Source organism: Mya arenaria, chromosome 7 (assembly GCF_026914265.1).
Source record: "Mya arenaria isolate MELC-2E11 chromosome 7, ASM2691426v1".
Classification (NCBI taxonomy): Eukaryota; Metazoa; Mollusca; class Bivalvia; order Myida; family Myidae; genus Mya; species Mya arenaria.
The window spans coordinates 42,275,194-42,326,052 of NC_069128.1; the positions used below are offsets into that span (position 1 = coordinate 42,275,194).

Sequence of the window (50,859 nt, forward strand, 5' to 3'; positions counted from 1 at the left end):
ACGTACAGTTAAACATGTGAAATTAGCTACACGTACAGTTTAACATGTAAGATCAGCTAAACGTACAGTTTCGCATGGACGACAAGCTACAATGACCGTTCGCTTGTGAGATTAGCTACACGTACAGTTTCACATATAGTTTAAGACACAAATACAGTTTCACATGTGAGATTAGCTACACGTACAGTTTAACAAGTGAGATTAGTTGCAAGTACAGTTTCATTATTATTTGCAAAACCTACGGATTAACATTTGGAATCAGATTCACGTGAAGTTTCACAAGTGAGATTAGCTACACGTACAGTTTAACATGTGAGATTAGTTGGAAGTACAGTTTCTAACGTATTATTTGCTACAGGTATATATTTCAAATATGAGACTATCTACACGTAAAGTTTCACATGTGAGATCATCTACACGTACAGTTTCATAAGTGTGATAAGCGAAACGTACAGTTTCACATGGGAGATCAGCTACACTTACCGTTTCGCTTGTGAAATTAGCTACACTTACCGGTTCACATGTGAGATAAGCTACATGTATATTTTTAGATGTGATATTAGTACAGATTCACATTTGAGATCAGCTTCACGTACAGTTTCTCATGTGAGACCAGCTTTACGTACAGTTTCATATGTGAGATAGGCTGCACCAACAGTTTCAAATGTTAGGTTGTATACACCTACAGATTAACTTATGAGATTAGCTAAACGTACAGATACATGTGTCACAGTATATACACATACAGATCCACATTTGATTTCAGCTAAACGCATTATTTCACACGTGAGAGTAGCTACATATTTTTTTTACCAAAACAATCGTAAACTTGCCCTTTATTAAATCAGTATTGGGTGCCCCAATGTTCACAGTGTTTACTTTGTTTAGCCTTTAACGAGTAGGCAAACTTTACCTTTTGAAAACTGAATAAGACGTTTATCCTATTACGATTTCACAATCTTACCCTCTTAAATCAAGATGAGTACACGGGCAAAATTGTCCTAGAATATCCAGTTTATGAGTTCGATAAGTTTGAAACAGTACATTTCTACACACAACATAAAATTGTTCTATGTTCAGCTCTTAACTATGGCGCCGAGATTTACAATGTTTCATGGTAATACAAAAATGAGGTTAAGGCAGTAAAATGAATGTCATTTTTTCATATGACCCTCTAAAACATTGAGGCAAAAGTATCCTTCAAAAACATAACAATAAGCAAGGTCTCATTAGTATGCCCTCTTAAATCAAAATGACAGCACGTGTGTATTACGATACTTGCTTTTGCTAGTAACGAGTAACATAAGTTTCAAAATGTTAACCCCTGATAATAACATGAAAGCAAACAGTGTCCAATGATTTTTCAAGTAGCGATAATGCTACCTATTACAATGTCACGCTTTTCAACAAAATTGGACAAACTCAAACTAATTAATATTTTAGCTTGATTTTAAGGTTTACGACTATTATGAAGAAGATAACTTAAACTAGGTCACTCTCGTTAACAGTTTGATGTTGGTGTTGTGCAAGAAACCCTAGATAACAGAGAAACCCACTTGTCCGCCTTGGTGTCCACTAACCAAACCAAACATGCACACAGTGATGTTGGTGTTGTGCAGGAAACCCTAAAATACAGAGAAACCCACTTGTCCGGCTTGGTGTCCACTAACCAAACCCACATGCACACAGTGATGTTGGTGTTGTGCAGGAGACCCTAGAATACAAAGAAACCCACTTGTCCGCCTTGGTGTCCACTAACCAGACCCACATGCACACAGTAAGCCGAGAAGCGAAAAAGGGTCGCCTCGGTGAGAAGCGAGTGCTGGTTCGATTCCAGGCAAACTAGGTATGGCTCATAATGAGTAAAACAAGACTCGCAATGTTAACCCCCTAAATCAAATTGAGTGCACAACACTTGTTGACAATGCAAGGACCGATGTTCTTTCACTGTCATTTCCTAAAACAAATACATCAGCAAATTTGTCCTGGTTTATCCAGAAATTATAACGACGTGCCTCACAATGTTAACCTCTAAAGCAAGGGCAAACTTGACCTAGGTCTAGCCAGTGGCGAGTATGCAAATTGTAATAACAGGAACCTTTCAAAAAAAAGTAAGGAAACGTTGTCCTTGGTTTAGCAACTTACGAATACGCCAAGATTCGAAAACGATTCCTAAACGAAACATAGGGGCAAACTTGGCAAACATAATTCTGGCTGGACGTACAATAACGAGCACGCAATGTTTCACAAAGTTATATCCTTATACACCAAATAAAGGGCAAGTTTTTCCTGGGATTTTCAATTAAACGATATGCCACGTTTTACAAAGTTACCAGGCAATAATATGAAACCGTTAAGCCAAAACAATGAAAACTTGAAAATAAATATATTTATATTTTTTTAAAGGAAATGCAAAGTCAGGTTTGAATGTTAACAAAATATGCATATTCGTCTTTATTTTCCGATTAAAAGGAAAATAACAGTACAAAATCAATACAAATCTTTGTTAATAATTCACATAGTGACACATTTATAGTACATTGATTACTACAGTACGATACTATATGATGTTAGGTCAGAACGGACCATCACTTCGCAGCGCTACCTAAACCAGAGTTTACAATACAAGAAAGGATACAAGGTAAAGACTATGATAAAGTGCATGCTAATTAATGTTGTTGTTTTTGTTTTGATATTTGTTGTTGTTGTTGTTTTCTATCTTGTTTTATAGCCATTTGACCGCTTTTATTTAAATCTACATCATAGTAAGTTATTTATTAATTGAAATTGTTAACGCTACCTCTAAATTGACTTGCAATCGTTTAAAAGATAAAGTGGTGACATCAAGACCGGCCAAGTAGCTTTACATGTTACCAATACCGTTTTTAAAGTCATACAGATCAACGAAAAAACAAATATCAAGCAAAGTATGTATAACGAGCTATCACAATACAGTCATTTGTAAACATTGTAACCGACTTGGCACTGTCGGTGAAGTATGAGTAATCGTCCATACACTAGGTCTTAGTATGCATATATTTTAACAAAATCTTATTCTGCAGTACTTTGATAAATTAACTAAAATTATTATGATATTTAAGAACTACATATACGTAATATTAGTGACCACGAAGTCAAAACAAAATGCTAATTTGGAAATTGAAACAATATATATTAGTATTTTTGCGTAAAGCTGATACACATTGGACAAATACATTTTAAAACGATTATATCCGAGACTTATATATAGCTCGACAGCAAAGCAGTGCATATGTATACGTCTGCATGGAAGTTAGTTTTTCTACCGGTTGCACTTAAAATGAAATACATATTTACAAACGTGTGAGACTTATGTTACAAAAGCACACTCTTTGCTTACTTTCGAAAGAAGTTTTACAAAATAGACATAAGCAACTTGTGATTATTATTGTTATCATGTTTACAATAATTTTTCACCGAGATAAACCACAGTTAGCCTTATATGATATTAGTATAAGTAAACAACGCTCTATAATACGTTAAACAACACGTGTGATTTGTTCCAACATAAGGCCATTGAAAGAGAGAAAATCAACAATAGTTACAAAAGGAAAATCATGGACAATCAACAATAAACGTCTGTTTTAAGAACCGTTTTGAACGTAAGAGTCCTTTAGAACGTAAACACATCTCTGTTATACCACTGTCAACTCCACTGTCCGCACCTTTAAGAACTCCGTGCAGCTTCCAGCAAAGATAAACCTGAAATAACAAACCATATTGAACTCCACCCACTTACTAAAAATTGCACTGTATTGGCTTTAGCGATATAAACGATATAAAAATGCTTATATATCAATGATACATTATTGCGACATGATATTGAATATTTTACTGACGACAAAATATAATGAAACAAAAAAGAAAGGACAACAAAATTGCAACCAGGTATTATTAGTCATGTCGAACATATTGAACATTTCAATAACGTGTTTTGTATTGTATATTCTGATTGGGTTACATTAAACTTGGAATAAAAATTGTTTACATACTCATTGCATATTTCAACGAACAGTGAACTATTATGATATGGAAAGTGATTTTTGTTGTCATGTAATATGTAAGAGATTATAACAAATACTGAGTGTAATCATTGTTTAAAAGGGAATCACAATTAGTAATGAGTTCAAGACATTAATAAAGCACAACGTTAACTGGATAATTTAAAAAGTATCCATAATATGAAACAGTTAAATGTCGTTATGAATAGTTTAATTAAACATGTTCTTTTCCCAAGTAATCATGCAGTTCAAATCCAAACTGCATATAAGCAAAAAAAAACCGAATGAAATGGTCGTAAGAAACCGATGGATTGTGATAAACAACACCAGAATGTATATATTTTAATATTAAACATTCTCATGAAGAGACGAATATCGAACAGAAAATACAAATAAATGTCAATACCATCGACAGCGAAAGTCCCTTCCAACTTCTCTGTCTGATCTGTGATCGCCTCTGTGATACCTTTGGCAGCCAGTTCCGCTTTTAAGGTACGTATGTATTTAATGTAATCCCAACCACTAAAAATGGAGTTTAACTGCATATATAAATCTATTCAACGTAATGCGAAGTTGTTCCGCAGCTTTGTAAGATTCACGGTAAACTATAACTATACAGACACTGTTTATTTTATAGGTAACATCTGAGGTCACATTCATGTACGAAGATGGACTCGCGATTCACATTATTTGGATAGTAACGTTAATCATATACAAACCCATGTTACTTATACTAACAACGTATTATATGATAATTTGAACTTTGTTTCAAATGCAACGTATACATAAAAGAAGCAAACTGGTTCTTCTGTACACATATTCCTGACATCTTTAAATCTGTCTTCATTCTACATTATATATAAATAAACAATTCAATTATAGTGTGTAATTAAAAAGTTTAATTAAACAGTATTAATCAGTAACTTGTTTAGCTTGAGTACTGGGGAAATGTTTTGAGGCATTTAAACAAAAGAGCTGTATTGCAGTTTATTTATTTTTTGAAAATTATTGAATGAATTCAGTGCTGCAGTGTTCAACAATGTTAAATTTCACGGCAACTGTGACAGTGAAATACAGGATATTTATTCAATTCAGTATAAGATCGTAATTGATTTCATGAGCTTCATGGAAAAACATATCTTTACGAGTGGCGAATCCACGAGTAAAACTATAGTATTTCTTTGATCAAGGGTGAAATTAAATAACATGTTACAATAAATTAAAATAAACAGTTTCTTTTCAGAGTTTAATTAGTTATTTTTTTCTACATATTCATTTAAAAAACGATTTTTCCCCGCCGCTTCCCAAATGACGGGGTGAACGCACTTAACGCACTTTTTTATAGTTTATAATTCAGTCTTTTTTGTTTGTGCAAACTTTTTATGAAAACTAATTATTGAACGTTTATTAATGCATCAAATAATAACAAAAGCAGTTTTAAATTAGACAGGACATTAGTACATAACCAAATTACTACGCGGCCATTTATTGAGCTAACATTTAAATGGTCGTTTTTAACATTTTTGAAAATTGGTAACATTGATACAACATCCTATTTATGTTCGAGCTGTTGTTTTTGTCGGTTTTAATGCAAGCAAATGTTCGCACATTCAGCTTGATAGTTTATGAAAAAGTTTGAAAAACATAGTTACCATTTTTCTAATAAACGGTAAGTTGTTTATTTCCAAATATATCTTTATTTAAACTTATGCAACCTCTTCCAAATCTTAAATTGTTTTGGCAATATTTTGTTGTTTGAAGCTGACGTAATTAGTTTTGTTAAAGAGCAAGTACCTAAAATGTAATTTTATAGAAGTTTTAAAAGTTGATATTTTGAATTCTAATTTTGCAAAAAAAAATCAATGATAAAACTCCGTATTTCATCGAGAGGCATAACATTACGTATGTTAATCCGCATATTCTTCAGACTTAATGTATGTTAAATATGAAATTATTCGCCTCCGTTTTAATTAATAGAGCTTTCTTAATGATTTGGTGACTTGACCGTATTGTATTTGCATTATAATATTTCACTCTTTGAATATCTTGCGTGAAGACAGCCCATAATTCAAATGTTATATTTTAAAAAGATGCAATACCACAATTTCTGCTATTTTAAAAACATATCCAGCTGATCATTAAACACACATGATATAAGTCGTAGACGTACGGACGGTATACAAGCAATATAAACATTTAACAAGAGTACCATGATGGGATGCTCAACGCTCGCCCGTTTGTGTTCACTATATCAGAGGGCATAACTTAAATGCTATGTGATGAATGGACTTCTAACCCAAGTTAAGAATCTGTATGTGAGTAAGTGTACAGATTTTTGTGCTCATAATATCTACGGTTTTGATATTAAGACTTACGATAAAATATGCATTTAACTCAATCTTAATATTTCGCATGAAACAAAACACATCTTTAAAGTTTCATTTAATGAGTATAGAATTGAAAGTGATATTTTTTATCAACAGGTCTTCTTTCTTTAACAATTTTTTAAATGTTTGCAAATATGTAATAATATCAGATTCTGCACTTGATTGTAGAAAGTAACCCTGTGAGTTTGTTTTTAAATTTTAAATAATTAAATTAATTCTGACAGGGTTAATTGGAATCAGAGTTATAAAATTTGACCAACGGTTTTTGCAATTAAACTGGGATTTAAGATCCCACGGCGCATGCAAAAATTCGTCATTTACGCAATATTCTATTATAACGCATTGTATATTACCATCTGCTACTAAAAAAATATGTTTGTATGATTATATAAGAATTTCAAATTTCATTTAAAGCTCATGTCTTTATATTTAGAACTTGACAAACACACTTAAGAATCTATGGCGTCAGTTGTATGACGTCATCACTTCGGAGCTTTCCGTGCGCCTTTTATTTATAGGAGTTCACTGACTAAAACAATAAATTAATTACAAGAAAAAATAATTTGATGAAATGGGTTTGCTTCTCTCACTGATTCGTTTCGCGTAATCACTATGAAATGGGTGGAAAACACGTCCAGATTGTTAATGCAGGAAAATCAGGATATGATTCTTTAACTGACGTTACACACTGAATGTTACGTTACGAATATGGTCTTCATTTTAAACGAAGTCTACATTCTTTTTAAACCTCATGGACGGTGAAGTCGTGCTCATTGAGCCTCGTACATTGATTTTGTATACTATAGATTCCATTATAAACAAAACATGTTGAAAAAAACATTGCATTCAATTACAAGATCATTTGCGATATGTTTTTCGATAAAAATAATTATATTGTATGAATATTGTATTCATAATTATATAACAGGTCTATTTATTACGTTAGTTTGTCATTATACGCATAATTATCGACATTATATATCTATGCCTAATACTGAATATTACATAAGAAATTATTCAGTCCGTCATTTGTATAAGAGCCGTAGGTAATATTTTTTTTGGTATGAACCAAATCGTATTAATTTTATTCCCGTAATGAGCAATATGTTATCAAGAATTCTAAACGCTGTATTCTACCAAAGAACTATATTGCATGTTTCGGATTCCTTATTTTACATTCTGCACCATTGAAAATATATTGAATGTATACATACTATACCATTGAAGTAATGTTCGAACACTTGTTTTCGTCTTATGTTGTGTACGGAAGGAAATGTTTTGAAACAAATACGTTCGAAAATTGAGAATTGACACTTCCCTAATGAGCGATCAGTTGTGTTTATTTCTAAAAACATCTTCAGTGAAACGTATGCAATCTGTCTTTACGATCAATTATTATTTGTCATCATTTACAGATTCTAAAGTGCCGTATTTATTCTGGAAAAAGGGAAGTGCATGCAATTGCTTTAAAAAAAAGTTCTGAAGTTGATAATTTCACCCCTTAGTTTGAAGTTCAATATCAAATTTATATTTTAACTGCGGTTATTGCACTAATAAAACTCCTTAGTTTACCGAAAAACATGAAAATAGCATTCATACGCTGCTTTAGTAATACGTCATGTAAACCTAACTAACTTTACCCATTTTGAACTCCACCACTGACCTATTAAAACGTTATATGCTATTAAAAATTGCTTAACCTAACTACCACTTACAGCATGCTTTATACATGTGATGCACATAATTACTGTACATTTTAAAAACAGTAATACTAGCCCAAAACGTTCATACATGGACCCCTTTAACGAGACGGCACTCAGAACATAGTTTTCCTACTTTACAACAGTTAACACATATGCCTTCCTGAACGCCTTTAACTGACTCTTATTTTACATATTATAAAATTTACCGGTAAATATACACTGACCCTGTAAGCAATGAAATGCCATCCAGGACAACTTTTCCGTCCTTTCCCAAGTTGAACATCACCCCTGTCCTGAACGCCGCCTTTAACATCCTACATAGCAGCTCGCCCTCAGTGTTGCGTCTCAAGTGTCCTGTGAACGTATCGCCTTTATACGAGCTTCCCGGGGACGGATGGTGCGCCTGTGAGAAGGGAAGACAAACGTTGTGTTAGACGTGATGGAATGGATTTAACTTCTAAGAACACATTTACCATAGAATGCATTGAACTTGAACAGTAATTTGACAGGAAAATATATTGCCAGAAACAACGGAACAATTCTGATTTTAATATAAGCATCCATGATATTTCTGTTCTAAAAGTATGCTCTTCGGCATATAATAATCCCTAAAGTGTACAAATAAGACGGGAGGATAAAAGGAAAAATATAAATGATGACATTAAAAGCAAAAGTACGGGCATTGTTAGATACATTAAAATATAGTTTGCGTATGTGGAATAAATTACGATATCTACAGGTTAAAGAGTTTTAAGAAAAGTAAACGCAAAACAATCATATAACGTTACTGCATATAGGTTACACTAATTTATTTCAATTACCGAAAACAAAGAAAATTGCCATTATGAATTACAAAGCTAATTTGTGTATATGATAGATGCGTAGAGTGAAATACCCATTCTGTGATCGTAGCTTATTATTTGGTTTTACGGAGAAATGAAATGATTTATTCCCGACTTAATAATATATCCTTACTAAAGTTAGAAAATACAATTTCGGTGATGTAATAAGTATGCTGGTGTTTAGTTTATTTTTAAGTAAAATAGAACATATATCGAGTAACATCTATACAACAATAGATTGGACTGTAATACATGATCATGTGTATTTAAAAAATAAACTCGATTGCGCATTATCACGCTTGGAACAAAGATTCCTTTTTTCTACAATATATCCAAATGTTCTACTAGAAAAGAACAATTTGATTCAGTCAGTTTGTGCATCGTTATTTTCCCGAGGCAAAACAGGTGTATTGCAGGTCGATTTTATCAATGTATATTTCCCCTAAAAGCTTTAAATGCATAGCAATAAAATACTGGCATTCCTGATGACATCAACAAATATGACGTACGAGGCAAAATCGTATACTTGTGACATAGATAATGCTTAGTATGTTGTGACTTCTACTGTCTTTTTAGTGTAATCTTCCACACTTTCCTAAATATCTTGATTGATGATTATTCAATAAAATTAGTTAATTGTACCACATCTTTTCCCTTTTTCCTTTAAATATAAACATATAATACATTTAGTTTTATGCTAATGTAATTTTCTGTATACCACAACAATACACTTACATAGATAGAAATTCGTTTGAGGATCATAATGATTGTTTTAATTTATAATTCCCCATTTCTTATCATCAAATATTTTCTCCATACTCGACATAAAGCGCTTTAACATGAGCCATTTAAAAAAATACGATGTATGATGTTTGCGTGTCATCACATTAAGATAAAGACTATACCTATCTTAGCTTATGATTTAAAACACTTTTTCTGTATGCTTAGCCATTGAAATACGTACTTTTGCGTTAAGTGTATTGTATGATGTATATATTCCTGTTTGAATGCACATAATGTTTTAAATGGAAACGAACAAACATTTATTAAAGATATTGCAAACACGTTATATAATTGTCTACGTTTGAGTTAAATGAATTAGAAGAAAATTAGTTTATCATGTTTATAAAGGAATAACCTCCAGGTGGCGCTTCATAAGCACGAGTGATTCATACACACGAGTATTTCGTGCGCATATAAATGTAAAGGCAATCAGCAGTGAGGAACCGATTCGTTCAAATCGATACAATTGATTGCTAAAATTGAGGTCGTACCGGGTAGTAGGCAGGAGTCCGTGTTTACAGAAATGACCGGACAAAGCATGCTTTTAATCCTCTTACAGAGGGTAAGTCGTATTGAAAATATGATTTTTGTATTTATTTCAAATGACGAATACATGTATTACCATGATGATTCAAACTATACAGTAAAGAAATGGAACATGTAGAAATTAGGAGTTAATTCGGTTCATACATAAGTTGTAACCAGTAAGAAAATGTTTCTTTTGTTTTTAAAGGCATCAATAAAAGTTTGTTAAAGGAAGTTATTTTCACCACTTTAATATTACGTGCTTTTAGTTTTACTTTGAAAGTGATTGTTTCGTTGAAATACTATTAAAGAATATATAGGTGACATGTTTTATTTTGTTTTGCGAGAATCACGTAGGAGAACGATTCAAAACATTGAGGTCGGTGCTACACGGAATCCGCGTTTCTACCACGTGGCTGGAACCACATGAGCTGTATCACAGATGTTCTTCGTTGACGTCACTTCCTGTCCAAGTGCCTGTCAGCATCAGCCATAATTTTAGCCATACAGTTAACATATAACGATCAGTATTATAAATGAAATTTAATCTTTTCTCTTAATTGAACGAGAAAGATTTGAAGCAATGCTGAATAATTCTGGATTTTTTTGGTTTAGGAGATTTCAAATTCAGAATGCATTAAAATACGTTTTTTTAAAGAATACTTATTTAAATATTTTATAAGTTGAGTTGTTAAGAAACTGAGAGATAATAAAGAATGTTTTATGTAAGTTTTTAGGATTTGATCTGTATCTGCTAATGAATACAGATATTGTTTTTATACTTTTTTATGATTGAATGTACATTTGGCTTGGCTGCCATTATAATCTCTAAACAGATGAATTGCCTGTCTTGGCTGACAACCCATTATAATAGGTGTTCCTTAGAAAAAGTTGGGATTTGTAGATTCTGTAACAATTTGAATGCATTTGATAATTTCTTAGGATATTGTTAACATGTGTTATTCAAAGATCGTTGTACACAATTACGATACGCTTAATGTCACTGCACTACATAATTCTTGCATTATTAAGGAAGATAATCTGAAGATCATATGAGCTGCATCGCTGATTCACGGCGGAATCGCCAGAAATGAATTAGTAATACTTAGATGATATGAAGTAAATTCGCAATGATTGAGAAGGGGCGGAGTGAGTTTCAACCTCATTGGTTGACCTATTGTCAGTGACGCAGGGAGTGTGTATTGAATGAGAGGCAGAATGCGGACTTTTAAACACGCGCTAAAGATGAAATTTTGAATTGTAAAGCTTAGCACTTAATGACTGCCAATCAGCAGTTTCGTTAGCTAAAAATCAAGGCTGTATTGTAATCAAAGTATACGGTGGCCTTCTAGTTACGGTACTAGTAAAAATGCAAATATTGTTATAAAGTTATAAAATTCGGCATTGATGATTTAGGGCGGAATCGCTAGAGATGAATCATAATGTACACTGTACACGGTGGAATCACCAGTGCTAGTTTATATATAAATATTGTTATGAAGTGAAGTCATAAAAAGCGGCATCGATGATTCAAGGCGGAATCGCCAGAGATGAATGGTTAAAAAATACGGCGACGTTATCAGCAATAGTTTAAATGTATAATTGTTGTTTTATTGATTTATAGGAATGTAATAATTCTAAGTCATAAGCCATGATTGCTAACCGAATTAATTTATCTGAATACGTTATAAATTATGTTTTTTTAGAAATAGTTTCTCCCGGACCTTCTACAGAAGTTGATGGCCACAGGTATTATTCATCAACACGGAAGTTGTTCTTTCAGTTAGAAAGTTTGATTTAACTTACGGTCAAGGGAGCAGGAATATTTTGCCTGCTACACTTTTAACTTTTGCATTATATTTATTTTCATTAGTACGAAGTGCTAAAAATAAAAAGGCAAGTGTTTAGTGACTTACTGGTTTCATTTGTAATGGCTGTAGTACAGAAGTCTTCAATGATATGTATTTGATACAACTTCATAAAATAAAAACAATGTGTTCACAAATAAAAACATTTATAAAATCATCATAGCAAGAACTCGATCCAGGTTGCGTCAAGTTTTACTAACGATTCATTGATCTAAAATAAAGGATGAGTGTATCCATATTAAAATTTTGTATTATCTATACATCATTTTGCTGTTTATCTATATGTTATATAAACATGTGAAATGTATTTATTCAGGCACTTGCTCCTGAAGTTGACAATGTTAAGAAATATAGTGTTCATTGATTAAGATTTGCTGGTGAAACGTATGTTGTCATCTATCGTGTTAACGAGAGGATGTCGAAAAACATGGATGTTATTTTAAGTGAATCTAGTAAAAATAGATATGTGTTAAGGTTTCTTTAATATTAGTCTTCAGCCTTAAGTTTGTATGTACAGAAGTTTAAAATGTTTTTACCAATCAACAATGGGTATATTTGAAAAAGATCACCAAACTAAAAAAAATGGATTATTTATATAAGATTTCTCGTTCTTTTAATGCTATCGGTTTCCTAAGTGCTTCTCTGAAACTTCCAATATAATAACATTGGAAAAGTATGAATTTTGTTGTTTTCAATAAGAGTTTATAGAATGGTATTAAGGGAAATATAATTTTCTACGTTTGAGTAAAACAAATAGGAAGAAAACTCATTCCCCTTGTTTTAAACGAAATAACAAATAGGTGGCGTTTTGTAAGCACGAGTGATTCTAACGCACGGGTATTTCGTGCGCATAAACATGTTAAGACAACGAATCAATTGATTGATCAAATTTATAAGAAATGTTTATAGTAAAAGTATTCTGTTATTATGCAAATTCATTCTATAAATGCTCTATTCGTTTTCAATTATGTACAAAAAACATAGCAATATAATAAACACTTGTACAAATTGATATAGTACGTATACATGAATAATGTAAATGATATGTTTTTAAACATCATTGTTAAGGAGCTTATGGGTAGTGAGGCCCGACATCTAGTGGTACAAGAAAAATCCTGTAAATCTGGATGCGAATCGGGCAGTTTCTGAATTTACCTAAGAAGAAGGGTTTTATTTCAGTTTTTCCTCGGCCAGTCGACCACGTATGTAAGCTCCATTTTTGTCAAGCAGGTTGTTATATAGACATTCGTTGCTCAACGCAAGTTCATGATTTATATATTAATCGGTTACACAAGTTCTTCTAAGAATCTTCCAAAATCATATCATTGAAATATATAATTAAATTGATTTTTTCTAGAGCAGGTAATAGAATAGTTTTAGGGAATAGGGAATTGGGAATTGATTTTTCGATTATTGGGCTCGTTTCAACTGAATTATTGTAACACACGATAGTCCTTAAAACAATTTTATGTTTTTATCTTACTGTCTTACTTAATCTCTTAAGATTAATGTCACTTTTACAGTTTATACATTTATTGCCTCCTGTTACGAGGCTACTAGCACATTATATCACATCCCATACATGCCGTGGTTGCTATCAACATATGTGACTCAATAAATTATAATGTTGTGTCTAATAGTATTTTTAAACTAGTCGGCTTATGATTTCAAATAAAACGACACATTTAGACGTGGCATATTAACAACAAACATTTCTATTTATTTATATAACTACATAACATTACGGTTCACAGAGCTGTTTGGTAATGTATAGAGAGAATATTTCGTGATTCCATTGTTAGATTATTTTATTTCACAAGTTTCATAGAAGAACATATTTCCACGTGTATTATCAAATACACTAACACAGAATTCTAAAATAAATTGTTTGAGATACTTTGCTGCTTATTTTTGTAGTTTATTTGGTATTTTATTTAAATTTCTGAATACCCCGTTTTTGATTAACCCTTTGCTATACCCGAGGGACGTCCCTCAAGCAAAACCTTTGATCGCTAATGACGCAGACTGGCTAGCCTTCATAAACATTCATCAATCACTTTTTAATGCATGTACAATCCTATTTATAACAGTTTATGCACTACTAAAATGGGGTAGGGACACGTTAACAACATAATAGTTGCCACCATTTACTGAAAACAAATATTTGAAAGTGATTAATCATGAGTGGATTAATATTTATTTAGATTAAAAGCCGTTCTACCAGTTGTATAGTTTGTTTCATAATTGAAAATGGGTTCATGATACATGCATATCAAATGACAGCCATTTTCAGAAAATATCGTTTACCGTTTGTAGACGGGTTGTTTCCAAGATGGGATAAAGACCACGCTTCATTGTTGCTCTCACATGTAAAGGTTATTTAAGTGTATTGGCAAGGTTGGTAACAGACATTTTAAAAACATAGTTATAACGAGTTATAGCATTGCATTTATATTCGAACAAAAGTTTTCGGCCAATGTTTTGTACCTAAACAAATATACAAGGAACGTTTGGGAGAATGGAATTGCCGTTTTCCTTATAAACGGTGAGTTTATTTCCAAAACAAATCTTTTTTTTTCAAGCGTAAGCGATATTTTTATAATAAATGCACTAATGTGCATATTTGAATAGTAAAAAAAGAAATGTATAGTTTTGGTTTTGTTCAAACGGAAGTAACTACATCTGATTTTAAAAGCAGTTTTTATAGTTGTTTTTCCACCCAATGTTATTATTATTTATATATTTGTAATTCTTACTGCATATGGTAAAGTACAATTCACGCTGCTGAAATAAAAATGCATGCCATTCTCTTAACTTAAAAATGTTATTGCTTTATATTTGTTATCTAGTGATATGAAGGCAACTTTATTTTAGAAAAGAAAGAAAACTACCTTGTGATAAGACATGTGTTTCGTGAACATATACTTGTAAATCTATTGTACATACAATACAACCATGGATGCACATATACTCGATGTGGTTTTATAACATTAACTGTAAATATAAGAAACTAAAGTAGTAGCATTTTACTGAAACTTTTCGTTGTGTTATTCATCTCTCTATTTCTCAGGTTTAAGAGTTTATGGTTTTGAGTGGTTTTAATGTACATACTGTTATTACTGTTATTAACTTGAACTCCTATCATCATTCAATTCCCATATTTAATATAAGCTTTTCGTTTACGTCGTTTCCGGAACATTCCATTTTATAGGGCAGGCCAGAGGTTAGAATTGTAGATTAGACTGCAGTCAATAACGGTCGATAAGGAACTGTCCTTATACCAATAAAGACAGTAAGGAACGCACTGTATTGTTATATGTAACACGCATGTTTATAAAAATCTGATTTGTGTGTTGTATTTTGTTAGGCGATTTACTGTTGTGCAAACACAGTTCGATCAACATGTGCTTTAATATGTACTTTAATACAGAGAGGGCTGTTTAAGGGCCTTACGTGCCTAAGTTTAATAGAACATGTCATTTACAATAAATCGTTTCCAATTAGTAAGCGGGGTTACTGGCTTAGAATTTTCTTCTATTTAATACAATGCATAAAAAAATGTACTTGGTATGTACAGCTATTTATTAGTTATATATTCATGTAGCAATCCTTTATGTCGAGTATATGTATCACATGCTATACCTTGTTTTTCGTATCCTATAACCATGTCTGTTGTGTTTTAAAGCTATATGATTTAACATTGCTTTTATTTCTGATGGTCAAAATAATAAATACCCCACCACACACACACACGTATTTTAAAATAAACATTAGGATTGCTTTTGCATAATTGTCAGTATTTCAGTAAGTCATACGTTTATATCTCATGTTCTTATATGGTAAAGATTAATTTAATACAATAAATCATTTGTTTTCTGTAAAGTGATATTTGTTTGATTTTATGAACAAATGTTTGAGGACCTTCGGTATATGCTAAAACAGGAAAGGACGTCATGCACAAATACAAATGTTTGTTGTCACACTCTAAATGAAAGCAAATTTCAATTGAGTTTCTGACTGGATATCACTTAGTATGCATTATACTTATAGACGGAGTAAAATGATCGGATGAATCTTAGGTCCAATATAAATTACTAAACATAACCAATCCGTGTATGTATCAATTCAAACAACTCATCGAAAGTACTCAAAGTACTAATCTAATAAAATTAAGTACATATTACATTAAGCATATTAAGATCAAGTTAACGAAGATAAAATCACTTAGTTTGTTGTTAAATTATGTTTCGTAACATTTACATTTATGTATTGGAAAAGCCATTCATTGTTGTGTAAGTATTGAATGGTCAATACTTGTGTCTTTGAAATGTGTATATTGAATATGTTAAAAGTTCATTTGCACTATGTTGACACTGTATATATGAGTACGTGTATTGACACCTCCGTCTATGATGTGAACATTCACATTTCAAAGTTCACGTTGTCTTTAAACATGTCCTTCCTAATCTGTATAAGGTATTGCAAAAATATCAATTCTAAAAGCTCGTATCTTAAAATGCTCCACTTGCTTTGTTATTAGTAAATGTTTATTTGTGTATTTAGTTTTTCTCACGGGCCATGTGGCTTATTGAACCCGTCTTCAAAGATAAACTATCTAAGTATTACGGGTACAATATTTCAGTATTGCATGTAGCTAGAGCTTGATAAATGTGTTTTAAATATGGTAGTAAGCTCGTCAATTCCTCAACTTGTTGAATGAAATATACATTATATGATGTTACGTGACATAATCTTAAATTCAAATCATTATTTCCGTACAAGGTGATTGTCTTTTAAGATTTAAACTGTTCTGCAAAATTAAATATATTGAAGAAAAATGGAAATACTATGTACATCGGTCTGTGTATAGATGTATTGATATTACTTACTGTTAAAGTATTAAAACAAATCATCTTACATGCAAAAGTTTAACATTCACAAATCGTGAGTGGAAATTTAAGTAGATTATTTGAAGAAGATGTCTTGAGCTATTATACTTAAACAAAAGGTTAATACAGTCCGAGATGAGAAATTAAGATAAATAAAAGGGTAGGTTAAAATGGTTTTTAGAACAAAAGCTAGTATGGATTGATACAAAATATGACATGACCCTGATATGAACAAGCTTGTAACTTTAACTTGTAAAACTAAGCTTGGACTATGCCTCTTATTATTTAACTCCTGTCGTGTTAGTTGAATTGTTTCCACTGCCCGTCATTATGCCTTCGGGCTAGCCTTCGATAGATCTTGTTTTTCTATCAAAATAACGCTTTCCTTAGTTTAGGATGACTATTAAAATATATAAATAAAATCATTTTTTGTGTAGAGAATTAGTCTGATTATGGCAGTATTTCAATATAACGTAGGTAATGTTTATTTGTACAAGATTATATATTTTAGCAGTATTAAACTGTTTTTGCAAATACTTGTTAGCTTCAAACACGTGATTATAAGTAAAAAAAAACACAAAATGATTACCGTCTGAATGCCATCCGGGAATGTAAAAACCAATTCAATTTTATCCCAAAGGTATTTATCAGTCACTGTGATTGTTCCAGTTGGTTGAGTCCCTAAAAAACAAAATGACATAAAACATGTTAGATCAATAATGGATTTAAGCACATCTTGCTAGTACGAAAATGTTTTGTTAGTAGCAACACAATTCTTTCAACAATTCGTGTCGAGCGGGTAGATGCACCTTAAATCTTCTTGCTTAAAACATTGATTTTATAAATGACATAAAAACAACTGAATACAACATTTACAACAGTTAATAGTATCTAAATACTCGCAACAATTTACACCAATCCATGCAATGAATAATACATAACATTTTTTTTTAATATTATTTTGCACTTACTATGACTATTTTAAAATGAATTGTCAAATCATTAATGTTTTGTTACCTGCACAATACGTAGTTATTACAAGATAACTTACACTTGATTGCTTGCAGGGGTGAAAGCTGTGCCTTGACATCTGCTCGTTCCTTAAAGCAGACACAATATGGATGACTTAAACTGTCCATTTATGGTATATGCTACGCATTTTAATCAATATATAATATAAAAGGTATACTAAACGAATTTGAGTATATACTTTATCAATAGAGCAACAGTTATACAAGACCAGTGCACTTAACTTAACACCACGCCTATGTTCCTGCTTTGGATTCGAAATGCAAACCTCCCTAAAATAACACACACACAAGTGCACCTATTATATACACAATCCAACGCGATTTATCAAACATGTTCACCCTTAACATTCCTACAATTACAAACATACCAGTGCGCTTAATATAAAGCCTATTTAGCCACTATCGTGGGTTCAAACACCTAACCCTTTTACAAGTACCTACACCGGTGAGCTAGCTGTCACGCCTTGTTAACCTCTCTGGAGTTCAAACATCCAACATTCCTACGATTACACAAACTAATGCGTTTCATCTCATACCTATGTTCTCGCTCGGAGTTTCAACATCAAATGTTACTATAATTTCACACACTAGTGCGCTTAAGATCACGCCTATAGTCCCGCTGCTAGAGAAGAACCCCTTACTTTCATAAATTACACAAGAAACACTGTGTTTAATATCACACGTTGTCCCCGCACTTGGTTGGATTCAAGGATATTCGTATAATTACAGAATAAAAGTATCTAATTATTTCATCTCACGTCTGTGTTCTCGCTCTGTGTTTCTACGATTACACAAACTAATGAGTTTCATCTCACACCTATGTTCTCGCTCTGAGTTTCAACTCCAAATGTCTCTATAATTTCACAAACTTTATTATCACGACCATTGTCCCGCTGGTGGATTCGAACCCCAACCTCCATTAATTACACAAAAACCAACGCATTTTATCACACCTTTTTCCACGCACATTGCTGGCACCAAATAAATTTCTATAAATTTAAGATAAAATAACAGAAGATAAAGACAACAATCTATCGAGCTAGTTTACCATCTGTGGGATATAAATAATTTATAAGAATTCACAATTGGAAGTTAATCTATTTATTTAAAATTGAAAATATACACTGTTCATTTTTATTTCATTTTAAGAACTAGTTTGGCACCTTCCGTCATTAACAAATGAAGAAACAATCGCCATACATAATGTATTACAAACTAGATAATATAAATATATTTGGACTTATGGTATATAAGAAAAGTCCGAGCCCATACAGTACACTTAACGGGCACATTTCCGTATTTCTAGGTGAATCGTTCTTTATTGCATTGTTCAAATAATGAAAATTAAGCAGAAAAAAAATAATTCTCTTATGCTGATTTATCTTGATAGAGACATTGTGTGTAATTGGCATCTGAATACATGTCCATTTAATGCTGTTAGTAAAAAAAGTTGCTGTACTTAATATCACAGTATTAGGCTACTTCCCATGTACATTGAATTACTTTACAGAACAGTGATGTGTTATATAAATGAGGTTCATATTTTTAGACAACGTATTGTTAAATGTATTGCTGTGGACTAAAACAAGCACCAAAGGAATAGAATACACACTGGACAGATCTCTGTTACTTCCAGCTAAAACCACTTCTAAACAGTTGTCTTTACGACCCGCTTACAAGCACGCCTTATGCCTCGCTTAAATAAATAGAATGGGGGCTTGAACCCCAACCTCAACATAATTGCACCAAAAAACTAGTACACTTAGGTATGGAGAAAAGCCCATGGTTTAGTTGTTTATGCTTAAATTTATTGAAGTCTTTATACATACACATATGTCAATATTGTTACATTCGTTGTCTTGTTAATATTTTTAATGGGTTAGCAATTGTTGGAATGCTTAACAGATAATTCAGCTGTTTTTATTTAGTGCTGTTTCATATTTTCGTGACGTTTGCACCGTTTTGTATTTGAATGAAAGTAGTAGTTATGTGATGATATATCTACTTTCATAACTAACAGATGAGGGATTACGTTACTGTTGATAATCAGCATCGATATAATACAGCCACCATGAGAGAGCGATTCGGGACTTAAGAGCGTTCAATTCTTTAAAGAAACTTGACACCAGATGTTAAACCAGTCGTCTTCACAGTAAGTCCAAATACGTATAAAATAGCTTCCGTATATATATCGACACTCATCTAGTGTCTTTTACATGCTAAATATGCAATTTTTTAGCCTCCGAAAAAGGCAACTTGCCTAAAACGCTTATTCACACGAGTGTGCAACGATCACGTGTCCTACAAGGTCTTTGGAAAAAAAAAAACATACTGCGCAACTTTTAAACTTGGAACCCAAAACGGGGAAACTCATGTGAGACAGCTTTGGAGCGACATCACTGTCTCTTTTTTTAAAGCATGTAAACATATGCATAATCGACCGCATACTAGTTCGTTTTGACAATTATACGGTTGTTTTGAGGATATATTATATTTGCCGATTACTGATCATGGTGTCGAGTCCCTTAAAATAGGGAAGATCAATATTGACGTGATGTTTTGTGTCATATATATTGTATTTTGTTCAACCCATTTTTTGAGAGTTGACGATTTAAAAGTATGGACTGAATATACATAATCGCCGAACATAATTGTCTTGTATACTCGTGTTTTCCATAATTGCAGCGGTGGATGTTACCCAAAACAAGATATGATCCCACAGTTAGCTCAGGGTTTATCTTGATTTTCACATATGTAAAGCATAAAACTGCGTTTGTGCATTGATCTCTCTTGATCCGCAACTCCCTTCTTCTGAGTTTAAATCTTATGTTTAAACTTTTTGCTACTGAGCATGTTTCTGTAGCTTTTTGCATAAATATTGACATTTAAATAGCATGGATTTAATTTATTTTGCCCGTTTTACTCAGGTTTCTATAAGGTCATTATTATGCAAATACTTACAGAAACTTATATAGATAACTGAACTTTTCAGATTTCTCAATGCCCGGTTTCGCTTTTAGTAAATCTTGTTCGAATCCCTTCCTTGTCTGAAAGCGGCAGAACGGCAGGATAGTACGAAAAAGGTTTTAGTTGGATTATCAGACCAAAACAACAACACAACGTGTTTATCGAATTTTATATATAATAACTAAATTTCATGTACTTTTAAACATTTGTTTTATAGTGCGGGTTTACAAATGCTGAAGGTTCACTATTCTCGCTTTCCACTTAAATCCTTGCGAAGATATTCAAGGAAATGCAATGCGTCTATCGAATATTATATACAATGACTAAATATAGTATGCATCCTAACAGTTGTTTTAAAGTAAGGGATTACAATTGTAAGAGGTGCACTATTCTCGCTTCCCCTTAAATCCTTGCGAAGATATTCAAAACAAATGGTTGTAAGAGGTTTTACCTTTTCTGAATGATATAGGTCTTGTTTCACTCGTTCCAGCTCATCGTACAGTTCCTTCTGTACCTGGAATAGTGCATTGATTTGTAACATTACATAACAGTTCGCATAATGGTTATTATTTCTTTTGAATACACTTAAAGCGTACTACTTGGGCCAGTTTCACGACAAAAAATAAGACGAGAAAATATCTGACCTTAAAACATCAAAAGACCACAATCGAAGTGTCTGGAACAGTGTAACATAACATATCAATATGCATAACGGTTACAATTTCTATTGAATGCAATGAAAGCATAATACTGGGGCCAGTTTTACGACAGAAATAAGACGAGAACTTATCTGACCGCCTGAAAATATCAAATTTTACAACTATAATCAGAGTCCAATCAGTTGGCTAAAAGGGCTTCATTTCTCGCTGCGTAAGTATTCATATGTCCTGCCGATTACAGCTTGAATTCATATTTGTCAAAACGGGTTTCCTGTTAATCTCGTATGACAACTGATTTCCCCGTCAATTATATTTGACAATTGATTTCCCCGTCAATCGTATTTGACAATTGATTTCCCCGTCAATCATATTTGACAATTGATTTCCCCGTCAATCGTATTTGACAATTGATTTCCCCGTCAATCATATTTGACAATTGATTTCCCCGTCAATCGTATTTGACAACTGGTTTCCCCGTCAATCATATTTGACAATTGATTTCCCCGTCAATCGTATTTGACAATTGATTTCCCCGTCAATCATATTTGACAATTGATTTCCCCGTCAATCGTATTTGACAACTGGTTTCCCCGTCAATCATATTTGACAATTGATTTCCCCGTCAATCATATTTGACAATTGATTTCCCCGTCAATCGTATTTGACAACTGGTTTCCCTGTCATTCATACTTGACATCTGATTTTCCTGGTAATCAGAGGATACTAAACGATGGCCTTTATAAAAAAACAAAACAACGTTTAATATGTTTACTACGTTTTTTCCGCCTTTCAAGGTAAAATCATGATTGTGTTTGTATGTTAGGTTGTATAATACAGGAAAAACAACGCCAACAAACACTACGTTAAAAGACTATGGACCAACACAGGCTCTGGACCAACACAGTTTAAGCCAGAGATACACACCCTGTTTAACACCACAGACCGGCCGTATATGCATACAAAACTGTTTTAAGATGAATCGCTGCGGGATTAAGTAGTTTATAATGATTAGGCGTCACTATTGTTTCGACTTTATCAACAAATTGTTAAGATATTCAATTAAAAGGCCACAATTGAAGATACCACACACATAAACGTAAGATAAATGTTTAACAATTTATGAAGTAAGCAACCATTGAAACTCAGTGAACATGCTATCTTCTGAAACGTATTAGGGTACCGCCTTCAATTTTACACGGTATCATATCTCTGTATAACTTATATTGAAAACTTATCTTTTCATATTTCTCTATGTCCTGTTTCGCTTTCAGTAAATCTCGTTCGAAGAGCTTCCTTGTCGGATGCGGCAAAACGGAAGGATATTATAACGTTAGCAATTTAAATTGCACTATCAGAACAGAAAGGAAATGCAATCCGTCTATTGACTGTTATATACAATGACTAAGTATAGTATGCATCCTAACAGTTGTTTTATCGTAAGGGTTTACTAATATAAGAGGTGCACTACTCTGGCTTTCTCTTTTGAAAAATAGAAAGGAAATCATAGTAAGGTATACATAAAATGGAAAATTATAATTTGACGCGCATTACTAGTGACCGGTTACACATCTCCTTCGAGGAGTTAACACATATTCGACTCGACCTGCAGTTTTGCCGGATACGTGCTTACAAACCGAGCTCGACGTGAAACAGGTCACTAGAAAAGCGTCAAATAATAAATTCCCTTATGTCTGCTGTCAGATTGAATAGTTGCCGTACCTTAATATTGGAGTTTCAGTCGAACTTTTCGATGAAATATTCTTTTGTACCTTTTCTTCTTAGCATTTGAACAGCATGGTATGAATTTAGTATGCCCGTTTTACTCAGACTTCTTAAGTGTCATACATTTATTCACCTTCTTGTCAAATAACTTTTAAAGAAAACTTACGTTTTCAGATTTCTCTATGTCCTGTTTCGCTTTCAGTAACTTTTGCTCGAACTGCTTTCTTGTCTGAAAGCGGCAAAACGGCATAATATTATTAGTTATATAATATTATTATAAATATGGCGTTTTATCAGTAACATAAACAACAGTGAACATTTCACTACAAAGTAAGAAATCAGTTTATATATTGTACCCTATCTACTTGACGTCATGATATAATGGATACGACAAGAATATACGTTATGTCTTGAAATTGTATTACAATTTTAAAGAAATAATAAAAGTTTAATTAGGATGTATAAAGGGCTTTAATTCTTGTTTTGAAAGTATCCCTAGAACAGCTAAAGTAATGTTTAATTTTAAACGTTTTACTCAGGCATTCTAGCGAGTTAATACTTTGGAAATAACGAAATATTAAACACAAACATAAACTATTTATCAACATAAACTCAAAAGATGGGTAGACAATTGAAATATTAAAGCAATACAAACCTTATCGGAGCCGACTTGATGACGCCGCACATCGTTTTAACTCAAACGATGCATTACATACAGAAATACTAGAACTCAACGATACAGATCTTATAGCCCATTACCTTAAAGTAAAACCTTACTGTACAAACTGTAAATATAGTTTGATGCAGTGTTGTTTATACATTATGTATCTGCCGTTTAGTACATGGCTTGCCAAAGCATTGTGCCATTACACAGGGCCTCTGTCAAACATTTAGCTATTTTCAATATAGCTTCCATTCAATAGTAGGACAATGAGGTATATTGGACAAAGGGCGAAACAATTACTAAAACCTTTTCTACAATTCAATTAAATGTATTTATATAGACATCTTTCAAAAAGGTACTATCACTAGTTTTTGATTCAGTTGAAACCATAAAGTCCATTTCAAAAGGTTTACGTAGTAATGCGATGGAATTATTGTTTTGTTGATCGGCTTCAATTGCTTACGAGAAGAAACAAAACAGTATTATTCTTACCCCAACATTTGTTTGACGATAATATTGGTGTGATATTTAACCACAACGTGTTATTCTGTGGCTGTTTAAGTATTCTGGCGAAGACAAAACGGCCCCGATGATACTTGATCATAGTTGCTACGTTATATTGTATCGTATTTTAAGACAATGTTGTGTAATGCTTTACACGATCAGATTTGTACAAACCTTTTCTGAGTTATCTAATTCGTCTTTGGCCTGATTCAAGAGTACAGTGAGCTCTCGCCGGGTCTGAAATCAAACATGAAAACCTTTAACATTAAAAGTTCTTTAAAGTACGATGCAATATGGTATGTTTTCACGGCCAAAATAAATGATAATTTAGATTTTATGAATAAGTTCACAGAACACTACATGTTTCAATAAGAAGACAATTTCGTGATGTGACGCTCAAAAAAATTCGTTGATGTTACCATGCAACAGAGATAAAATGCGACTTGTGGCTGGAAAAGATTAAATAGCAACCGACATCATACGAGATACCTTGTTTATTTTCGGGGTAGATGCAAAAACATCGTTGGAATTTCCATCGTCGCTCCCAGTAACTTCGTCTTGTTGTTCACAAACTTCATCCAAATCCTCAAACAGGCATTTAAGAATAACATTGTTTTCTTTGAAGTCGAAACCTTTAAAAGTATGTTTGTGTTTCATTTCTTTCAGGTGGGATCTGACATCCGAAGCTTCTTTCTCAAAATGTCTGCTCATTAGGTACAAATGCCCAGCCAAATTATTGTCAACAAAATTGTCAATTTTACTGTCCTCATCGTCACACCACTTGGTTTTCTCATCACACAGTTTAGAAATATGGGAATGAATGGTCAAGTTTTCGTTTTGTTTGTCTGTTATCCCGTCTCTAATGCCACTTGTTAGTTCATCTACCCGTCGTTTAATTGTATTACCTAACTCCATACAATCTTGCACACATTTATCTGCAGTTTTCTTGTAGTTGTCCTTGCTTTGTTCTGCCTCATTTTTCAAAAGAAGAATTTCGTCTTTTACCTCCATCAACAATGATTTCATTGTGTTGACTTTCTCGCAGTCAATGGTAATTCCTTCCTTCAACAAGTCAACAACTTCTTTTACACAAGGAATATGTTCCGAATGAAGGCATCGGCCACATATCATGGACTCATGCACATTACAAAGAAAAATAGCTCTCTCTGTCGGATGCTGCTTACATTTTTCTTCTGTGATGTCCCGCATAAATATATTTGGTTTATCTCCACCATCCTCATGCATTTTTACAGCCTCATACAACACGACAGTGTGAGTTTGAAACACCTTTCCTTTTTTGTGAATATCTACACAATTTTCTCCAACATCTCCGCAGGTTTCGCAATGTCCAACTGCGTTTTCCTTAAAGCATATTTCACACTGATTCTGCTTTGATGCCATGTTATCTGTTAATGCAGCTATGGTGAAGATATAGTGAACAATACTTGAACGTCCTTTAATGGGCAAGAGCGATATTAGTGATGTTTTTGTGTAAATTTATGATTTTATTGTTGTCACAATATATGCATATGAGAACATCTGTCACTGAAAATATGAATATTTACATGTTAAACAAGATAAAACGATAACAGTACTTTAATAACGAGTGTATTATAAAGCTGACTATCAGAAGCGTGGTTAATGACATATGTTTAAAAATGTTATTAAAAACCTTACCCCGTACCTATATGCGTATAAATCACAAATCATAAAGGCTTAATGCACATGCATGAGTTAAAATATTTAAATCGTGGGCTGTGTAACGACATATTCTTTCATATTTGAATGCGTCATATATAAATAAACAATGCATGATTTAAGAGAATCAGTTATGCTTTGAATAAATACAGTGTTTTGCACTCTAAAATGTCCTTAATAAATATCGCATCAACACTTAAAGCATCCTATGAACAGCAAGCTGATTGTTTTAGATGAGGTCAATGGACAGAAAAAAAGGATACTTAAGACTTAAAGAAGCAGCAAAAAATATACCTTCCCTTATATGTTTTAAGTAAATACGTGTTTTTGATCAAATGACTGTCAAAGATGGACATTCGTAATGGGGATACTAACATTGTCCCATTTGGACGTCTGAATCAAAGAATTATATAAATTAGGCATCAAATTAAGCTGATGATTTCATACATATTTAATTTGGAATGTTTGTTTGAAATGTTGAGGTTTTAGGAGAGAACATTGTTTTTAAAACCTCGCGGCTTTGTCAATATACGTTAATTCAGGTTAATAAGTTTTAGATAATAAAACGTGAGGGGAACTTACGGTTAGTTGCATTATTTGTGTACATAAGATGTTGATTAATGTCATCACGAGGTAAGAGCTTTTCGCATTTTTTTTTGTATTCATTTTTACAGACCCATTAGCCTATACCACGATAAGGAAAACAGATTGCTTAGAATGCATTTTAAGGAGCACTTATTTAATATCAATCATAAAAAATATCATACACAATAGAATTAGAATCATTAACATCTAGACTTACATTTGAGAAATACTGTTCAGATTATTTAACTATGACCTAACTTATTATTTTAAGTTGCACTATCACATATTGAACGTTTTTACAACTTTTTTTTATTTTTTGTATAAGAGTGCTGACAAAAAATAAGATCGCAGGCTTTTATATTTAACTTCAAAAATTGATGTTTTATGCATTTTTGTTAAACCTTTAGTAATGGTTTAAGCCATAACACATTAAGTTTCATTAATTTTCGATCGGAAATATGAAAACCTGAGATCTGATCTTTTGTCAGTAGTCTTTTATCTTTGGTTTAAATATATTTACGCATAAAATTGCTCTTCTAAGACAAAATATGAAAAAGTTGTAATAATGGTATATCTGTGAGAGTGCAGCTTTAAGCTGAACGTATTGTACTGTGCTTACAATCATCGATATTGCTCAATGTACTGGCAAACAGTTCATATATATCTATTACGTCATGTGTAAACAAAATTAACTAGCTGGCAATATATCATGGCCTTTTAATCGAGTAGATGGTAATACGAAACGACCTATTCATTTTCAATTTCAGTGTACTTAGGTTTATAGTAAGAACTAATTATCGACATTTTGCCTTTTGCGTCGGTCTTGTTTAAGAAAGCAATACTTTTATTAAAATTCCGAAATAAGCACAAGTCATTTCAGTCGTCACAGCTTAGTGAAATGTATTATATTGTGTAAATTAATGAATTTAATTAAAGGATTGACTTCAAAATCTTAATTTCACATTATATACTCACTAAAGAACGGGAAACAAACCAGCATTTTATTTAGCAAAACAAATAACTTCCTTCTTTAAATTAGATCTCGATTTTAGGTTTGGTACGCTTAAAACCTATTATCACCATTCAAAACACAATAATCCAAGTATTGAACACTGTCCAAATGTGTATCTGTTTTAAACATATTGATAATAATTAAATCGGAAAGTCAAATGAAAGCACATCAAAATAACACTTAGGCTAAGTCAATGCCAAAAGTTACGCGTCAATCTTATCTTAAGTAACAATACCTTTACTAACATCCCACGTGAATTCAAGTATATTTTGACAGCAAAGCTAAGTAAAATATGTTTGAAAGTATGAATCTAAAACATTCAAAATTTGAATTCATGAAACGAATAGTGTAGATTAATCTGCATTGTATACAGAAGCAATTTATATTATTGTTTCAGTCAGATCTTCTTTATTGTTCTGTATCGCTTAAAGCACTTGACCATTTAAAAACACATTTATCTAAATTTTAAACACGCTCCCAAATGACCTCTCTTTAAACCATTATTTACAATAATCACAACGGTTACACACAAGCAAGCTTAATTAATATAAACACCTGTCGTAGATTACGAAGGGACCAGTCAAGAGTTTTGTAAGAGTTAATAATCAGTGTCTACTTGATATTAAAGCAACGCTTTAAAAAATGATTTTAACCTCGATCGATAGTAAATTGCTTTATAAAAGGGAAGACCTAATGGTATGTAATCGTATTGCACAATCTTTAGGGGGAAAAGCCAGTAGGCAACTAAATGACAAAGACCCTTTTTAAAGAAGATCATGTATGAAGAAGAATATGTATAATGAAGACTCTCTATAACGAATACCATGTACAATGAAGACTCTGTATACCGAATACCATGTATAATGAAGACTCTGTATAACGAATACCATGTATAATGAAGACTCTGTATAACGAATATCATGTATAATGAATACTCTGTATAACGAATACCATGTATAATGAATACTCTGTATAACGAATACCATGTATAATGAATACTCTGTATAACGAATACCATGTATAATGAAGACTCTGTATAACGAATACCATGTATAATTACATGTAATTAAAATGTAAAGCAAGAGAGTAAGTCACGGATGAAAACTCGTAGAACTGAGACTTAAGAAACGTTTACATGATATTGTCATCTAAGTGAAGCTTTCAAACGTAAGCGTGAACGTTGCATATGGCTGAGGCTTTAGAACGTTACGAAAGAGATGTTTGTAGAAATTTTCCAAATGTTTTATAAAACTGAGGCTTTATAAAGTGATTCAAAACAGTTTCATATAACTGAGGTTTTAGAACATATCAAACAACTTTAAACTAAGGAGATTAAAAAAAGAAGATATTTTATACAATTCAAACAATTGTGATCAATGTCTACAATGTAAAAAATAATCGCCCCATAAATAAAAGAAATCCTCTACGCTCCAGCTTACTGGTAGCCGGTTATCAATCAAAGATAAAACTCTAGTAATTTGAAAGGCATTTGACCTAGGTTAACACTTGAGTACATGGCATTAAGTCGGGTGCAGATTTTACGATGGCGATTTGAGAGCAGTGTACAATATAAAATATATCGCACAACCATTTGATCACAGCAATATGTATAACAGCGTAAGTTATTAAATGGCGTCAAGATTGCCCGTTATGCATGATAATTTTTTTCCCTTAAATTATATTACTTTATACATATTAACAGCAAAATTTCTATTGACATTGACATTTCTAATTTAGTAAATTGATTTCTGTTGGAAACATTCGTGTCATATTTTATGTCAAAATCTCAAGAGATCAGCCGGTCGTAAAAATTACTTGTTTGACAGTATACCGTTCTGTCTGAGTGAATGTAATACACACTATACCTCAAGATATTGTCCTTTAGTGCAAGCTCAAATCAAATTGATACTGATAAAAAACCTAACGGGTTTACTAACAATTCAAAAGGCCGGCAGCGATACGAAAGTCGATTGAACGACAAAAAATTTTAAACGCAGGATATATTAATTTCTATTTAGTTTTAAGGTTCAATATTTAACACGTATGATTCATATATCCGTTGTAACATAAAAAGCTGTAATTAGGAGTTAAGCATATTTAACGAAATAATATTTTATCAGATTTCCAATCAAAAGGCATTTATGTTTTCCCGGAAATGTCTTCCTACAAAAATAATATGTTTATGATTCAAATTTATCGGAACTGCCTAATCAACAATGTCTTGGAGCTTGGTTTTGATTGCACTATTTAAATAAAAGATAATTGCATTTTTGTAACCTGGAAATGAATTCCATCCACCACTTTTGATTATTTTTCTGAATAACATTGATGTAATGTTCTAACAATTGTGTTTGTCTTATGTATTGTACGGAATGAAACGTTTTGAAGCAAAAATGTTTAAAAATTAGGTTTGTCATTTCCCTAATTAGCGATCAGCTTTGTTTATTTATAGAAACATATTGAAACATTTTTACGATCAAATATTATTTGTCATAATTTACAGGTTCAAAAGTGCCGTTTTCATTTGGGTTAAAGGAACGTTAATACATTTGCTTTCAAAGTAGTTCTTGAATGTGATATTTTCACTCTTATTCTATAAATAAAGCAAATAACTTCTTTTTTTAAAACAAAATCGCCTCTGTAGATTTGTTACACTTAAAACAATTGTTTGTCATCATTTGAAAACGCATTTATCCAAATATTGAACACGCTCCGAAATAAACATTTTAAACATATTGGATAGAATTAAAGTCTAAGACAAGAGAAAGCATTTCAACATAACAATAATAGTAAGTCCAAACTAACACTTATGCCTCGATCTAATTTAATGTAACTTAGCTTTTACTAAATTCACAGCGTAAGCACTGTAGTTAACTTAAACCATCCAATTTAGTGAATATAACTTGAAGTATAAATCGAATACGCTTACAAATTGTAATCATGAAATGAATAGCTTAAACTTCAAAATCGTAAACTTGAAAACAGAAAACCAACCTGCATTGTATTCAAAAGCAAATTACTTCCTTGTTTAAGTTAAATCGCCTTTATTGTTCTTTTTCGCTTAAAACACTTATTTGTCATCATTTAAAAACACATTTATCCAAATATTGAACACACTCACAATCGTCCTCTTTTAAAACAGCTAATTAAATTTATCATTTGGGATAAACACACACATACATATCAATGTAAACAACCTACGTTACTTACTATGGGAGCAGTCAACAGTTTTGTTAAAGGACGATATTCACTGTCTACATGTCACTTTAGGAATATTTTAAGAAATAATATTTACCACTTGCGATAAAAAACAGCTTTAATTAAAGGAATATCTATGTTGTGGTAGTAGGGACAATTTATTTATTTAAGTCTTATAAAGATTGTACGTTTTCGAAATAGATCGTGAAATGCATAAACAAAAATTTGTATTATATGTTTAATTGAAGGATTCGTGTGTTGATACTTTTCTAAGCACAAACTCGCTTTGTGAGAACACGTTTGAAAAAAAAACAGAACGGTACAAGAAATAGCAATGGTTCAAATGCAACGAAGTGGAAACAAATATTGATGAATATGAGTCCGTCGGTTATTATTATGAGGTTTTGATATTAACTCCAAACATCAGAAGATGAAACCCGGGACATCGAGCTCAATTTAAAATAGCCAGAATACTTAAATCGCGATTTCATATTTAGTAACAAAACTCATAAAACTGTCGGGACAAAGTGCTATTGGCGGCAAATGTAGATGTTACACATTTACTTAGAAGTCATTAGTTCGTATAATTTGTTTGCAACGTTTAACAATTATTTGCAATTGTTATAAAATCAAATTAAAAATAAAAACATCATGAACATCATATGATTTATATTTATTCTCTGTTGATTTTCGCTTTAACGTTTTTTGTATGGACAAACAACGGGTTACAACACCAATGGACATGAAGTAAATGATCCCAATTGTCCGATGAAGGGCGACCCAAAAGCAGCGGACAACTCAACAGCAGAGGATACTATCTTGTATCTCGAATTAAATCCCCAATATATGATTTGCTCTTGTATGTTTTTAATCTTGGTCGAAATAAGAAATGTTTCATATTTACTCTTCGTACAATGGTGGTTACAGTATCGAAAGTACGGTCTAACAGTCATGTACATACAACAATTTGCTTACTCCCTAAACTATAGGCAGCATTTCATGAATTTCGGACACATTATACTTTTAACAAATTTATCAACTTGCAAGTACGACAAGGTTAAATAATAATGAGTTTATTTTTTAATTTCACACAGAATGAACGACGGTTATGCACTTTATGGATCGGACGGCTACCCGCAAAGGGAGGTAATCAGTGTTCATACGTTAACAGAAGTGTTGTCTGCTTCGAGTCTATCTTGATGTAAATATTGATTTAAAAGAGTTTTCGTAATATTTTCATTGTTTTAAAGTTAGATTTGCTAGTAATAGCTCGTATTATATGTTTGTTTTAGTAACACAATGTTGATGAGTTTTTGACGAATTTGTTTTTGCGAAAACACAGTTAATGAGATATCGAAAGTAGAATTCATTTACAGCAAATAACTAATAATAAAAACCGGAAATCGAAAGTAGACGTATTTTCGGAAAGTCCACATCAAAAAGGTCTCTTTTTATTGTTATTCTTTATTTAACATTTAACTTTCTAAACAAACGAGCTTATAATGGCATTAACGAACCAAATTGAATTATATTCAGAAGCAATTCACTTCCTTGTGGAATAATCTAATTTCTGTTTTGAAGGCTTAAACTACTTATATTTCATCCTTTAGAACACACCTATCTAAATACTGACCACACCCAAACATAGTATCCTTTTTTAACCTATCGAAAAAATAATTACTTTAAAAAAAGCAATTTAAAAATTACTCACCGAAACCAATAATATCACTAAAACAGCCTGCATTATATTCAGAAGTAAATTACTTCCTTGTTTAAGTCAGATCTTCTTGATAGAATGATACGTTTAAACACTTATTTGATATCGTTTAAACACACATGTATCCAAACATTGCGCACACTCTAAAATATTATCATTTTAAAATCTATTTACAACCATTATTACGGTTAAAGACATGCACGCATATCAATATAAACAACTGAGGTCAATTGCAAAGGGAGCAGTCAACAGTTTGGGTAAGAGAAAATAATCAGTGTCTACTTAATTTTAAAGGAATGCTTTTAGATATTTTACAAAAGCTTTGAATAGTAAACTGCATTTGTAATGTTAGTGTGTTCAATGTATGTTTTAAAGATATAGATCATAGAAAGCATGAACTAAAGATGTATTATTTGTTTATATTGATGGATTTCTGTTTTGATACTTCTAAGCACAATTTCGCTTTGTGAGAACACGTCTGAATAGAAACAAAATGAAACAAGAAATAACGCATGCCTCCGATGAAAGAAAGTAGAATCGAATATTAATTAATATGTTACTGGCGAATACAACTTCAATGCTGTTCTTGAGGACAATGAACCAAAACATTGAAGGTTGAAATTCAGGCAATCGAGCTTCTTCAAACTAGCAAGAATAGCTGAATTACGATTTGATTTTTGGTAACATAACTCATTTAACTGTCGGAACACAGTGCTATGGACGGCAAATGTAGATGTTACACACTAACCTTGAAGTCAATGGTGCCCGGACCTGATCCAGTTTGCAACGTTTGACTAAACTTTGCACTTGTTCTGAAAATAAAAGGAAATAAAAACTTTGTAAAAACACATATTATGTTAATAAATATTTTTGTACATTCTCGCTTTCACGTTTGGTCTTTCGGGTGGTCGAAACACAAGCATCATTAAATTTGAAGTAATTGATCACAAGTGTCCAATGAAGGACAATTCAACAACATTGGATAGAATCCTGTACCTGGCAAGGATACAAAACCATAATGCAATTCGCCTGTTTCTTGCGTATAGACAGAAGCAGTTTGTCCCAAACGAAGGGTTTATTATTGTGTGTTTTCTTTTGGTCGGCCACAATAACTGTAGAAGATCTCCTCTGAGAACGATGCCCATCACATTATCACAAGTTATGTTAAACAGTCATATAAATATAACGATGTTCAAACGTCTAAAAATAAAGTCAGTCATGAAACTCTGATACCTAAAAAATCTTACAAGTTTACATTTTGTTAGTACGACAAGTTTAAATAATCATGAGTTTTATTCTTGGCACACATCAGTAACGCCGGTTATAGACTACAACACTATTGATCGAACAGTTCCCCGCAAAGAGAATTAACAATTGCTCTTACGTAAACAAAAGTGTTGTCTGCTTCTTAGTCTGTCCTGCTGTAAATATTAACTTGTTTTTCGTAATATGTTTAGTGTTTGGTAGTACGGTATTGCTAGTAATAGTTTGTATTAATCATGTTTGTTTGAGTTACACAAATTCGATGAATTGTTTACGAATTTGTTTATGATATATCGAAAGTGTAACTTTCACTTACAGCAGAAAACCAAGAATGTAAGCCGAAAGTAGACGTATTTTCTGAAAGTCGACAATATACATTTCTAGTCTAATACATTTAACATATTGGCCCATGGATGTAGTTTATTGAGCTTTCTTTAATAATAGTACAACGAAAAATGCAGGAATACTTCTTTTAACTTCTTAAATCAATATTTGTTCCCTCAGTTTGGGCTCTTTTTTCTACAGAACGTTAAACATACTACTGTACATAAAAGACCTTGAATATATCATATAACGCGCTTAATCTGGAGATATTTGCGTCTACAATATAGCACGCACCATCAAGTGTCGGCATAAAACCAATGAACTTAAAACAGAAGAATTATTTTTCTAGGACATACAGTTACTAGTTTCTTGTATTGAATCATTTTACAGCCCCACAGTCTTACATAGTTACTAAACTATACAAAAGTATGCGTTTACTTATACAATATACATAATTAAAGCATGGCGTAATTAACGTACAAATAATGCTCGGTCTCTGTCGTAAAAGACTAATCCATTTCCGCTTTCGAAATAATTCGACAAACTTCAATCTGTAGGCAAAACTTTTGAATGTTATGAACGTCATGTTCATAAAACTGAGTGTTTAACAACCCAACGCAAGAGAATTTCGAGGGGTCAAAGCGAAAAGTTTCTAAGTGACATTAAATAAAGAAGCAGATAGAACCTTTTCGCTTTCACCGCTCAGTTTGAAGCTTGAGCATGTTACGCAATAATGTTCCATATTACTTATGCTTTAGAAAGTTACGACGATAAGTTTAATGGGTCTGCGGTTTTATGATTAACGTCATAATAAATATAATAAGTGAGATTTTAAAACGATTGGTATGGAAATTTTAAGAACTGATTTTGTTACAGTTGCTTTAGAACCTGATGTAGCAATATAGCTTTGATTCGCATGAATAAGCATCACAGAAAGGGGGCTTCATAATGTAAAGCAGGAAAGTAAGTTATGGATAAAAACTCCTAGAACTGAGACTTAAGAATCGTACAAATGATATTGACATCAAAATGTAGCTTTAAAACGTCAAGCGTGACCGTTGAATATGACTGATGTGTTAAAACGAAAGAGATGTTTGTATCAACTTTGCGAAATGTTTTATCAAACCGACAATATAGAAACGCAAGAACTCATATAACTGAGGTTTTAGAACGCCTCGCAAGACAATTTTATGGAAATGAGGGTTTAGAACGTAACAAACAACATCAAACTATAGAGTTTAAGTTCTTTCAGTGTGATTTGAGTATTTAAAATATATTGTGAAAAGGTACATCACTTTCCTTTTTAGAAAAATATATTTTAAACGATTCAAACATGAAAATATAATCAATGTCTACAGTGTAAAATTTAATCGCCGCATTAATAAAGAAAGCCTCATTTCCACGCTCCACCTACCTGCTACACGGCTTTCATTCAAAGATAAGACTTTATCAAGTCTGTTCGTCAGTCTATGGCTTTCAATACAAATGCTTGATCTATTAAATAGATAGGATAAAATCGCTCGGGTGTATTGCAAATAAAATCAATAATTTAAAAGGCAGTCGAGCTGGGTGAATGCTTGAGTACATTGAATTAAAGTCAATGTATATTTTTACGATGCATATTTAAGAGCAGGGAACAATATATAGTACATAAGCATATCGCACAACCATTTGATTACAGCAAGATGTCTTAAAGCGTTAAGTAATTAAAGGCGTCAACATTACCCATAATACATGATAAATATTTCCCTTAAACTGTATTACTTAATACATATTAACAGCAAAATATTTATTGACATTAACATTTTCCGATTTACTAAATTGATTTCTGCTGGAAACACTGGTGTGATTCTCTATGTCAGAATCTCAGGTAAATGGGAGCAGTAATGTTATATTATACCGTTCTCTTTGAGTCTATGCAATTCAAACTATATATCAAGTTAATGTCCTTTTGTGCAAAATATAATTAAAATAATACTGATGAAATACCTGACGGTTTTATTTGCAATCTCAATTTGTCTTGATACATTTGATTAAAAAATGACTTATAAAATAATATCATTATTAGAATAATGTATATAAATACATTTATTTTGATAATATATTGTTGTATTTCTGCTTACAATTTGAAACCTCTTTATAAATACAAAGATTTGCTAGAAAGTATACTTGAACAGTTGAATGAAACGCGTTTTATTTATAATTTTATAAACTGTCATTATAGTCATATTTTTATACGAAAATTAATTTTAAAAATATCAGTGCATGAACTTGTTTGAACGGTAGCAAAATTAAAAATCAATAATGCTATTTGAACAGTCGGTTTGGCCTAATACAGTTTAATAACCGACATAACACAACCAAGTTAAGTCGGTATTGCCTAATACAGTTCATTAACATACATTACAATACAAAGTTAAGTCGGTATGCCCCAATACATTTCACTTACTCAATAACCGACACAATAAAACTAAGTTCAGAATTTCTACAAATCATGTACATGATCTAGCAATGAATATGTTAAATGAAGCGGTAATATCAGTCAAAGTCAGTGTTTAATATAAGACACCGTTTGTAACATAGCTCGTATATAAATAACTTAACAAATATAAACATAATAAGATCATACCGCAGTTTAAGCTTAATCACATAAACTTGTAATGTAACACTCTAGACCGTAACTGGGAATGTAAAATGTAAAAATAAGGCAAATATTTAACTGTTCCCTCCATCCTCAATATTTGCACAAGATAAGCGGGTTAAGGTATGACCCAAGGGTAAACATATCATATCACCTCGATAGATTGCATGTAACTAGGTCAGTAATAAACTCATGGGAGAAAACTAGGGAGTATATTATTAAATGGTAATCTTCAGTAATCTGCCCTGTGATCATTTAAATATTTTAATTACCGTTTTCACGGTAGGATATAGATCAGAAAATCCGTTTTTATGGGATTGTAAGTGTATCATTTTTTTTCAATGCGTCCGTCTAATCCTAGCAAAAAATAGATATACTGACTGACAGTTTATTTCTGACATGCATATTTTATTTCGCGAAAAAATATAAGATTTACAACGAAATATTTCAACGTGTACATATATAAAAGCACTTCATACAAACGATAACAATCCAGAAACACAGCACGTAAAAATTGTTTTTAAAACTAATTTTTATTTTTTAGTGTCTTATGGATTTCAATTAAAAGGCAAATCTGCCACATTTACTTCTAATCAGATTTCTTTCATTTATATGATTAGCAGTCATCGCATTTTGAAATGGGCCGTTCATCTTTTTTCTTATATTCATTTATTTTCAGCATTTATGATAATTTGACAAGGAAAAGTTATTTTTTATTTTTTCCTCAATTTCTTTAACTTAAGCTTAGCAACTAAAGTAGCTTAGATTTAACCCCTTTTTAATTTATCCTAATTTAATGTTACCGAAAATAATGTCCTTTTAAAGTCAAGATTGTATGTGAATCGTGCACATATGAAACCAAACCAAAACCAGTTAGCTTAGCTTATTCCTGCTTCCTTAAGAATTTTCGAGACAGTTATATACGAGCGCTACCATCTGGTTCTGTATTAACATGCCGATGACGACATTACTATATACATCTCCTCAATAGCTGATTGGATGTCACAAATGCCCATGTACTTTGAACGTTCATCATAAATACGTTGAAAAGCACCTGTATTGTTTGTGCTGATATTTACAAGTGTTTTACACGGTATAGTTGTAGCCCCACGTTTTTCATAGATGGTGGCAGTGATTACAAGAATTAGAACTAAACTTGGCGACATTTATATGATCAGGCACGGCTGAATGAACTTTCTTTGACGGCATGTACGTGTTTATTATTTAACAATTTGAAGTTACTTGTAACCTTAATAACATTATGAGGGATGAATTAAAAACCGAAATAAAACACCGGACTAGGAGTAAAAAGGTACAGTTAATATTGCATATTCATTGAGTACTTAGGTCAATAGTCACTGTTTTGCAACTGTTCTTTCTTTAACCTTTAATATTATTCAATTGATCTAATTTTGATTTATTTTTCAATGTTCATGTCGTGTCCTGTTTAACTCATGAAAAGGAATATACCCATATAGGTTCATTAACTTTTACTGCATGGACATCTTCTCGTCCTCATCAAATTCAATTTGTTTTTGAAGATACAATCACGATAGGAAATATGTGTTCATCAAATGAAGACCGATGGAATTACGATTTCACTCTCAACTGGATTGTGTATGCACTTCCACGTTGAAATAAATTTAAATGACTTCAAACACGTTTTGTATAACTGACTATATTAGAATGCAGTGCAGGTCGATTGTTCTGGTCAATACCAATGACGAGAAAAGCATGACAAAGCATTCCAATCAAAATGACACGGGCGTATGGTTCATTAACCGTGATGAAAGCATTTTTGCAAAACCGATAGGCGCACATAACCTTAACAAAGATGTGTTTCAAACTGATTGCGTCAGAGACATGCCGTCGCGCTTTTTGTAATCGTAAAGTAGTATTGATATTAAGACATAGTGTCATAAAATACATATTTCTTGTTATTTTTTATTTTAAGATTGTGCCTTCATACTGTCCCACAAAATAACCAATATAGCGGCACAGGAATTATATGATGAAATGAATACCTCAAAAGCAATGTAAACAATGGACTTTGCATATCAATTTATATCTAAACGGATATATCTAAAGCCATATATTTTAAGACGAAAATAATATAACAGCGAAACCAGATAATGTATATTTGTATGATTGAAAGCATTACATTTTGGATGAGTGTCATACATGATCAATAAGAAATTCCAGATCAGACTATTGATAATGTAACTATAAACGAAGCACAATTATCAGGAAACTTGAATGTTACATCGGCTAAAGGTCGTAGGAAATGGTATAAATACGATATGACTAAGCTTTGAAATAAATGTATGATGATGCTGGTGGCCAAAATATTGGTAACATGTACGTGCATGTATACTTTATAAAGGGAGATATTCTTCTTTAAGACAATGGATATAGTATTAACGGATAGATTTATTCTTGAGCTGCAGGATGGATGATAAAAAGTCAGGGGGTCATATAATTTTCTGCGTTTGAGTGAAACGAATTAGAAGAAAATTATTTTCCCTTGTAATGGAATAACCGCTAAATGGCGTTTTATATGCACGAGTGGTTCATATGCAAAAGTATTCCGTACGCATATGAATGTAAAGTCATTCAGCGCTTGTATGCCGATACGCTCACTTCGATACAATTGATTGTAAAATTACAAACAAATGTTTAAGGTGAAGGTTTTCTGTTAATATGCAATTTCATCATATGAATGATCTTTTTGTTCTCACTTGTATACATAGCGTTGTAATTGGCACTTTCATAATTTGATATAGTACGTGTACATGAAGCATATAAATGATATGTAATTTTTACCTAATTGTTAAGGAGCTTACGGATGATGAAGCCCAACATCTAGTGGTACGATACATATTCTGTTAATCTGAATGTAAACCCTGCCAGTCGACCACGTCTGTAAGCTCCATTTTTGTCAGGCATGTTGTTAATAAGACATATTTTGCTCATGTTGCAAGTTTATGCTGTATCGGTTTCCCAAATCGCTTTACTGAGACTTCCAAAATAATACCATTGAAAAGTATTGAATTTGTTGTTTTCTATAGGTAAGGTTATAAAGTGGTATTAAGCGAATAATATGCTAAGCTTGGAATTATTGTACAAATAAAGGACCAACTTTACGGAATTATATAAACGTAAATTTGGCGTTTAAAAGTGATGGCATTGTCACGATAAAGGATAAACGTAAAGAACCAATACAGATTGGCGACTTGGCAGTACAAAAGATTCAGCCCCCGCGAAAGGGTTTGTCGCTTCCAAACACGTCCACAATCAAAATGCTGAAGTACTTGAGTATCAAAGTTTCTAGTTGGACATTCATGTGAGGCATTTGCAGGACAAAGTGATAGCTTTAATTCAACATTGACTGACCTGTTCACATCGTTCACTCTCACCGTTTACCCCTCCTATTATTCATATTATATCCACCTTATTCATTCTACTATTCATTTGCCACATATCCCCCCTTTTATTCATCATACCTTATTTTGATAATATTGGAACGTATGTGTGAACGTATGGATGAACACAAGTAGGAAGATGAAGATGGTACTTCTCGGAAATAAATCGAGCTCTGCAAAGATTAACACAATAATAAAACAGCTTTATTTTTCCATTACATCAATTTAAAAAAATGTGCCTGAATTAAAATCGAAGAACTATGCAACACTTGAAGTAAAACAGAATTTCAGCATAGTGAAAAACCTAAATTTTAGGCGAGTTTCATGGAACGTTAACATACATTGAGAGAGTATGACAACACATATTATCTATCAACGAGATTAAATTACATACAACTAAAATTGCAATTACTTATAAAAGTTCGGATACATATTTATAACAACGTTTGCTTCCATGCTTCCATACTGGTTATTTTATTAAAAATGAAAAGCAGATATATATTTTAACGGAAAGAACAATGACAACAAATATAAATAAATTATCTCTTTTAGAATACAGCTGCGAAAAGTCCTTGGTTATTCTATAGCAGATTTGAAGAAGCATCGTAGAAAAAAGTAAAAAAATGACTGATTCACGTTAGCAGAAAACAATCGCATATCACTAAGATTTCTTACTCTAATCATTGAGTTAATAATTGTATTTTCAGCATTCATCAACGCTGAACATTTCGAGGTTGTATATTTGTGTATATGCTAAATATATATGCTATGCAAATGTCACTTCTTGTTTTATCAAACTCTTGCCAACCAACACATTTTTAATTGATGAAACTTAACCTAAAGATGAAAACATATATTTTACATGTATACACAGTATCACATCATAGATTGATATTCGTTGTAACACAGAATTGGGATGAATAAACAAAGGGTTTTCCGAACAAAAAAGGCGTATCCAGCTTCAAAGCTCAGGCTAGTGGATTCAACCTATATTCACATAAGTTTAAAAGTAATTTTCATTATAAAGATTGTGCATGGATAGTTGTTCTTGTAAATATAAGTTGAATTATGAATATTGCTGCTGCTGCATGTAAGAACGGTGAAACACAGCGATACAAATAAATTAAGATGTACAAGACCATTTACATTCCTTGATGACCTGGAACTGATTAAGTTATAGAACAAAATAAAAGATAACATTCCTGCATGTCCCTTGAAAAACCTTTTTATAAACATGTTCACGATAATCATATTCGATGGTTTTCATTAATCTTCAGTTTTGTCTATCTAGATTGTATACATTTTAAATTTCTCCCACTCCAGCAATACTAGTAAACAACGTTTTGTACTTGTATTGGCAAAATAAATGTTTCACAACTTAAGACACCAATATTTTCAAGCCGTAATCCGAATTTCTGTATTATTAAGTCAAGAACCAATCATCTTACCAGCCCAACTCTATATGAATTATAGTAATATTTTAGTTGACCGAAATTATATAAATTATATTTTTTCGGGTGTATGCTTTTTCAGTCATTCTGAGCGTATATTTTTACAATCATTTTTTGTGAAGTTTTAATACAAAGTTCTCTTTCGTGCTTTTCGATGAAATATGGGGTTTTAACAGTGAAAAAACAACAGTGAAAATATCAAATTGATTTTTTCACTGCAAAATATGGAGTGAAAATAGCAACTTTAAAATTCCTGTAGTTATTTCCCTTGATCAAAACAAAACACTTCACTTTACATCAGTAAATGTTGGCTTTTTTTTCAAATTTAAAGAAACGTTTTATAAATTTGAATAAATATATATATGAAAATTAAAAACTTACTGTTTAGTCCCGGTTATCCCGTTTTTCAAATATTTTATGATCTGGAAGCTGAGTGTTCGAACATTTGCTTTCATAGCACATTACAGACGAGAACAACTGTTCGAACATAAATATGATTTTATATCATCGTTCAAATGTATTTTGAACTGTTTGACGTTGTAATACGTTGGATGAGCTTTCCGGAAAATGTACACAACAATTTACAGATATTCCGATAGTTTTTACCACACCAACGCCTAAAGATTTGTCAACAAACTAGCTTGGCGTTCACTCTTTACCTGGAAAACAAACCTGTTTTGAAGCGAAACAGACTGGTCTCTGATAGTAAGAATACTGCATATACATGTATCATGAAAAATATGCAGTCTTTAGCTAAGAAAACTGTTTAAAATCAAATGTGTATCCGCATTTGTTTTGCTTACACATTTAATGTATTCATACCCCACCTAAAATAAAAGTTTTTTCGTTATTTATGGGTACACATGTGCACTTATAAACTTCATTGGTTACTGTTCATAAAAGCTTTGCACTACAATACGAGCGAATAATAAACTATACGAATGAATAGCAGCAGAATATTTCTCAACAAACCGGAAATAGAAAAGTTAACTGCTTGAATTTTGCGTGAGGGGCGCCTCACGGATAGCGGTGTAAATAGCACCCTTTTTTTAAAAAAGGGAGGTTATTAAGAAATAAATTTAAAAAAAAAACTAATGAAACTCCGAAAATAAGCATAAAAGAAACACAGTTTGTACAATATATTTGTCATGACATAGAGGATATTTGTTTTTTTCAGTGTAAGATCGTATTGTAATAAAACTCGTGAACATAAAAAAAAATATATTTTCTATGACACTCATGAAAGAAAATACTATCTTACATTGAAATAAACTAATATCCTCTACGTCATGACAAATATATTGTACAAACTGTGTAGTATGTAATGTACCTACATTTCTGCGGTAAAAATACGCACAAGCCCGCCAACTCTACACTGTTGAAATGCTATCAGGGCTTGTTTATATTCTGGAGTTTATAAAACAACGTTTATGAAATAGCTTGATGCAAGAAAAACACTTTAGTATAAAGGCATTCGTAATCATTGTGACAGGAGTGTACATGTATCCATTCATGACAGCGAGTAGATACTTCTTTCTTCTTGGCACAATTCCAGTCAACAAAACGGTCAACAACGTATCATTTGATGTTACCGAAAGTGAAATTTTGACTGAAAAATACCCATTTTGGTATTGGTTTACTTTCGTTACGGATTCATTGACGATTGGTATGGTGTTTACAGTATCTGCAGTGATATACCGGATGCTTTTCAAGAAACAGAAATTCAGGTATAAAATGACCATGCATTCCCTCCCTACTGGAAGACCAGAAGTTTCCCTTGAAAAAGCTACAAGTTCAGAGCTAAGGATTGACAAACCGATACCACAAAGCGATGGCAACATATTGGAATTGGAAACGTCCACTCTGGACATGAACAAACAGACCACAGATGAGCTACCATCTCAAAAAAGCGACAACAAAGTGGAAGAAATAATGAACAAGAACAGGAACATTCAACTGATGTTTACAAAAATGATGTGCTGGATAACTGTCGCCTCAGTTGTATCGTACGTTCCTTGCTTTACTCCATTGATTACAACAAATGTTGTATCGTACGTTCCTTGCTTTACTCTATTGATTACAACAAATGTTGTATCGTACGTTCCCTGCTTAACTTCATTGATTACAACAAATGTTGTATCGTACGTTCCCTGCTTAACTTCATTGATTACAACAAATGTTGTATCGTACGTTCCCTGCTTAACTTCATTGATTACAACAAATGTTGTATCGTACGTTCCCTGCTTAACTTCATTGATTACAACAAATGTTGTATCGTACGTTCCTTGCTTAACTCTATTGATTACAACAAATGTTGTACAAGTACAAGTATCAACCCTTACATAATTGGATATTTTAATGCGGACTTTAGGCGTTTTCTGAAACGCAAAATATTTCGTTGCTCTCAAAGGTAAAAGTACTCGTTGAATTACCTTTGATGTGTATCGATAAATAGTTTTTTGTATGTATATTTAAACACAATACGTGCTCTGAAATTCATTTCCATTTTCTTGTGCTATTACATGAACATCGTTCAAAAGTACGTGTTTTGCAGTGTTATATTTTGTATAACATATTCTTAACTTCGAAACGGTAAAATATTGTCGTGATGTCTTGTTGACATTTTGAACAAAACATCACGACAAAATTTAGTCGGTTTCGGATTTGGATATTCCGTTGCTCTACAGGGTGAACGTATTCTTTCGATTGACTATTTTGGTTATCTGTAAATAATTTTACCATTTTTCTATTAATATGCGATAAATGTTGTAAAATTAACTTGCATTTTCTTTTGCCATTATATGTATATGTTTTTATAGTTAGTGTTCTAACAATATAATATGTGTGTATATATTTATATAAAAACACATGAAAATATCTAACCTGTGACGAGTTCGTATCAGGTGAAGATTTTCCTTTGTCTTAACTTGTTAAGATTTCACGTAAGAATTTTGTTAATTTGCACATTCCTTTTGTAGAATATGTTTTCGATGTTTATTTCAATTGTCACAACTATTGACAAAAGGGACAATTGTATATTTGCCAAGGATAAGATAGTAAACATGATATTCGAATGCTATAACCTTCTGTCATGATTAAACGTTGATGTAATTAAAGATCCTTTACATGTAAATAAAATTATATCACAAAATAATAACGTTTCGTTTATGGCATAAAAAGCTACCATCCATCATTAATATTGACAATTTAAATTGGATTGTGTGTGTAAAGTGTTCCTCCCCACCCCCTATTGCGTACCGAGTACTTGATTTTATTCTTCTCGAATCCTGTGCAAAACTGATATCAAACTGAATTTCGAAACTGCAAACCAAATATTTTTTAATGTTTCCGAGTACCGCGCATTCTCTTTTTATCATAATGATTTGAAACGCAGGATTTTGGAGGAAATAAAGGAGTATAAGGAAATCAAAGAGGCGGGCTAATCCGCTGTCGGAGTTGTTGGACTTCTTCATCTGTAAACATGAATAATAAAAATGCAAGCTACATTTTGATCGACCAAGACTCAACATAAAACCGACTTCATGGGACTCAGACGCAGCAGTTGCGTATGCTTATGACGCTAATGAATATGTTAACGACCTCTGTTTCTTAACGTCACTATACAGAATTGTTAACTGATGTTTTATTGCAATAAAAAACGCATTAAGTTTTTGAATTAAAACAGTATACAAATGATTATTGTATTGCATTATTCTTATTTATTATTTTTTCTCCTGTATGAACAATTCCATTTTTAATCACTGATCACTGAAAATTAAACCCGGAAATTGCCAAATAAAGAAATTCAAAAATATATATTCAGTTTAAATATAAACTGTAAATCAAGCTAGGAAGATGTTCTTTATTATCAAAAAATACAATTTTTTAAATGTTTTGAAGTAATATATCACAAGTGGAAAGTAGGTGAAATGCTAAAGGTTACCAATCTGGACTGGGTCTGATACATACTAGAATTAAGCAGGCGGAGTACATAACCTGATGAATTCATCTTAACTTTAATGCTTAGTGATTCATGGGTTTAAAACTATAATGCCAAAATAAACCCCAATTTGTAAAATATTCTGCAGGTCGTGATAGACCCTTATCAAACCAAATGCTTTGAATTCATCCTTAGTGTTCAATCTAACATTTATATGTGTGTCTATTTTGTAATGCCTTTATCTAGACCCCTTTGCTATAAATATACATGTATTGATTTGACAACATACGAACGAATATCTCATAAATAGATTTTCTATAAATTCGCAAATACATGGAACAACTTAAGCATAAACTTCCTTACATTGTTAAATTTCGAAGTGATTGTTTTACGATGTTCTAAGAAGCTGTTAGATTCTCATACCGGCTTTTAGCAGGACCCGCTATGACTTACATCAAGATTAAGCGTTTCAAATTATACAATTGTGTGTATTTCCGTTTTAATAAATTTCATAATTTAAGGTCATTGTCAAGTAAGCATCTACTTTAGATATCCATATATCCATTGTGAAGTTGAAGCGTTTGAAGGAACTTCTCAACTAAAGTAATTTTTCGCTGAAACCTGTATTTTACACTACCACGAAAGACAATGCATGCATTATACATACAATTTTGATTACAAAATGGTAAAAATATGATCACCTATTTTAGAAATTATTTTTACATGCACGATAGGCTTGATCTTTAACGGAGACATTAACTAATAGTAAACACCACACACCCCTGATTTGCCGTCGTTTCCGTTGTATTTAAAACACTTTGCTTGTCAATGAAGATCACTTTGTCGAAGTTCAATCGTTACATACTGGTGTGGCAGGTATCCCATTTGTGTTCCGGAAATGGTTTATAATTGAGTATAGTTATGGTAAGTGTTTATAACAAAAAATGTTTTCGTACTGATTCGAACATGTTTGATACTTTATCACCACTACCAATATCTAATTATCACGCTAAAACAACGCTAACTAATGCAAGGTTCTCCTACTGTGCCCGTGCCCGTCGTCAATATACACTACATAACCCGCCTTTTTACGTGTTTTATACTCGAGGAAGGGATGGCGGCTGCGTACCAAATGTTGGACCAGGTATGCCAATCTTTAACCTTATATAAGTACTTATCTAAAGAAGAAGAGTTAACTTGAATTAAGCATTAGCTTATATTGTCTGTCAAACGACAGACAATGGGCTGTTTTGGTACTGTTATTTTTATAGACACAACAGAGATGTTCTTTGTTGAGTTGTAGAAATAAGCGTGTCATGCTGGGTAACTGGATAACATTGGCTTTCCTAAACGTTTAAACCTTAATCCCTTTGGACCGTGATTTTTGTATATTAATTTTTGTTGTAGTATCAAAATGGGTCTACAATCTATCGTGGTCCTCATCATTACCTGGTAATCGACATGTCTTCAAGCGAAACAGACTGGTCTCTGACAGTAAGATGACTGAATATACATGTATCATGAAACACACTCTAAAACTAAGAAAACAATGTTTTATATCCAATGGTTATCCGAAATTGTTTTACTAACTCATTCGACAATTCAAATTTTCATTCAATAAATGGCGGCGTAGTAATTTAGTTATGTATTCATGCCCCGCTTAAAATAAAAGTGTTTTCGTTATTTGTTTAGATCATAGATGCACTAATTAAACTTCATTGAAAACTGTTCATAAAATCTTTGCACTAAAAAAACGAGCAATTAATTAACTATGAGAAAAGAATATCAACTAACTTTTTCTAGAATATATATAGAATTTGAGTGATGGGCGTCCCACTTATTTTACTTAAAATACTAATAAAACTCCGAAAAGAAGCATTAAAGAAACAAAACATTTTTTTTATTTGTTTAACTCGTGATCATAGAAAAACTTTATGTTCACTCGTGAACTAAAATAAGATCTTACACTAAAATATACAAATATTCTCTATAGCTTTTGATTCATATTCACTGTTTGTCTTAATTGATTTCAATAGTTTTTGTGCAGATTATTTTTCGTTTCTGTACAACGCCTTTATACATATTTAGTTACTAATGCAACAACTATTAAATGACCTAACCTGGACTAAACTTTACTTGAAAAATATTCAATAAGTATTTACAGAAATAATTATTAAAACATATTCAATATTTATTTAACACTAGCATGCTATTTGAGATGTGAAACTCCCCCATCCTTTTCTAAGGTTTCATTTCTCCTATTCTGCATCCTCATCCTCATCCCCACTCCCGGGATCAATAAACTCTTTCTCCTCTTTCCCGTTTATAAGGCACTCGTTAACGTTGGCGGAATGAAACTGAATATATTCAACATCTGCCTTTTGACCTCTCTCTCTACTCCTTTGACTGACTTGACTCATTTTTTCTATGTTCTACTTGTTAATTCTGGCCTCTGCAGTTGAGGGTATTTTTTTCTGTTGGGTAGAGATGGTCGAGAACAACATTTGTGTCGTACCATGAAAGGTACTATATAGTAGGCTGCTTTCATTTATTATCAAATACATTTCAATTGCAATGATATTTTTGTTGAGAAGCTTTGTACTTGCATATTTAAATTTCAAAACTACTTCTAAAGCGTGTTTCACAAAGTTTAAAAAAATGATTAACGCGCGCAGTACTTCAGACAATCTGTTCTCTAAGCCTAAAATCGTCTTTGCTTTTGGTTTGGTGTTATTATTTTTTAACAATTTACACAACTAAGGAGTATAAAAAGGGAAATCTGAAGATGCACTTATATTGATATTGCATTTTTATATATGATGCGTTTGTAAATGTTTACCCTATTACCCGAACCACAGTCTTTACTGGTTTAGATCGATTATTTTCATCTCGGATAAGATATAATGTCGTTACATTATAAAGAGGTTTATAAACTTTTACCAGCATAACATGTATTAGATTCCCTATCTGTAAAAGCGTTATCATTAATCGGAGTTTAACATGTTAACCGTTGCTTTTCCCGTATAGCGAGTACACCTTGAATCAAATTATAGTTTCGTTTCCAAGTTCAACCATTTTCGTTGTTCAATGAGAAGGCAGTATTTCCAAGTTGTCCAATACATTTATTGTAAACACGCAGTCAGCCGTTATTGAATATAATCAGGTTAAGAGATAGATTAATCAGTGGTTGGCTAGGTAGTTTACAGAATAAAACATGAACCATTTAAAACGTTTAAAGTTGTTAGCATGTACTTACACAAAATAAATGATTATGTGTCTTCCTAAAGAAATACCAATGCCATGCATTCAAGCATATGCAATAATTCTACAGCGCGTGTTAACAGACAGAAAGTACATTTGCAACAACTTGATATCTGTAGATATAAACTTCAATTTGTAAAACTATGATTCTGACGTAGAGACAGCTAGCATTATCATAAGTGCTCCGTATTATGAATGATGAAGCCTCTTCTGGAACAAGCTGTATTATCATAGATAGAGCCTCTTTAGAATGGACTGGTTCATGTTTATTAGAGCATCACTTGGAATTGAATGTATTATGATTGAAAGAGCCTCTTTGGAGTGGACAGTTCCATGATTGATAGAGCCTCTTTGGAATTGATTGTGTCATGATTGATCGAACTTCTTTTGAATGGACTGTATCATGAATGTTAGAGCTTCTTTGGGAATGGACTTTATCATTAATTGTAGAGCCTAATTTGAAGTGCACTGTTTCATAATGATATAGCCTCTTTTGAGTGACCTGCTTCATGAATGATGTGGCCTCTTTTGGACTGGACTGTTTCATGAATTATAGAGCCTCATTTGAACTGACCTGCTTCATAAATGATAGAGCCTTTTTTGGAGTGGACTGTTTCACGATTGATAGAGCCTCTTTTGAAATGGGCGGTATTGTGGCGGTCTTGAACGTAACAAGTCCGCGAAAGTTATTTGCATGAAGGGGGCTACTTTCTTTCCTTGCCGGAGTGGTTGCAATCGTTTCTGAGCGCACTATTGAACCATAAAACGGGAACCCGAAAAGCTTGTCATTTAGTGCTCATATAAGCCGTGTGCAGGCCGGTAAGCAAATTGTACATATATGGATGTGTTTGGTTAGGCGTTCAATATAATTCTACATTTGATAGGCAAGTATGTTTCATAACTGTGCAATACAGTATGTAGGAAACATTTTTGTCATTGGAACTATAATTGCTAATTAATCAAAATCACAGAATATCACTTAGTATGGAATAAGATTATAACCAATATACTAATATACTAATCCGCATTTCACGTTACAATGAACTGAAAACTTGAAGTAAACATTTAACGACTTTTGGTGAATTCATATTGGCCCAGTTATTTGTCCGAGATTAGCTGTATTTGCCTGAGCCTGAAAGGATAAATAACTCGGCCAATATGAAATCACCTAATTAATGAGTATTTTATTAATTAACTAGAACGGATAGTACGACATTTTGGTTAAATTTATTCAAATAACTTACCGTAAGTTCACATTGAAGCCGTATATATCCCTTATTCATTCATGTCTGCTTTTCTAGACTTAACTTTGCTGCTGTTGACATGCATCCTTGAAGTGACATTGCACATACTTAAGAAAAGGCACTGTGCAGTTTAAGGAAGCATGTCTGATAGCCTTAATTTCGTAAATCGTTTGCCAAAACGTCAAATTTTTCCGTCTTCCATTTTATCGGTGTACAGAAACATTATTATCGTAAAATCCACTAACGGGTTAAATACAACTATAATATCAAACCGTACGAATAAAAATTGTCCATTTCTAAAATCCTATATTAGGCGAGTTTTGTAGCGAATCTAAAAGGAGGAAACTCATATCGGCCGAGTTTGGTCGATATTGGCCGAGTTTTGGCATATATTGTCGTCAATTGTCTGGTATTGGTACCGCGACTGTCCCCGTATTGCGTCAAATACGTTGGTTAACTATGCCCAATATTGGCTGGTTAAGGCTTCGAAATTCGCCCAGTCAGTGACAAATAAGCGAG

General features: G+C 32.4%; 1 protein-coding gene across 2 annotated transcripts; it reads right to left on the reverse strand.

Annotated features, from left to right (window-relative positions):
* Positions 1–2,489: 2,489 nt before the first annotated feature.
* On the reverse strand, positions 2,490–33,013 carry LOC128241748 (uncharacterized). 2 transcript variants are annotated; one of them, XM_052958814.1, is made up of 10 exons: positions 32,789–33,013; positions 25,074–26,129; positions 24,759–24,821; positions 23,583–23,645; positions 21,487–21,549; positions 18,089–18,137; positions 17,627–17,718; positions 8,355–8,533; positions 4,447–4,562; positions 2,490–3,741 (listed from the first exon to the last, which is right to left on the reverse strand). In XM_052958814.1, exons 2-10 carry the CDS (start codon positions 25,983–25,985, stop codon positions 3,707–3,709), a joined length of 1,572 nt encoding a protein of 523 aa, XP_052814774.1. In that variant the 5' UTR covers positions 25,986–26,129; positions 32,789–33,013; the 3' UTR covers positions 2,490–3,706. The 2 variants fall into 2 exon arrangements, with proteins under 2 accessions (XP_052814774.1, XP_052814775.1); XM_052958815.1 differs by lacking the exon at positions 32,789–33,013 and adding an exon at positions 30,874–31,074.
* Between the last annotated feature and the right edge of the window lie 17,846 nt (positions 33,014–50,859).

Excerpts from the sequence above, each read along its gene's own strand:
- LOC128241748 (XM_052958814.1), bottom strand. The coding sequence starts at position 25,985 with ATGGCATCAAAGCAGAATCAGTGTGAAATATGCTTTAAGGAAAACGCA. Across the intron at positions 18,138-21,486 it reads ACCTATATCATTCAGAAAAG|GAACGAGCAGATGTCAAGGC; the intron begins GTAAAACCTCTT and ends GTCTGCTTTAAG. Across the intron at positions 3,742-4,446 it reads AGGGACTTTCGCTGTCGATG|GTTTATCTTTGCTGGAAGCT; the intron begins GTATTGACATTT and ends TTGTTATTTCAG.